Source organism: Arachis hypogaea, chromosome 12 (assembly GCF_003086295.3).
Source record: "Arachis hypogaea cultivar Tifrunner chromosome 12, arahy.Tifrunner.gnm2.J5K5, whole genome shotgun sequence".
Lineage (NCBI taxonomy): Eukaryota > Viridiplantae > Streptophyta > Magnoliopsida > Fabales > Fabaceae > Arachis > Arachis hypogaea.
The window spans coordinates 33,304,048-33,376,136 of NC_092047.1; the positions used below are offsets into that span (position 1 = coordinate 33,304,048).

General features: G+C 36.1%; 3 protein-coding genes and 1 long non-coding RNA gene across 11 annotated transcripts; 2 read left to right on the forward strand and 2 right to left on the reverse strand.

Moving 5' to 3' along the window:
- Positions 1-19,692: 19,692 nt before the first annotated feature.
- LOC112727288 (uncharacterized) lies at positions 19,693-22,021 on the forward strand. Of its 4 annotated transcripts, none has more exons than XR_003165668.3 (6): positions 19,693-19,765; positions 20,281-20,338; positions 20,769-20,834; positions 20,926-21,021; positions 21,344-21,404; positions 21,753-22,021. It is a non-coding gene; the product is annotated as an uncharacterized lncRNA (long non-coding RNA). The 4 variants fall into 4 exon arrangements; XR_011868462.1 differs by having other exon boundaries at positions 19,693-19,750; XR_003165669.3 differs by lacking the exon at positions 19,693-19,765 and adding an exon at positions 20,123-20,207.
- Positions 22,022-23,143: 1,122 nt separating this feature from the next.
- LOC112729224 (probable methyltransferase PMT11) lies at positions 23,144-24,293 on the reverse strand. Its single transcript, XM_072210447.1, has 3 exons — positions 24,223-24,293; positions 23,981-24,058; positions 23,144-23,757 (listed from the first exon to the last, which is right to left on the reverse strand). The coding sequence occupies exons 1-3, from the start codon at positions 24,240-24,242 to the stop codon at positions 23,550-23,552; spliced, it is 306 nt and encodes a 101-aa protein (XP_072066548.1). The 5' UTR covers positions 24,243-24,293; the 3' UTR covers positions 23,144-23,549.
- Positions 24,294-47,269: 22,976 nt separating this feature from the next.
- LOC112727289 (uncharacterized) lies at positions 47,270-52,159 on the forward strand. Of its 5 annotated transcripts, XM_072209157.1 has the most exons (6): positions 47,343-47,682; positions 50,037-50,116; positions 50,263-50,423; positions 50,802-50,891; positions 51,679-51,796; positions 51,885-52,159. In XM_072209157.1, exons 3-6 carry the CDS (start codon positions 50,333-50,335, stop codon positions 51,889-51,891), a joined length of 306 nt encoding a protein of 101 aa, XP_072065258.1. In that variant the 5' UTR covers positions 47,343-47,682; positions 50,037-50,116; positions 50,263-50,332; the 3' UTR covers positions 51,892-52,159. The 5 variants fall into 5 exon arrangements, with proteins under 5 accessions (XP_025632754.1, XP_072065261.1, XP_072065259.1 ...); XM_025776969.3 differs by lacking the exon at positions 50,037-50,116 and having other exon boundaries at positions 47,270-47,682; XM_072209160.1 differs by lacking the exons at positions 50,037-50,116; positions 50,802-50,891 and having other exon boundaries at positions 47,270-47,682.
- An 8,852-nt stretch (positions 52,160-61,011) lies between these two features.
- Positions 61,012-61,623, reverse strand: LOC140176699 (uncharacterized). Its single transcript, XM_072208243.1, has one exon. It carries the CDS (start codon positions 61,621-61,623, stop codon positions 61,012-61,014), a length of 612 nt encoding a protein of 203 aa, XP_072064344.1.
- Between the last annotated feature and the right edge of the window lie 10,466 nt (positions 61,624-72,089).

Here is a 72,089-nt window from a genome sequence, read left to right on the forward strand (position 1 = left end):
ATGGGTTTCTAGACGCTCAAATACACAAGGATCAACCACAGCCCCATGTGAACAGTCTAACAAAGAGCGTAGCATGAAGGAGATACCAGAAACTCCAGTGGACAAGACAGAGAATGAATTCGTACTAGAACAAGTAGAAGAAGCTGTCATTGTTCAAGAAGAAGAGTTGGTTGAAGATCTAGGAGATGCTGAACCTCCATGGGAATCCAGAACTGAGGAGAACTCCGTCAGGGACGCTACAATTGATGCTAAGGAGGATATTGTACAACCTCCAAGGCAAGTTATTTATGAAGAATCAGACGGAATAACCCAGGACACAAATTCCCTTGATGATGATAGTCACAAGTCAATTTCTCTTAGTAACAAACTTGCATCCGCAAATGAATTCTCTGAGATCGAAGAATCTTTTCCAAGTGAATATGAAGATGATGCGGAGGTAGATTTCTCTCAACCTCCAATCTATGACTCAAGTGATGAGGAAGACATAGAAGACTTTGACCAGGGTACAGATACAATTGTAGAACCTTGCAAGGAAGTGGAGGAATTCATAGAAGAGCACAAGGGAAAAGAACTTACAGAACCATCGGAAAAACCTATCCCAAGGCCATTACCACCTAATACAAGCTTCAAGTGGGTACAATCCTTAACCTTTAACTTTACTTATTCACTTGAATATGGTTTACTTGAAACAGATGGCCAGCTTAGAGCTCTTTGCGGCTTTAAGAGTAAGAGGAAAATGGCTCGTACTCAGAGCTGGTGCACAAGGTTCAATAAGATTCCACGCTTCACCTCAAAGTACACGGATTGGTATCATGCTCAATTGCATGGATCACGGAGAACATTTGGTCACTATGGTGAGATTTTACTTTTTAAACCACCCGGATGGAAACATATAGATCAAGACGGAGGCGGATTTAATAGCAAAGCTTGGGATCCTGGAATCTATTCTGACATTCGTCACCCCGGGAGCCTAAAAATTTGTCTGAAGCTGCTCAGAAGCTTTACATGCCTAGCATGGGACCCCGGAGGCTATTGGCATTCCAAGCATTGGTGGAGATTTCTGGATGAATTTAAACACAAGCCACCATAACAGGAAGCCCTTCCAATGTCCAACTTAAGGACTTTAACCAAAAGTGCTAGGTGGGAGACAACCCACCATGGTATGATCCTTCTTATTACACTTTTAATTTTATCTAGTTTTGTTTTTGAGTTTTATTTTGTTTTATTAAACCTGGGATCATGCATAGCATTCACATTAATCATTGCATTCTGCATTTTTCATGCGTAAAAAAAAAAAAAAGCCACGCGACGCGACCGCATCTGCGACGCGACCGCATCTGCGACGCGTCCGCGTCGCAAGGAGAGGGAAGAAAATAAAAACGAACAGAGAGTCACGCTGGAGCGTGGCTGGAGGCGTGCCAATGGCACAAATCGTCCCACACGGCCGCGTCATATGGGAATAATGGTCTCCCACGCGACCGCGTGCCCCACGCGGTCGCGTGACCAAGATTTCGATGTAATAATGGTGCACAGCCGAAAGTTGTGCTAGAGTGGTGCTGGACTGGCGCTGGACGCGCAGTCCATCTCACACGACCGCGTTCCCCACGCGGCCATGTCATATCCTTCTGAAAGCCCACTCATGCGATCGCATGTCCCATGCGATCGCGTCACCCAATATTTGGCAATTAATGATTTTTGAATAGAGAGTTGTGCGAGAGCGAGGCTGCCCTCGCACCAGTAGCATAAAACGGGTCACGCGACCACGTCAATCAGTTTAAGCGTAAGCCGTGCGACCGCGTGCCCCACGCGACCGCGTCGCTTGCGCCGCACAGCTTATCCTAATTTGCCAAATATCTTATCTTTTCTCTCCCAATCCTAATTTTTCCTCCCTTCTTTCCCTTCTCATTCTTCTTATCTTTTATTTTATTTTATTTTATTTATTTGCATACTTTCATTCATTGCATATTTTTATTTTTCTATTGGTGTTCAAATGTTCTTATTCAACTGTTATATCTTTTCTGGTATTATCTTGGTGCTTATGACTTGTTTTATTCTGGTTAGGTAATATTATTTAAATCAATGCCAATCTTTTATACCTGTATTACTTTTTGCATTGACATGAATTTATATTATCTCTCTTTCTCCACTCTCTTCTCCATTGTTGCAATTTTGCACCACTGGTATGCCATGGCTTCTATTGTTTTCTCACTTATATGTTGAAGCTTCCATGTAAATGAGACCCTTATCATTTGGTATTAACCCACTTTTATTTTCTTATCTCTATTTCTAGGTTACTCTTCTTCCCTTTTTCTTTCAGGATGGCCACCCGGAAGGGAACCGGAAGACGTTTACATGGGGAGACAAACAAGTACATCAGCACAATCCTTGAAGAAAAGCATCAGTTGGAACAGCCCGTCCACCTGCACATCTCAGCATGCACCGAGGATGGTGCAATCTTTAAGTGTGGGGAGGTCGATACCGACTTCCATGGGTTAGTCACTTCATATTTTAGCACCAATATTTAATTTTCTTTGTTAAATTAGTTGTTGCATTTGCATATTTGTTTGATTTTATGCATCTAGTTACTACTTGGTTAAAGTAATAAAATTCTTCTAAAGACCCTATTTTTGAAAAATTTCACTAATTTAAATTGAAAATTTTTTTGTTAAATTTGTTTAAAGTTGTATTTGGAACATGGTTTTTGAGCCAAAGAACACATAACCTGTGAGATTTTGAGCTTATTTACATGGTTACATTATTTAACCATAAATATTTTATTCTTGTGTGTTTACTTCTCTATAATTGTGATCTTTACTTTGTTTCAGTCTATATGTCCAATATTTAGTTTATTTACATGCTTGCATATGATTGAGGCCATTATTTGATTTTAGCTCACTTATCTCAAATAAGTCTACCCTTTAAATCACCCTTGTCAGCCACTTTGAGCCTTGAAATCCCCATTTGTTCTATATCTTACCACATCACTAGCCTTAAGCGGAAAACAAATTAATTATCCTAATTGAATCTTTGGTTAGCTTAAGATAGTGTGTTAATTAAGTGTGGAGAAACTGTGAGAACATGGGTTAATAAAGGAAAAGTATAATGTTTCTAATTTATTTGAATATCAGGAATTTGAGAACCTACTCATGAAAAACCAAAATAGAAAAATAATAGAAAATCCATGTGCATTGATAAGTTCTGTTTGTTTCTCTATAAAAAAAAGAAAAAAAAAAGAGAAAAATCCAAAAATACTCAATAAATAAGTAAATAAGGGGACAAATTACCCCAATATTAAGTTTAATAAAAGATCAATGCACATGTGATAAAAATTAAAGAAAAATTTGGTACATGAGTATGGGAATTATACAAAAGTGAGAATTATGGGTAGCTAGGCATGAATTTAAAAGTATATAGAGTATATGTATATTAGGTGAGAGCTTAGGTTAATTAAAGATTCAATTTATAAAGCTCACTTAGCCATATATATACCTTTACCTGTACCTTAGCCCCATTACAACCTTGAAAAAGACCTCATGATGTTTGCATTGGTATATTAAATATTGTTGATTAGTTAGATGAAAAACAAGGTTTAGAAAGCATGACTAGAGAAGAGTAGAGTGATTGACCCTAGACACCTTAGAGTAAGAGTGATATACACTACCAGTGAGGGTTCAGTGCTTGATTCTATGTTCCTTGCTTTCATTAGCTATCTTCTTAAAAGTTTACTTGTCCTTTATTGTATAATTTGAATTAGTGAAATCTGATTTATGTTTGTCTTGGAGAACTTATTTATTTTTAACCAAGTAGGTAGAAACATTTTGCATGTAGTTGCATTCATACAGATAGGTTGCATTTCATGCATTCTACCATTCCTCTTCATCTTTATAGCTTCTCTTGAGCTTAGCATGAGGACATGCTAATGTTTAAGTGTGGGGAGGTTGATAAACCACTATTTTATGGTTTATCTTGTGCTCAATTGAGTGGATTTTATCAACTCTTTACCCACTTATTCATAATATTTGCATGGTTTTATATTTCCTTCCTGATTTTGTGCTATGATTGAAAACATGCTTCTTTGATCTTATATTTGCTTATTATTAATCCTCTCTTATTACCATTAGATGCCTTGATATGTGTGTTAAGTGTTTTCAGAGATTACAGGGCAGGAATGGCTCAGAGGATGGAAAGGAAGCATGCAAAAGTGGAAGGAATACAAGAAGTTGGAGAAACTGCTAAGCTGTCCAGCCTGACCTCTTCGCACTCAAACAGCTATAACTTTAGCTACAGAGGTACAAACGACGCGGTTCCAATTGCGTTGGAAAGCTAACATCCGGGGCTTCAATTTCATATATAATATGCCTTAGTCTCCCTGACGCTAGGTGACGCGAACATGTGATCCACGCGGACGCATCGCATCTGCGAACTTCAATCCGTGCGGCCGCGTGGACGACGCCTCCGCGTCACTTGTCCGCGACCTGAACGTACCAGAATATGCAGGGGGTGATTTCTGGGCTGTTTCTGACCCAGTTTTCGGCCCAGAAAGCACAGATTGGAGGCTATAAAGTGGGGGAACGCATCCATTCAGGGGGAGCTCGCCAATTTTCACTTTCCATGATTTAGATTTAGTTTGAGAGAGGTTCTCTCCTTTCTCTCTTAGGATTAGGATTAGGATTTAGGACTTCTCTTAATTTGTAAGAATGACTCTCGATCCAGGTTTAATATTTACTTTAATGCTTTTATTCGTACCTATAAATTTTGCCAACTTGACTTATGAACCCTTTCCATGTTATGATTTGAATTAATGATTATTTGAGGTATTTCAGTTATTGATTGCTTTCTCCTTAATTTGTGTTGCCATTGCTTTCCATCTAAGGATATTTTTTCCAACAATTTTGCTTTTTCCCTTTTGGTCTTGGTTCAGAAATCAGTAACTCAACATTATTAAAGTCAGCATAATTGATAATCGTTATCTTGCTAATTGAACTGAACTTCAATAATCCCAACTTTTTCTTAGGAAATAAATAGGATTCGAATGTCAAACTAATTAGTCCCTTGACTTTCCTTTACTTTAGTAAAGGTTAACTAAGTGGAATTTAGATTCAACTTTCATTATTGTTGAGAGAGATAACTAAGTTGGACTTCCAATTTCTCTTACCTTGCCAAAAGATTGCTTTACAGTATTTATTTATTTGAATTGCCATTTAAATTATTTGTCATATCTACTCTTCACTCTCAACCCCGATTTTACAACCTCCATAACCAATAATAAGAACATACTTCCCTACAGTTCCTTGAGAAGACAACCCGAGGTTTGAATACTCGGTTAACAATTTTTAAGGGGTTTGTTACTTGTGACAACTAAAACGTTTGTACGAAGGGATTTCTGTTGGTTTAGAGACTATATCTACAACGCGACTATTTTTATGAACTTCTTTACTGGCAAAAATCCCAACGTCAGGGGCATTGACTTCATGGGTCCATTTCCAAATTCTAATGGTTACTTTTATATACTGTTAGCTGTAGATTATGTTTCTAAATGGGTGGAAGCAATTCCTACCCGTACTGATGATGCTAACACTGTTGTTTCCTTTGTTAAAAACCATATTATTTGCCGTTTTGGATCCCCACAAGCAATCATGAGTGATCAAGGCACTCACTTTTGTAATAGGAGACTAACAGGATTACTGAAGAGGCATGGGATAATTCACAAAGTAGCAACAGCTTACCATCCCCAAACCAATGGACAAGCAGAAGTCTCTAACAGAGAGATAAAGTGTATTCTGAAGAAGATAGTAAAACCTCATAGGAGGGACTGGAGTGCCAGGCTACAAGATGCACTCTGGGCATATAGAACAGCTTACAAGACACCCATTGGGATGAGCCCCTTCTACTTAGTATACAGAAAGGCTTGCCACCTTCCAGTAGAGGTGGAACACAAGGCTTTCTGGGCTGTGAGGGAGTGCAACATGAATCTTGAGAAAGCTGGTGCTGAAAGAAAGCTACAACTAGCAGAATTGGAGAATCTTCACCTAGAAGCATATGACAACTCCAGAAGATACAAAGAAAAGATGAAGGCTGTCCATGACAAGCACATAAAAAGGAGAGAATTCAGACCAGGGGAGTCAGTTCTTCTTTATAACTCCAGACTGAGGCTTATGCCAGGTAAACTGAGATCAAGATGGGAAGGTCCATACAGAGTAGAAAAGGTAGAGCCATACGGAGTTTTCCACCTGCGTCATCCTTCTAGCTCCAAATTCTTAAAGGTCAATGGACATCGCCTGAAGCTTTATCATGGTGAGAAGATGAAGAATAACAAAGAGCTAGAGGTTTTCCTCTTGGAAGACCCACCAACAGAAGCAGAATGAGCCTAACGAGCGTCCAACTTAAAGGACGTAAAAGCAAAGTGCTAGGTGGGAGACAACCCACCATGGTATGATCGTTCCTTTTCAGTCTTAGTTTTAATTTATTTTATTTTATTCTACTTTATGTTTATTAGTGTCATTCATAATATTTGCATCAGTATCTTCATTTTGCATTCTACATAACAAAAAAAAAAGCACGCACGCGACGCGTAAGCGTCGCTGACGCATCCGCATCATATGTGCGTTCCAAAGAAAAGAAAATTGAACAGAAAGTCACGCGAAAGCGTGGCTGGAGGCGTGCCTTAGGCACAAACATGCCCACGCGACCGCGTGACACACGCGGCCGCGTCATTTTGGAAAAATAGCCTCCCATGCGTCCCGTCATCCACGCGACCGCGTGCCCCTAAAAATCGACATAAAAGAGGTGTATGGCAGCAAGTTATGATGGAGCTGGGCTTTATCACGTCAACCCCGCAATCGCGTCACCCTAAAATTTGGCAAAATGGGTTTTAAACAGAGAGTTGCGCGAACGCATGGCTGCCCTCGCGCCATTCGCATAAATCAAGTCACGCGACCGTGTGACCCACGCGTCCGCGTCACTTGACAAAAATCACACACCACGCGACCGCGTGATTTGCGCGTCCACGTCACATGTGGCGCACAGATTATCCACATCAGCCAAAATATCTTATCTTTTCTTCCCCAAATACTAGTTTTTCTTTTCCCTTACTATTTCTTTCTTCCCCCTTCTTCCTTCTCTACTCATTCTCACTTTTTACTTTCTTCTTCCTTATTTTTCACATCCATTATCAAGGTTCTTTTCTTTCTTTCTTTACTTTTTACTTTTTCTTTATTATTTTTATTTATGTTTTCTTTTTCTTTTCACTTTCATTATCTATATTTTCTTTTCTTTCTTTTTATTCCTTTAATTGGTGTTAGCAATTTAACTAGGTGATTATTTTCTTTTATAATTTTTGCTTGTGAGTTATTGTGGAATTGTTTGATAATTATATATTACTTTTTATAAGGGATTGCTTGCATGTTCTACTTTATATTTTCAATAACATATTTACCATGCATGCTATGTGTTTGTGAAAAAGCCCGTATGGCATTGTGCATTATTTTTATATTACTCTATTCTACTATTCTAATGCATGTTTTTCACAAAATCCCTTTTATATTTTATTAATTAAATATAATTGTCAATACAAACAGATTATTAGTTTGAAAGGCTTGGTAATCTAACTTGGACATTGAATGCTTGATCTATGCTACTCATGCCTTTGCCAGCATGCCAATAAACATCTTGCATTTAATTGCCATCACATGCACCTGCTATATTACCTTTGATAAACTTTTCACATGTAGTCTAGACCATGTGTTAACGACATCCTTCTTTACCGTGCATTGATTATCACCCTTCATATTCGCTCCCTTGCTCGAACCCTTAGCTTTACAATTTACTTTCTCTTTCCTTTTTCAGGATGGCCACCAAGAGAGGCAAAGAGAAAGCTATCCCCAAACCACCAGCAAGAAGAGGAACAAAACGAGCATTAGTGGAAGAGCCATCTTCAACAGCGGTGAAACCCTCAACAAAACGAATCAAGAGGATCATCAAGGTCGATGAAAAAGAAAAAGCCTTCCCAGCAAAGGACACTGTGCGGTTCACTAACCGCTACTGTGAACAGATGTTTTCCATCCTGGCAGCAAGGAACTATAACAATGAGCACCTTCTCATCCTCCCAACCCACATTGTTGACATTGTTGAGCCCCGCATTGAGCGAAGACAATGGAAATTCCTACGGAGACTGCCATGGCAGGTTAATCTATCATGGGTAGTAGAGTTCTACTCAAATTTTTACATGCCAACCATGCAGTCTGTCTATGTCCGTCAGAAGCAAGTCCCTATAACAGAAGAAGCCATTCAACGAGCTTTAGATCTTCCCCCTGCTCCAGAAGGATTGGATGCATTCCAAGAAGCCTCACTCAAGCGCCAGACATACCAATTTGACTAGGACGCCGTTCTCAAAATTATCGCACAACCTGGCAGCAGATGGATCTACGGATACCATCGATCTCGACCTAAGGGCATCTCAGCTTCAGCACTTACTTTGGAAGCTCGAGTATGGGCACAAATCATGTCCCATTACGTCTTTCCAAGCACTCACGAGTCCTCCTTCACTGCAGACATGGCTGTTTTACTCTGGTGTATCCTTACAGACCAGCACCTCAATTTACCAAGACACATTCGGCATGCTATGGGACACGTACAGATTGCGGACAACTTACCTTTCTCCGCCTTGGTTTCAGATCTCGTCTTCGCAGCCAGAGTCTCCTACAAAGCTGGGGATACCAAAGCCATGATTCCACGAGATGATCAATACGTCCCTAACGGGAAGTATATCAGACCTCCAGCAGCAACTATCAACCGGAGCACAGAACCAGCAGAAGATATTCCTTCTTCTTCCACACCACAAGCACCTTCAATAAACCAACTGCTCAATCAGATACTTGAGAGGCTAGACCGGCTTGACCGAAAAGGAAAGCAAAGAGATCGCCGTAACAAGCGCAGATTTACATTTCTCAAGGAGCTACTTGTTGGTAACCAACCACCTAGAGATGACCCAGACACCCCGGACTCCACTTCATTTACAAGCACAGGGAGCCACGACGGTCCCGATGATGGAGATATTGCTACCATCCCCCTTCTGTTCCTGACAGATGGCACCGAGGACGATGCAAAGCCTTAAGTGTGGAAAGGTCGGTCAGTACCTGACTTCCGGAGGTAATTTTTTCTTCTTTAAACACCAATAAAATAGGATATTTAGTTAATTTTTCTTTTGTAGAATAGGATAAATTGCATAATAATAGGTTAATTGCATGCATGTTCTACTTGATTGAAAAATAATAAGTTTCTTTTTAAGACCCTATTTTTGAAAAATTTCACTAATCTAAAATAAATCTTTTGTGTTAAATTTGTTTGAAGTTGTAATTGGAACATAGTTTAAAAAAGCTAAGAACACACAAATCGTGAGATTTTGAGCCTAATTACATGGTTACATTTTTTAACCATAAATATTTTATTCTTGTGTGTTTACTTCTTTATGTTTGTAATCTTTATTTTGTTCTATCCTATATGTCCAATGTTTAATGTATTTATATGCATGCATATGATTGAGGCCATTAATTGTTTAGCTCACTTATCCCAAATAAGCCTACCCTTCAATTACCTTTGTTAGCCACTTTGAGCCTTTTAATCCCATTTGTTCTATATTTTACCACATTACTAGCCTTAAGCGAAAAAACAATTAAATATCCCAATTGAATCTTTGGTTAGCTTAAGATAGAAATTGTATGTTAATTAAGCATGGGAAAATTGTGGGAACATGGGTTAATAAGGGAATGTGTCATGATAAAATAATGGGAATTTGGGTACCTACTTATGTGAAACTACAAAAAAAAATAAAAAATAAAAATTCATGTGCATTGATAAGCTATATTTATTTTCCTAGTAAAAAAATGTGTGTATATATATATATATATAGTAGTAATTAAGTAAATAAATAAGGGGACAAAATTACTCCAATTCTAAGTTAAGTTAAGTTCAAAGATCAATGCATATGTGATAAAAATTTAAGAAAAAGTTAATACATGAGTATATAATGCAAAAGTGAAAATTATGGGTAGCTAGGCATGATTCTAGAGTTATATGGAGTGTATGTATGCTAGATAAGAGCTTAGGTTAGTCAAAGATTCAATTTATAGCTCACTTAGCCATATGTATACCCTTACCCTTACCTTAGCCCCATTACAACCTTGAAAAAGACCTCATGATGTTGCATTGGTACATTAAATTGATTAGGTAAAAAACAAAGTTTAGAAAGCATGATTAGAGAAGAGTAGAGTGATTACCCTATACACTTGAGAGACTAGAGTGCATATACACCATCAGTGAGGGTTCAGTGCTCGATTCTATGTTCCCTGCTTTCATGAGCTGTCTTCTTACAATGTTACCTGTTTTTACTATATAAATTGAATTAGTAAAATTCAATTTATGTTTGTCTTGAAGAGCTTATTTATTTTAACCAAGTAGACAAGAATCATATAGTTGCATTCATATATATAGGTTGAATTGCATTGCATGAGTTTTACATTTCCCTACTCATTTATTTTATCTCCTTAAGCTAAGCATGAGGACATGCTAATGTTTAAGTGTGGGGAGGTTGATAAACCATTATTTTATGATTTATATTGTGTTTAATTGAGTGGTTTTATCAAGTCTTTACCCACTTATTCATATGATTAGCATGATATTACAATTCCTTCCCAAAATTGTTCCATGGTTGAAAACTTACTTCCTAGAGATCTTTTAATTATACATTTTAACTCTCTTTTATCCCATTCGATACCGTGTTCCGTGTGTTAAGTGTTTCAGGCTTCATAGTGCAGGAATGGCTTAGAGAATGGAGAGGAAGCTTGCAAAAATGGAAGGAACACAAGAAACCAAGGAGATGACCAGCGAACAATGACGCGAGCGCATGGCTAACGCGAGCGCGCGAAAAGAAGAAATCGCAGCGACGCAAACGCGTGCCTGGCACAAACGCGTGGATTGAAGTCTGCACGAATGACGCAAACGCGTGGACGACGCGAACGCGTGACAAGGAAAATCGTTGAATGACGCGAACGCATGGACGACGCGTACGCGTGACCTGCGCGATCTGCAAAAATAACAGAATACGCTGGGGCGATTTCGGGCCACATTCTTACCCAGTTTTTGGCCCAAAAACACAGACTAAAGTTAGGGAACATGCAGAAACTCAACACGCATCCACACACATTCAGATACATCGATATTAGGATTACTTTCAGTTTCAGATCTGAATCTAGATTAGCTTTACATTAGTAGTTTATGCTTTCGCTTTGAATTTTTGGATGCTGAAGAATCATTACCTCTGTGAAGACATTACTTTAGTTTGTTTCCTTATTCCCTTACTTTTATTCATTGCTCATTGACCCTATTCAAATAAGTATGTTGCATTTTGAATTTATTAATAGTTACTTTTTTTTAATTAATTTTAATTATCTATTTTATTTTATTCAATTTATTATGTCTTCTTATATTTTTATGAATATTAATTCCATGTCAATGGAGTAGATTCTCTACTTAACATGGGAGTTGATTAAGAGGTGACACTTGATTTGGAATGCTCAAGTGCTTAGTTAATTTGAACTTTGTTGGCTAATTTTATATCTACTAATGCTAGACCTTCCCAAGGGAAAGGACTAGGATCTGCGGATAAGAATCAGTCCATCACTTGACTTTCCTTTACTCAGTAAGGGTTAACTAAGTGAAAACAACAACCGCTTTACATTACACTTGAGAAGATTCCAACAAAGATAGAACTTCCGATTAATTAACTCCTCAGTCAAGGCTTTTTATATTAATAATAATTCTTAGTTTTATTGCTTTAATTTACAATTATTTTAATTACTCATTATCCAATTCAAACCTTCTGAAAAATTTTTAATTAATAAATTAGCATTCTTTTCTGCAACTCGTTGAAAGATGACCTGTGACTCATACTCTCAGTATTTTAAATTTTAATTTTTGTGATAACCCCTTTTAAATTGAGAAGGCGGATCTTAATTGGTTAAAAACTGTACTTGCAACGCATTTTATTTATTAAATTTTTTAACTGGTCGATTTCCGCCACCATCAGGTCCATTCCCGTGTAAGTTCTTTGGATGCATGATTATAAAGGGAGGAAGAAATTAAAAGGGAATTGAAGAGAATAGCATAAATTATTAACATGTATGTATTGAAATTTGTGACCACATAAAAGAAGATAGAAAGAGACATAATAAGACCCTATCATGCATAGTTGACAGAACTAAACCAATATTCGAATCAATTAGGCTACTGATTTATACTAGTTAAATCGATAGAATTCGTGACACATAAATAAAAAATATAAAATAATATAAAATCTAAAATTAAATTTAAAATAGATATTTTTATTAATATTTTAAAAATAATTAAATTTCAATAAATTATAATCAACCAATTATAATCTGTTAAATAAGTATATAAAATTTTAATATTTTTTATAAAAAAATTTTTTAATTTTATTTTTATATTAAAGTAAATATTTTTTATTTTAATAACTAATTAATTAATTTATATTTATTATATTGTTATATATTATATATATTTATTGAAAAAAATATTAATAAATATCATATAATTATTAAAAAATAATTATATTATAATTAATACAAATATTTGATATTTTTTATTTATACATAATAATAAAAAATATAATTAATTTAAATATAAATAAATATAAAATTAAAATAATATTTAAAAAGTTTATTATACATTTTTATTATATAATTAATATTTAAAATAATAAAAAATAATATAATTTAGTCACAGGAAAGTACAATTATACTGCCATGCGCAAGTGTGGTCGATGCACGAAGCAATTAATTTGAAATCAGAGTTTATTTCTGAGTCCCAACATAATAGGATAGAATCAGATGAATGCACATAATAAACATAGCTTGCTTTTCTCAGGAGAATGCATGCCTCTCTAGTTTTTAACTTTGCTTTGCTTCATCAGCAATTCTATCTGCACATATGCATGTGATTTTTTTATGGTTCTGAAAATCGGACTGAAATCGGACTGAAATTGGTCGGTCAAACTGGCTTTAATCGAAAACTGACAATGAAAACATAAATTTGAAACCAATCTAAAAAGAAAAATGTTACTTGTATAATAAAATTCAGTCTTTATTCAGTTTTTAAATTTAATATTTTATTATTTTAATTTTTTAATTAATCATATTTCTTATTTTTAAGGAACTACTTTTATTTTTTTAAGAGAACAACTAGGGAATCAAAAGCATATCAGCTAAAAATCAGCCAAAATGTGTTTGGATTTCATGAAAAATCGGGTTTTGGTTTGTGTTCCGTGATCTCAGGAGCGGTTTTCAAACATATTATTCAAAAAGTGATTTTAATTAAACGGTTTTGTTTACTTTTTGTCTGGTCACATTTTGGTTCCATATACTTTTCCTTTTTTTTTAAATAATTATCACCGTAAAATTTGTAATCACTTGCAATACATTAATTTTTTGCAAACCAAACCATAAAATTTGTAACAACTTTTCGTGTACTAATTTTTTAAAAATCAGTGAATTTTTCAAAATCAATTAAACTTACTTCAATTATTTTTTTTATTCAAAACATATGTCAAAAACACATCTAAAATTAAATAAATAACATAAACACATTCAAAATTATGTATTAACAGATCTAAATTATTGTTATTGTAGTTCTAAATTACATATTGAACACAGAAAAAAATTAAACTCAAATACACATCCAAAATTATAAGAATGCACTCTTAATATTTTATCAACACATCCAAAATTCATTTAAAAAAACTTATATATGTACATAAGAACATAATGAACAACATAAACATATCCAAAATTAAGTATTGACACATCCAAATTAGGTTAACATCACAACTCCCAAATCAAACATATGAGTGCAAAAAAAATATTATAATCACAAATACATTTAAAAAAAAAAGAAAAAAATCCAATATTATACATAAATTTAAAAAAATAGAACTTTTTATTAAGCGAAAAAAAGGGATAACATATCTTCATGAATAAATTCAACAAATTTTTTTTAGAATTTTGCAAGTCAGAACTATCAGGGACAGAAAGAATGCGACGTGGGGGAGGAGACAGTGGTAGGCGCGGAAGAAGGGGGCGGTTGTGCGTGGCGCGAGGGAGGAGACCAGGGACGGGGAGGAGTCCATCGATGGAGGAGGCGCGGGATGTGCTTAGGGGAAGTGCGCGTCGTCGAAGGAGGAGATCGTCGCAGAGGAATGCGCACGCGGGAGAAGACGCCTGGCGGCCATAGATGAGGAGGGGGAGGTGCTGCAGCTCTGGATCTTTATGGATTTTACTAGAATTTAAGATGATTTAAGATTTATTTTAGAATTTTAAATTCAAAATTTTAAATTCAATATTGTGTATTTAAATTGTAATATATTAATAATGAAATATATTAAATCTGAAATATAAACCAAAGAAAAAAGTTAAAAACCCTAGCCTCAGTCGCCGTTCATCTGTCCGTCGAGACACTGCTGCCGTCTGTTCGTGGAGCCACTGCCGCCGTCCGTCGCACGCAGGGCTTCTCTCTTCGTCCTGTGTAGAAGTCTCCAACCCCTGCTCTCTTCTTCAAATAATTAGACTTCGAAGGTCAGTTCACTGCCCACTTCTTCTGCGTTTTTTTAATGCCCTGTTCAATGATTATTTGATTACTAATTATTTGAATGTGTTGTGTTAAATTTTTTTGAATGATTATTTGATTACTGATGAGCTCTGGTTCTGCTGTGTTCTTGTTTTGATTTCGCTGATTATTGGATAATTGATTATTGAATGTCTTCTGATTATTGATCATTATTAGTGATGTTCTGCTGGTTTTGCTGTGTTATGTTTCACTGTTTTGTGATTTAATTGTGCTTTGATTGTGAGGTTTTGTGCCTGTTGATAACTTGTGTTGTGTCCTGCTGCATACTTGTTTATTTCACCGCTTCATGTTTAGGAATGGTTTTATTGGCCTCATTTTTAAGTATTTGTTTTATTTTTAATAATTTGTTCCTATTTCATGATATGAATCTAAATTAGTTTTTCACTTAGGTAGTTGTTATGTTTATCATCTAAATTCAATTAATTGTTGATTTATATTTCATTTATGTTTATCAGCAAGCCTCCAATTTGTTTCTATAGTACCCGCCTCTACTTTCAATTATTGTACATATGAATGTGTGATATATGTTGATTATCTCTCTGTTCTCTCCTCTTTTTTACTTCTTGTTGACTGTGGTAGAGTTGCTTGCCTGTTTATTTACTAAAGGATTTGGAGCATTTTCCAATTGAGATTAATTGGTTATGCATAACTTCTTCATTATCTTTATAATGTTCACATACTAAATCATGCTGCTGTTTCAACCTAGTTGATGTGTCGTAACTCATATAAGTCGAGTTTATCAGCTATTGTTACTTTAATTGCCATGCACCTGTGTATGAGAATGATTACAGGATTTTAGTCTTGTTGTCTTGTATATGAATCCTGAAATCCTGAAATGTCGATAAATTTGAAAATCTTGCTGTAGTGTTTTAAATTTGTAAGATATTTTAAGATTTATATTAGACTATAATTATATTTTAGAATGTTTATTTATAATTTATTTATTATTTTATTTTAAAACCATTTTTCCAATTGAACCATGATTGAACCGGTTGGACCAATAAATCAGTGATTAGAGCGGTTTGATGATCGGTCCGGTTCTCAAAACCTTGAATTTTTCACAATCACTATGGCCCTCCAACTCTGAAAATAAAAGCAAAAATTTCACTTTTCATCATGTTGTCTTTCTTCTTCTTTTGGTTATGATGCCTGTTTTGAGCCTTTAAGCTAACTCACGTGACTTGGATCTTATGTTTTTATAGAAGAAATTAAATACTTCTAGATTGAGAGCTAAAATTTGATACTAGCAGCTCATGTTCAATTTTAAAAGCAATAAGAGAGAAAAGGAATGAGTTCACTCAAGACTTTGGTCAAATTAATAGGATGAATTTTGTCTACTAATGTGTAAAAATGATATGTATCTATATAAGTGTCTTGCAGTGTTTCTTTGGATATATTTTTTCCTTATTTTATTTTTGTGCCTATGCAAAAGTTTGCTTAATAAATAATAATAATAATAATAATAATATAGTGTATATAGTATTCACTGAGTCTTGTACAATCCCACTTGATTGCATTATTGGTAAATGTTATCGTTTATTGATTATAGGTCAGTACCTGGCTTGGATTGTACATGTTTGGATTTATTTCAGGATTGCAATTTGTGTCGGATTGGTGATTATAACTACAAGAAATAAGGGGTTTAGCCACAAAAAAAATCATAGCTAAACTCTAAGATAACTGTAGCAATCATAAAAGAATATTTGTGACTAATTGGGGAATTGCATTTTCAATTTGCCACGATTTTAGCGTTATTAGCCACAGTTTTAAACATCGTGAAGACCTTCAAAGAGCCACAATTTGTATATCATTGTTCACGTATAATGGCGTGGCTAAATAAGAATAATCAAATCGAAAAGTATAATTTTACCACACTTCATCCGTAGCTAATTTGTGCAGGCCGAGTTTTTCAGTCAGAATTTTTGTGCCTAACGTTGGGTTATTTAATCACACTATTTTCGTGGCTAACTCATTCTGTTTTTTACATACAATCTGTGACTAATTTGTACTAATTTGCTCTAATTGAACAATTTTATTAAATTAAAATTATATTTATATATATAACATTAATAACAAAAATCAAACTTTGTAAATATATAATATCTAACATTTTTCATAAAAAAAATACTAATAAGGATTCAAGTATAATAATAATAATAACAATAATAATAATAACAATAATAACAAGAATAAGAATAAGAATAATAAGAATAATAATAATAATAATAACAACAACGACCAACTGAATTTTAGTTTCTTCATATCCATACTTTTTTCTCTAAAGTTTCAACCAGCTTCTCTAAATTTATCACGCGTCCTACATTTTCAAGACCAAAGACCTTTTCAATTTACAGTGTTGCTCTACGGGCCATTACACCCAAAAATCGTACCAATATCCTTTCGCCAGTTGTGATTTCTCCTGTAAAAGTGTCTACAACTGAATACAAAATTGAATAAAAGAAATAAATCACATGAAAAAATTGAAATTTCATATACCTTTGACATTCACCATTAAAAGGTCATTATAATCTTTTCTGGTAGGTAGACTTATTTCGTTCAAACCTTCTGCAAATTCTTTATTGTTATTGATATTCTGTGGTTATCGTAGTTCTACTAGAAGGACCTCTCCTGAATTATTACGTTTTTGCTTCACGAAAAAATCTGCTTAAAAAAACCAACAAATAACATCAAAATTAAGAAAGAAAAAATCGGTATTTTGAGTTTAGAGAATACCCTATCATATGATATGGTTCATATAGTATGGTTAAAGAGAGTGCTACATGAATGATGAGAAGTTATATTGGAATTTGTCTGTGATTACTTTAACTTTCCGCCAAAAACTATCTCGTACATTAAAATTTTAAATCTTAAAAATTCGTCATTGTTGTTTAGATCGTTTTTTAACTTTCTTTAATCTTAAGAATATTTCTTTCTATCTTACTGTTTATTATCTACTAAATATATTTTAAAGTATTTTATTTTTAATACAATAGTTATTTATTTCTTTTTTTAATGGTCAAATATGATTAAAAATTTAAATTTAAATTTAAATTTTGAATCTGTAATATTTTTATCCTTAATTTTTATTATAATAACAATAAATAACCAAAAAACTACTTTAATAAATATATGACTCTCACAATCTTTCATTTCATGCAATTGATAGTTGATGATTCAAACAATGCACTATCATTTAATTTTTTACTTATTATACACAAAACAATACAATAAGAGTTATAAATTAAGTAAGTTTTACAAATATTTTTACTTGAAGAATTTAATGTTTAATAAATTTTAATTACTAAATTAGTTACTAAAATTCTATTACATTAGACAAATTAATTATCACATAAAAATGTTATAAAAAATTTTATAAATCAATTTCTTTGTTACTTAATAAAATTGCAAATTTTTATATAAGTGACTCATAAATTAATTAGTATTAATTTTTTTATAACTAAAAATAATTATAAAATAATTAATTAATGGAATATATCAATTAAATAATAGTATAAATAAAAAATTTAATTCATAATTTTTAAAAAGATAATTATGTATATAATAAAAATATAGTACTCACAAAAATATATAGTGAGTACTAAACTATGTAAATAAAAACTAAATTTCTTTTAATTTATTCTCATGTTTTTAAATTCAAAAAATAATAAAATAATTTATTTTTAATAAAAACTAAAAATTTTTTTATACTTAAAAATTATTGAACTTTTTATTATCTATTCAAATTATATTATTTTAGCTAAATAAATTTTATCTTTATAATTAACTCAAATATTAGAATATTATCTTTATTTTTATAATTTTTTATTTTATCTAAATTCATTGTTTTATATTTTTAGATTTAATTTCATAAATATATGTTAATGTCAGAATATTTAAAAAAATGATACTATACATTAATAAATTTGTTTAAAAAATTAATTTATTTAAGACAGGATAGCTATGACACGTTAATTAAGCAAGAAGTACAATTACGAAAAATATTATTTGTGACAAAAAGTTAGATTTTAGCTACTATGACATAATAAATAGAAGATACGTTCATTTATTTTTATCATGATTTAATGTTCGTAGTTAAAATTTGGTTGCTAAATCCTATTTTTGTGGTAGTATATGAACTTTAGTTATCGATGCATTATTCTTTTCAGTAAGCTCTTTTCAGTAAGCTCTACTACGATGGTAATATTCTTATATGAAATTTACTTACTATATATATGTTTAATAGGCTTGTAAGTACACATATTTGTTTAAAAATAAAGATAAGATTTTGACGTACATAGCATACTTTCGCCATTGAATATATAACATGAAATTTGGATCTATGCATGTAATCATTGTTATTCTGTTTTTATACTTTTATTTATTTATTTATTTTGGTAGAGAAGCTTTATTTCTTTTGGTACATAACTACATATACATTTGGTTTTGTTTTTCTTTTGGGTACTAGTCATAGTATTAGAACTATTTTTTTCTTTTTATATTACAACACTCACTCACACTACATATTCACGTACAAAGTTCACATCCACAACTGAATTCAACCGCTCTAAAACATGGGTTGGGTGGTCATTTCGGAAGCACCAGATATGTCATTAGTAGTTTAGTAGTTTAGTACAAGTCTCTAACCATGGTTATAGTATTAGTTTTTTTTTTTTTACCACTATAATATTAGGTTATACATTGGATGTTTCAATCTAGCTAAAAAAATACATTTCTTAATTTTTGGTCAATAATTTTGGAATGAAGTGGTATGGGTACATATTTGGGCTTCAGCAAGGGCTTTAGAAGGAACAGGAATGAGTCTAAGAATCTTCTTATGATTAACTTGGCCCAACACTCGTGGTAGTTGTATGTGGTAATTACTTGTTGGGCCTTTGGTCCCTTTGTCTACCAAAAAAGGAAGTTTTTGTTTTTACTAATAAGAATAGAATGGCCCAAGCTAAAGGCTTATTATATATTAGCTTAGAACTGTTGGGAAGCATGAAGGATATATGCAGCAGTCTCGGAGGCAGCGCAGGAGTTTGAAGTGGAAGCTTTGGTAATTAGTTTTTTGGTAATTAACTTGAAACAGCTTTGTTTTGCCGTCTCCCATTTTTCTTTTTTCTATGTGCCCAGCTATTTCTTTGTATTGTGGGTTGGACAGGCCTAGCCCATGACATTGACCAAAAAAAAAAGAAGAGTAAAGTATCGTTTTTATCCCCAACGTTTGGGGTAAATTCTATTAATAGTAGGATAACATTGAATCACTTTTATAAACGTTAGGGATACAAATAGGACGATTTAAACGTTAGGAACACAAATAAGACTTACCCCAAACGTTAGGAACAAAAACGATACTTTACTCAAAAAAGAAATGTGGCATTCCGAGTTGATTGAATTGAATAACAATTCAACATGATTTATGGAGGCAGATTCATTAGTAATAAGAAAATTAAGACATGGTTATTTTTGTAATTTTGATCCGGCTAAGTGAAAAGTGATGTTGGTAGCCCCAGGTTTGAAGGCTTGATAATAATAATTTTGTTATTTTCATCGATTCATTACTTGATACATAGTTTGTCTTCGTAGGATGTCTTGTCTCTCTTCTCTCTTCCCCTCCATTTCTATCTGGATCCATAGGCCAAAGGTATTCACTTCAATATCCATTCCCCTCTCTCTCAAGTGCCTCTGTCTTGATTCATATGCTCTCTGGTTTTCTTCTTTGATTTCAATTTTGCTGTCTTAACATATGCATTCATGAAAGCTCTAATATTTTACCTGCAAATTTCATATTTTCCAATATGGTCCACTGCTATCCGTACCCATTTGTTGTTGATCTGGTTGATTTGTTTGCTCGTTTGATGATTGCATGCCATCTATTTGTTAAAATCACGCAACCAAACTCATCTAATTTGTGAATTATGACATTATCCATTGTCAATACAAGTATAATTGTGTTAATGTCACTAATTTGCGCATGTATGTATTTGTATAATAAAATATTGTACATTCTAGTAGAAACTTCCGTTCTTAGCTACGTTTTTACGTTCTTGCAACACTCTCTCGTGGTTGTGTAGGAGCTCGCCCTTGAAAACCTTGTTGGGCATATTAAGTTGGACTCAGTGAGGCACTTCTTTGCTCTGGTGAGCATGATATATGCTGAAAAGTATTTCGAAATAAGTTTTATTGCTGTTGAGTACATTCTGAACAAAATTACTATTATTCTTTTTGCAGCCATGGGAGAAATGAATTGGATTCAGCGTAAGATCTTCCTCTACAATGTTACTTTTGGCCTTTATATGTTGGATTGGTGGGAACGCTGTACTTTTAGTATCCTCTATTGCAGTCTCTTCTACATGGCTTTTACCTCATTTACATTTTTTCTTTTTCTTTTTTCAACTGATCTAAAACTCAAATCATTTCTAGATATTTATGTGCGAGAAATGTGTGTCTTTTATGCCAAGAAAAGATAAATGAAACCATATTGGAGATACTTTACCATTTTGGATCATTTTAATTTAGATAATTTTTTTTCTTTCCAAAAGTTATTTCAGAACATTATTCGACAAAAAGCGCAAAGTTGAGTTCCTTGAATTCATGTGCAATCTTGTCTGTTGTGGTACTGCTTGTATATGTTCCTAAACTTTTCCAGATATTTTGCTGATTGTATTAATGTGGTTCGTGATACGATATGTTACTGAGTTCTTCAGGAGGTGAGTGCAATCCATTTCCTCCCTTCTAATATGTATTTTAATTATTGTAAATTTACCTAGCATTGCGAGATAGCCTTTTATTAAAAATTTAGCAAGTTAGTATCCATTTTTCACATGTCTTTCGCCAAATTCGCAAGTAAATGTGGATTCTTTGTAAAGCAACCCCTGAAGCCCTTTTAATATAGAATTACATTTAAAATGCTCTTCAAAATGATTTTATTGCTGAAGCTATACATAAACTGTTTTTGGTAACAATGCTAGCAATCTTTTGCTACTTTCTTCAGTACTAGAAAGATTGCTCTTGCTCCACCAGTTTGACCAAATTGTGTAGTTACATTTTAATCGCAGGTATGTGTTCAAGCAGTATATGTAGATGGTGACTTCATGATTCATATTAGTTGCATTTAGTGTAGCTGACTAGGAAAATATCCTGTAGCAGTTTGATATGAACTGACTTTGGAGTTTCTTCAAGCTCTCAACAGAAATTGCGCATCTCATGCCTGTTGTGCACCGTCGTTAATCTTATATTTTTGACATTCGCTTGCTTGTTAGATTGTATTATGTGGGATGATAATTGCGTTACTACGTTATAATAAATTTTTTGAGAATTTTTACTACTGTGTTTGAACTTTTTGAGAATTTTTACTACTGTGTTTGAACTATTGAAAATTTAAAATGTGAGATCCTCTTTAAAGCCATAGAAGGTTTCATTGAAGATCCATATTTGAAATGTATCAGGTGACTGAAGCTAACGAAATTTGTTTTGATCTCGTAAGATTTTCTTTCTAAATTGAAGACAGCTTAAAGAGAAAAGGAAAAAGACAACGATAATATATGTAAGCTAATAATGTTATCAATTTAACATAATCTCGCACAATTTGACAAAAGCCTCAAATTTTTTAACTATATAAACCCTAATTCAAATTTCTTAGTGCCCATATATATCCACCACCCAAAATCAGAAATATGAGTAATTATTGAATTAAAAAATTACTTTGAAGTCTCAATAATTATTGAAATTTGAAAATGGAAGAGTTTCTCTCCACTTACTAAATGAAACTCTTTGATGGAATAGTGAGAATATAAACAGATGATATAAGACAAGATGTAGATATCTCTTGTTGTAAACATGATAAAAGAATAAAAACAAGATCAATAAAACATGCTATGTTTAAAATTTTTATGCTTTTTAACAAAAAAATTATAGAGTAAAGGATATTTTCGTCCCTGACTTTTTTTTTTGCGGACATTTTTGTCCTCAAGGAATGGAAAATACATTCAAGTCCCTGACCCCTGAAAAACGTAGACATTTATATCCTTCCGTTGAATTCAGCCGTTTGCATTGGACGGAAAAGGATGAGCTGGCAGAGGTGGCACTGAGGTGGCCGTAACGAAGGCCAGGTGGCATGGAGCATTTCGTAACAGGACATATAAGTCCTTGGAGACAAAAACGACACCGTTTTTGTAACCTCCCCCAATCCTGTTTCGAATTTCTCTGCCTTTTCTTTTTCCTTCGTTCTTTTTCCCTTCCATTCTTCCTGCCTTCATCACTGCCGCACAGCGGCACCTCCGTCAGCCACCATCAACGCTGGCGACCTCCTCCTTCCTCTCTTTTCGCGTCTTCTTTCCTTTCTCACTCCCTTACTCCCATTAGTCTCTCTCTCTTCTCACTTTCTCTCATCTCTCTCTCTGCGAAGCTGACCCTAGAGCATGATTTTTCTTCAATCAAGAAGAAAATGTATACCTTATTTGGAAACTACTTATAAATCAATGGGAAAAATGTATCAAAATCGTACATAGATGATTTGTTCTATTTGGAATAATCAACAATGAATATATGTGGAATAGCTTTGTAATATACAAATAAATTGAATGTTACAACTAAGTTAGATGATGCACCTGACTTACCCAGCTTTTCGGGATCGCGCATCTCATGCCTAGTATCAACCAAAAAAATGCTTCCAACACTCATCACTTTTTGACCTCTTTAAGTAACAAGTGAGTGATACTAGCCACTTAAAATCTTCCTATATTTCTGAAATGACAAACAGGATTTCATGTTGTATGACTTCACTTCCACTATTTGTAGGATCAAAGCAAAACATGTGTTCCATTTCATGTTTATGCATACCTTCCCATTTTGTTTCAAGCATGTAGCAGGTGCTTGTCACACACCAATACTCTATAACTAGCATGAGGCCCCTCAGATGTATCTCTCAATGTGACTTGCCACCCCATTGCCTTGGCAATGTCTTGAATTTCATCCATGATGGCAATAGAATCGCGGATGTATACCCGTCCTCCTGGTCTTAGTATTCGGTCCATCTCAAGCATAATAGATGACACATTGCATCTGATAAGAGAGAAATCCAACACATAGACATTATCAATACTGGACTTTGCAGTCGAGCAGAGCGATCATAAAATAGTTATTTCCTAAGCTACTATTACGAAAGATGAATATCGGATTGGATATTCAAACCACAATTCTCATTTTTCTCATTATTAACAGAAATAGTGTAATGATTATAAGCCAGGAGGAAAGATACAAGCTTGATAAGAAAAGAAAAAGGTACCTTTTGCGCTCTGCAGAAAGAAGGTTGGCAGCATGCAGAAAATCATAGGTTCTTGGGTAGGTGTCAAATGCTTCACACCTAAATTATAAAAATTGCAGAATATTACAAAACACTAACAAGATCGCAAAAGTAATTTGGGGGAATTGATATAGAGGCTCTTTCAGTACATGGAATTGGGAAACCTCAGTACCACAAGGTGAACATTTGTATTTAATATATCTTAAGTAAGTTTTGTTAAATACCAGTCATGCATAACTCCCATCAATCCACGGTCGTAGATAACTGGCAAGGTATTTGTGCTACTAACAGGAACAACATTTGAAGGTTGTGGTAGGCTTAGAGAAGGGGGGTTGAATCTATGCCTTCCTTTTTAGTTGCTGTTATTACCTTTTTTAACAAATATGCAATTCTGATTCTGTTTGAACTCAGCAGCGGAAATTTATGAGACAATTTATTTTGGTCTCATGAATATCAGAAAACAGAACACAGCAGAGAAGAGAAAAGCTAACACCAGCATGTATCCTGGTTCGGTTGCCTTGTGCTATGCAACCTACATCCAGTCTCCTCCACAACTATGGAAGAATTTCACTATAGTTAACAGTATTACATACACCAATAACTCAAGATTGACCCAATCCTTTCACACTCAAGTTCTAACCTAACTTGACCTTGGCTATGCTAATACCTAACTATTCACTCTTAGTGCTAACCCAACTAAGAAAGGGATACCTCACAGGTACAAGATACAAGACATAAACACACCTAAAGAAATCTGAAAATAACTCTAGGCTTTTCTCTCAAGTGTTTCACTCAGCCTTTTTCCACTCATGGCTTTTTTACTTGAGTTTTCTCACAATGCCTTTTCTCACTAGAAATTACAGAATGATAAACATTGAAAAGAACATTACAATCAGTAAAACATGAAGGAGATTGACTTCATCAACAGCCTCTGTGCTATGCGAAAAACCAGATTAGCAAGCATCTGATTCAGTTCTTCATACTGGCGGAATGCACCTTTGATTAGGTTACACTGTCCAGTTAGTTGAACTTCTTCAAAGAACTCTCTTAGAACAATAACCTCTATTCACTGGTTTTCTCTCCTTGCTTTCTGAATGAACAGCAAGCTTCTTATATCTCCTTGCATGTGGCTGAGTTCTTCTTCCAAGGTTAACACCTTGAGCCTTGAGCTTCACCAACCCACAAGCTTACTTTTTCTTCTCAAGCATCAAAGTAGAACCTTTGCTTCTGACTTCTCCAACTTGAACGAAAGCCACAAAACAGTAACAATAGAAATCTTCTTATGGTCAACTTGATCTTAGCCATTGAAAAACTACTTGGTCCCCAAGTATCACTTGTGACCGTAGATGTGAAGCAGAATAGGGCAGAGAACAACTTTTCCTTGAATGCCATTTTCGGGTAGTGCAGAGAGTTGGGAAGAAGGGATGAAGATCTGATGCATGCAAGATGAGATGGATTACCTTTCTTAAGCTTGATTTAGTTTGGATTTTCTGTTTTAGCTTCTGTGCTTCAAGCTTTAACTCTCTCTTTCTTGCTTCTTTGGTTACTGGCTTAGGGAGAAAGCTTTTTCTCTCTTTCTCTTTCTTACTTTTCTGATGCCATGATTTGACTTGATTAGAGAGGAGAGGAACGTTGCTCACTTTGGAGGAGTGAAGAATTCAATCTTACAAGAGAAGCTTTGTGGGATGGATACGGGTTTGGATTATGTAACCCATTTGGCCCGATTTGATTTCTTAGGCTTCTTTCTTTGCTTTTGCTTGGGCTTTTAATTTTTTCTTTCAGCCCAATATTCTTTGCTGATTTCTTTTTATTTCATTTGGGCTATTAACATTTGGCCTGCAATAATAAACAATTAGTTAATAAGTAAATATAATTAATCAACACTAATTATTTATTTTGCCCAAAAATAATGTTTGTCATCACTAATTAATTTAGTTAATTTCTTAACTCAACAATCTCCCCCTTGATGACAAACATGATTTAAGCAATAATCAAAAAGGAAATGAGTTTGAGTCAGGTTTAGAAAACTCCCTTTGATTTTTGTCATTTGCTTTTATGTTGCTCCCCCTTTCCTTTTCAAGGTTAGCTCCCCCTGAATTTATGCTCTTCTCTTCTTTCCTGTTTACATATACTTATATGGAACTAAACAGATGCTATGTACTAACCAAAAGTATAGCAAACAGTGATAGTTTAAATGGCCAAAATAGAGCTTTAATACATCAGGGTCAGAATCAGATAGCAACATATCATAATCAGCCCAACATCAAGCTATTACCATCAGCAAACAGATTCAGCATGTGAAAACAAGTATTAATGCAGCAAAGATTATTCAACATGTAAACTCAAGTATAGATGCAGCAAAAATCCCAAAAAAATTACTAGGGTCCTATTGCTATTACTCCCCCTTTTGTCATCAAGGGCGGATAATAAACAAGATCAACAAAAAAAAAGTCTTGTATCCTACAGAAAAGAGTTAGAGCACAGTTCAAAGTGCTAACTAAACTACCAAAGGTGCAGTAATATCCAGAGTCATTACAGTCATCCAAAATGAAACAGTTTAAAAGAACTAAAGAAGCAGCATTCATGAGACAAAAAAAAGTAGCAATAACAGTTTTTATGAGACAAATCCTAGGCATCAGAACCATTCCCCTCCGAAGCGGCTTCCTCTTCAACATCCGTGGCAATGTCTTCATCATTTTGAAGGTTGTCAATGAAGATCATCAGTACAACCACCCTATCCCTTGATTTCTTCAGAAAGTTCTCATGCTTGCTAGCCAGCTTCCTTTTCTCTTTGCTCAATTCAATCAAGTGATTTGATTGGGAGACAAACTCTTGAGCAACATCCCTGACCACATTCAGCATAGTGGATTTCTTCCCAGTAGAGATGGAAGTACCCTCAGTGGAAGGAGCAGTAGAATCATTAGGAATGAAATCTTCATCATCATCATCTAGAACCACTCTCTCAGATCGAGTTGGTCCTTTTTGCTGTTTCACTGAACCACCTCCCTTTAGATATGAATGTCTATTTTCATATTTCTCATTGGTCAAGTCAACACCAAAATACTCAAAAATTCAAATTAGGAACATGCCATAAGGAAGAGCTTTGTCCTTTTCACTTCTAACAGATTCAAACATGTATCTAACCATCAAATATGCAAATGAAATTTCAGTTTTGGTGAGAAGGGCATATAAAACAAGAGTATCAGTGTAGGAAACCCTTTGATATGAGCCGCTTTGAGGCAGAATAATATGATTGACTATTCGGTGCAGTTGAGCACGCTCATATCCTAGGGCTTTGTGAGTGGGTGTAATGCCATCTATTAAAGAGATATGTTCACAAATACTAGCCAGGGCATCATTGTAAGAAACACCAACTCCTTCATCCCACTTAACTGACGTGTAGGCACAGGGCCCAACATCAGTATACTTCAAAGCATCACTGATGGTCTCATTGTTTAAAACGATATCTCGGCCCTTGACATACGAATGAGCAGTGCCCTCATGATAAGTCATGTTTGCATAAAACTCTTTGACCAACAAGGGATAAACAGGTTTTTTGATATCAAAAAGATGATTCCAGTCCAGAAAAATCAAGTTATCAACAAAAGGAAAACCTTTTCTTTTCAAAGATGGCAAATCAGCGAGAAAAGAGGAACATAGGGTACGATACTGGATAACCTTCTCATAAAAATCATTGTTCATGGCAGATTTGAATCTATAAGGGTTATAGTTCGAATGAGAAGTCAAAAAGTGAGCTTTGTGATCAAAAGGTCCAATATCTGGTTCTTTAACATTCTGGAGAAGGACTCGAGTGTTACCTCGTTGAGAGCGCATTGGAACCGACCTGGATTTTGGTTGTGTTGGTTCGGGTATGGGTTCCTCAGTCACCTGACGTTTGCCTTTGGAGGAGCCAGGCTTTGCTGAACTTGGTTTTGAGGAGCCAGGCTTGGAAGGTGTGGCCTTTGGTGGTGGCGTCGGCTTGGCAGAGGCAGGAAACCTTGGAGTGTTTTTGGTCCGAGCCATGGGGTCACAGCGAGGAGGAGAGGTAGGAGGAGAAGGAGAAGGGGTAAAGGTGCGATCTTGAGAACGAGTGGAAGGCTTTGTGGGTAGCTTGTAAATCTTTTCACGAGGAGGCCTTTTAGGAATGGTTTTCTTCCTCATTTGGTTAGTTTCAGTCTTTTGAGGAAAGAGAAGCAGTAAAGGGAGTGGAAAGAAACCGAAGAGTGTGTAGAGAAGTTATGGAGGGAAGAGAGGGAGTATTGGTAACCGTACTCAAAAAGTGGATTTCCAAAACCATGCAACTGCATCACCATTTGAAAAGACTTGAAAAGACATGACCTCATTCAAGAAAGATTTTATTTGATTTAAAATTAAAATAGGAAGTTAATTTTAAATTTTGAAAGACAATCAGAATTAAATTGAAACACCTTTTGGGCCAAAATTAAATCCATTTGAAAACTTTTGGGCCACAAAACATTTATTGAAAACCTTTTATGAAGCACACAAGTCATCAAAAATAACAAACAAGATTGTAACATTCATGTTAGGGCCTTGAGGTGATTTGGATTTAATGAAACATATAGGACAACCCAGATCCGAATTGAGGTTGGTCCAGATCAATTTTTCACTTGAAGCAAGCCCAGAACACGTTGACTTGAGGGAAACATTCATCATCTGCCCAGAATTGTCTCATACCTGTTTATGAGACAAAAAGCTCCAGCAAATACATCAGCATTTTTCAAACAAGGAATCATAACTCAAAATTCCTAGACAAGTCCTAAGCATGCAGAATCTATCCTCAGCTAATGGTTTTGTAAAAATATCTGCTAATTGCTCCTCTGATTTAACAAATTGAATACTAATATCCCCTTTTTGGACATGTTCTCTTATTGAGTGAAATTTCACTTCAATATGTTTAGTCCTAGAGTGCAAAACTGGATTTTTAGAAATATTAATGGCACTCATATTATCACACAGCAGGGGAATATTTTCAGCCTTTAATTTGTAATCAGCAAGCTGTGTTTTTAACCATAAAAGCTGAGAACAACAAGAAGAAGCAGCTATATACTCAGCCTCTGCAGTGGATAAAGCCACTGTTGTTGCTTCTTACTTGACCAAACATTTAAGGACTTTCCAAGGAAGCAGCATAAACCAGAAGTGCTCCTTCTATCAACTCTATCACCAGCAAAATCTGCATCACAATAACCAACTACAGAAAAATCATCAATCTTAGGATACCAAAGACCAAAATTGGATGTGCCATGAACATATCTAATGATCCTTTTAACTGCAGAAAGATGTGACTCTTTTGGTTTGGATTGGAACCTAGAACACAATCTAACACTTTGCACAATATCGGGTCTAGAGGAAGTTAAGTACATAAGAGAGCCAATCATTCCTCTATACCTAGTCTCATCAACATCTTTCTCAGTTTCTCCCTTATCTAATTTAGAATTAGGATGCATGGGAGTTCCCATGGGTTTGGTATTTTCCATACCAAATTTCTTAACTAATTCCTTGGCATACTTCTCTTGATGAATGAAAATACCTCTTTCAGTTTGTTTAATTTGCAGCCCAAGGAAGAAATTAAGTTCACCCATCATACTCATGTCAAATTCACTTGTCATGAGTTTTCCAAATTCAGAACAAAGGGATTCATTTGCTGATCCAAAAATAATGTCATCAACATATATTTGGACTAGAATAAAAGAATCATTAGAGTTCTTGATGAATAGAGTTGTGTCAGTGGTGCCTCTTTGAAAACCATTTTTCAAAAGAAAAGAGCTAAGTCTCTCATACCAAGCTCTAGGAGCTTGTCTTAAACCATAGAGAGCTTTAGATAGTTTGAAAACATGATCAAAATGCTCTTTATTTTCAAAACCAGGAGGCTGCTCCACATACACTTCTCTATCTATCACTCCATTCAAAAATGCACATTTCACATCCATTTGGTATAATTTAAAACCACAAAATGCAGCATAAGCTAAGAGAAGTCTTATGGCTTCCATTCGGGCAACAGGGGCAAAGGATTCATCAAAGTCGATTCCTTCTTCTTGGTCATATCCTTGTGCCACCAGCCTTGCCTTGTTCCTTGCAATGCTACCATCTTCTCCCAACTTGTTCCGGAATATCCACTTGGTGCCAGTCACTTTCTTTCCACTTGGCCTTGGAACCAACGTCCACACTTGGTTCTTTTCAAACTCAAGAAGCTCATCCTCCATAGCCTTAATCCAAGAGGGGTCACTAAGGGCTTCTTTGACGTTTTGAGGCTCTATTTGTGAAAGAAGAGCAATGTTTGAACCTTCATTTGCCTTTCTAGTGGAAGACCTAGTTTGCACTCCATGAGAGACGTCCCCAATGACAAATTCCTCAGGATAATTCTTCAAGAATCTCCATTCACGAGGTCTGGTGGACTTGGAGGCAGATTCAGTCACCAAGGGATTCTGTGTGCTGTTGTCTGCAGAATTTCCTTCAGATTCATGAGACAAAATGGAATTGTCTCTTGAATTTTCAGCATTAGCTGTTTCTGGTTCAGATTGTCCAGAATTTTCTTTTCCATGATTCCGAGCAGTTTCATCCTCATTTTGAGCTTGATTTCCTGCATCACCATCTTCCAAAATGCTTTGCACCAAGTTAGTATCACAGAATGTAACATGTATGGACTCTTCAATAATTCTAGCATCTTGATGATAAACCCTATATGCTTTACTAGTTGAGGAATATCCTACAAACAAACACTCATAAGCCTTTGGATCAAATTTTCCCAAATTTTCTTTGTTATTTAAAACAAAACATTTGCATCCAAAGATGTGCAAGTAATCTAAGTTTGGTGGGTAGCCTTTCCAAAGTTCATAAGGGGTTTTCTTCAAAAATTTCCTTATGATTGTTCTATTTAAAATGTGGCAAGCTGTGTTAACCGCTTCAGCCCAAAGGAATTTTGGAACATTGCTCTCACAAAGCATAGCTCTTGTCATCTCTTGTATGCTTCTATTTCTTCTTTCCACAACACCATTTTGTTGTGGTGTTCTTGGACAAGAGAAGTTGTGAGATATTCCAAATTCCTCACAAAAGGATTCAAACAAATTATTTTCAAATTCAATTCCATGATCACTCCTTATAGAAGAGATTTTCAAATCCTTTTCATTTTGAATTTTCTTGCAAAAAGGTTCAAAGGCCGAAAAGGCTTTATTTTTGTGTGCAAGAAATAAAACCCAACCAAACCTAGTGTAGTCATCCACAATTACTAAACCATAATGTTTACCACCTAGGCTTTGAGTTCTTGTTGGACCAAATAAATCAATGTGTAGCAACTCAAGTGGTCTTTTAGTAGAGATGTCTTCCTTTGGTTTAAAAGAACTTTTTGTTTGTTTTCCCATTTGGCAAGCATCACAAGTGATGTCTTTGTCAAACTTTATCAAAGGAAGACCTCTTACTAATTCTTTCTTTACAAGTTTGTTTATTTGAAACATACTTGCATGGCCCAATCTCTTGTGCCATAACCACTTTTCAGATTCTTTAGAGTGAAGACAAGCTACATTTTGATTCTTTAGTTCATCAAGAGTAAGTCCATACATATTATTGAAACGCTTGGCAACAAACATCACTTCATTTGTCTTTTCATTAACAACACAGCATTCAAGCCTTTTGAAAACAACTAAATATCCCAAATCACACAGCTAACTTATACTTAAAAGATTGTGCTTTAAACCACATACCAAAAGTACATCATCAATGAAAGTAGATTGCTCATTACCTACTTTTCCAACAGCAATGATTTTACCTTTACCATCATCTCCAAAGGTCACAAAACCTCCATCATACTTATTTAGTTTGATGAAGTAGGTTGACCTTCCAGTCATGTGCCTTGAACATCCACTATCCATGTACCACATGTCCTTTTTGTTCTTGGATGCTAGGCAAATCTGCATGATGAGTTTCAAGTAGCCTTAGGTATCCAAATTAATTTGGATCCTTTGAAGTTAATCCATCTTGGTTGCCCAAGTGCATTGATATCACAAACAACATTGTAGACTTTGTTTCCTACAACTCTCTTTTCAATGAAGCATTGTGCATATGAGTGACCAAATTTCTTGCAATTAGCACAATGATTTTCTGGTGTGTGTTGCTAAAACTGATGTGAGTTATATTGCTTGAAATGATTAAAGCTTTGAAATTTTCTGGTTCTTGGAGGAGATGCATTTCTTTTGACAAACTGATTTTTAGTAAAGTTATTCCTCTTTGCAAAAGCATTTTCACCAGAATTTTTTTGAATATTTTTGCCTTTCGAGAATGAGGTTTTGTTGTAAAAAGTTGGTTTCTTGAAAGCAGCCTCATTTTTCGAAATATAACCCAAACCTGGCCGGTTTGAACTCGGTTCAGTTTTTAGTGAAGGGTCAGTTTCACTTGTGTATACTTCATCAAATTTTTCTTCAATTGTAGGAGCATTTTCAATACCAGATTTGTTTGGTATGGTTTTGGTATTTGATGAAGAAGCCACAAACTTTATAGAGGAAATATTAGAAAATGCATCTTCCTTGGCTATGTAGCCTAAACCAGATTTTTCAAACAATGGTCTTTGACTTGCAAGTAATTTGTCCAAGTTACTAGAACCTTGAGCAAATTTTGCTAAGTCACCATTCAGCCTTTTAACCATATCATTTAATCTTTTATTTTTAGCAATTAACTCATGTGAAGGATCCACAATGTGCTTTCTTTTTAATTTTTCAAGTTCAGATTTTAGAAATTTGTTTTCTTCAATGATGTCTAAAGCACATTCAGTTTCCTTCACTTTTTCTTTTAAAAAGTCATTTTCAGCTCTTAACACATCTCTTTCAGATCTGCATTTATTATATTTATCAAGCAGTTTTGATGTGTTTAAAGTGAGATCATCAATAATAACATGCAAATCCTCAATGGTCAAATCATAATAGTTTACCTCATCAAGATTGTTGTTTCCAGCCATGAAGCAGTCTTTGTCATCTCCTTCAGATTCTTCTTCTTCATTTGAGTCATTCTCAAGATCCTCCCAAGCTGCCATGAGTACTCTCTTCCTTTCCCTCTTGCCTTTGTCCTCCTTTTTGAGCTTTGGACAGTTTGATTTGAAGTGTCCAGCCTCCTTGCAATGATGGCATGTCACCTTGCTCAAGTCCATCTTTTGCTCCTTTGAACTTGAACCCTTGTATTTGCCCTTGCTTTTCATCATCCTTCTAAATCTCCTAGCAAAAAACAAAAGTTCGTCATCTGAAATACCATCACTAGACTCACTCTCTTTTGGTTCTATTTGTGACTTGAGGGCTATTCCCTTTTTCTTTGAGTCTGTGTTTATGTGTGTGGCTTCATAGGCAAGGAGTTTTCCTCTCAGCTCATCATAGGTTATGGGACTTATGTTGTTACTCTCGGTTAGGACAGTGGCAGTGCTTTCCCACTCTTTTGTGAGGCTTCTAAGGAGTTTTCTCACCAAGGTTTGTTCTGCATAGTTTGTACCCATAGCATCAAGGTTGTTGATTATGATTGAGAATCTCTCAAATGCTTCATCAATGCTTTCTCTATCCTTCATGCTAAACATCTCATACTCTTTTCGCAGCATATCAATCCTCGTTTCTTTGACTTGTTTAGTGCCTTCGTGTGTAACCTGGAGTTTTTCCCAGATTTCTTTGGCTGTCTTGCATCTAGACACCTTCCGGTACTCTTCAAAGCTGATAGCACAGTGAAGAAGGTTGATTGCTTTAGCGTTCAGCTCTATCTTCTTCTTGTCATCTTCATTCCATTCAGCTTCTTCTTTCGGAGTCACCACTCCATCAGCACTTGTTTTTGTTGGGATCTTGGGACCACTCACAATGATCTTCCATAAGTTGTAGTCAATGGATTGGATGAAGATCCTTATCCTTTCTTTCCAGTAGGAATAGTTCTTTCCGTTAAAGAAAGGTGGCCGGTTGTTTGACTGGCCTTCAGTGAGGGTGTAGGCAATTGTGGTTGTGCCCAGATTGTTCGCCATTGGATCTTTGCTCCAAGCGGTTAAGCTTGATTCTTGAGACCTTAGCTCCTGATACCAATTGAAGGTTGTGGTAGGCTTAGAGAAGGGGGGTTGAATCTATGCCTTCCTTTTTAGTTGCTGTTATTACCTTTTTTAACAAATATGCAATTCTGATTCTGTTTGAACTCAGCAGCGGAAATTTATGAGACAATTTATTTTGGTCTCATGAATATCAGAAAACAGAACACAGTAGAGAAGAGAAAAGCTAACACCAGCATGTATCCTGGTTCGGTTGCCTTGTGCTATGCAACCTACATCCAGTCTCCTCCACAACTATGGAAGAATTTCACTATAGTTAACAGTATTACATACACCAATAACTCAGGATTGACCCAATCCTTTCACACTCAAGTTCTAACCTAACTTGACCTTGGCTATGCTAATACCTAACTATTCACTCTTAGTGCTAACCCAACTAAGAAAGGGATACCTCACAGGTACAAGATACAAGACATAAACACACCTAAAGAAATCTGAAAATAACTCTAGGCTTTTCTCTCAAGTGTTTCACTCAGCCTTTTTCCACTCATGGCTTTTTTACTTGAGTTTTCTCACAATGCCTTTTCTCACTAGAAATTACAGAATGATAAACATTGAAAAGAACATTACAATCAGTAAAACATGAAGGAGATTGACTTCATCAACAGCCTCTGTGCTATGCGAAAAACCAGATTAGCAAGCCTCTGATTCAGTTCTTCATACTGGCGGAATGCACCTTTGATTAGGTTACACTGTCCAGTTAGTTGAACTTCTTCAAAGAACTCTCTTAGAACAATAACCTCTATTCACTGGTTTTCTCTCCTTGCTTTCTGAATGAACAGCAAGCTTCTTATATCTCCTTGCATGTGGCTGAGTTCTTCTTCCAAGGTTAACACCTTGAGCCTTGAGCTTCACCAACCCACAAGCTTACTTTTTCTTCTCAAGCATCAAAGTAGAACCTTTGCTTCTGACTTCTCCAACTTGACCGAAAGCCACAAAACAGTAACAATAGAAATCTTCTTATGGTCAACTTGATCTTAGCCATTGAAAAACTACTTGGTCCCCAAGTATCACTTGTGACCGTAGATGTGAAGCAGAATAGGGCAGAGAACAACTTTTCCTTGAATGCCATTTTCGGGTAGTGCAGAGAGTTGGGAAGAAGGGATGAAGATCTGATGCATGCAAGATGAGATGGATTACCTTTCTTAAGCTTGATTTAGTTTGGATTTTCTGTTTTAGCTTCTGTGCTTCAAGCTTCAACTCTCTCTTTCTTGCTTCTTTGGTTACTGGCTTAGGGAGAAAGCTTTTTCTCTCTTTCTCTTTCTTACTTTTCTGATGCCATGATTTGACTTGATTAGAGAGGAGAGGAACGTTGCTCACTTTGGAGGAGTGAAGAATTCAATCTTACAAGAGAAGCTTTGTGGGATGGATACGGGTTTGGATTATGTAACCCGTTTGGCCCGATTTGATTTCTTAGGCTTCTTTCTTTGCTTTTGCTTGGGCTTTTAATTTTTGCTTTCAGCCCAATATTCTTTGCTGATTTCTTTTTATTTCATTTGGGCTATTAACATTTGGCCTGCAACAATAAATAATTAGTTAATAAGTAAATATAATTAATCAACACTAATTATTTATTTTGCCCAAAAATAATGTTTGTCATCACTAATTAATTTAGTTAATTTCTTAACTCAACAACATTCATAACCCAGCAGTCAAATTTCTGACTAATCAATGCTGCTGCAAACCTGAGAAAGCACTCAAATATATTGAAAATAAAATTTAGGAACTACCAAATACTAGAGCAATTAGGAATAACTAAATGTCTATTTATAAAAAGAAAATAAAACGATAGAAAAATTACCCTCCAAATCCAGCTCGCATGTCCATAACATTTCTCATTCTCATCTCTTTCCAGCGTAAAGTATCAACATATTGTCCTATTATCTCATTCCAATATTTCGATTCTGCCTTAAAAAGCTCTGCTCTGGATGCGAAGGCATCAAATTTTATGCTTTGAAACCTATCAGGCGGAGTTTGCAAACGAGCATCATTGAATCATTGAATCAAAGGAATTAGCTCATTTTAAAACAGAGATGTGGCATCAGACAGCAAAATGAGCACATAAGAGTTCATTGTTAACCAAAATCGGCAATGAGAATTTACACAGCAGCAGTGTAAAACATCAGTCTCAGCAATTTCCATTAACCAACCCTAATCCTAACAACTCAAGAATAATTGAACAAACTAAATATAATGAACTACAAACAGTGATTGCACAAACAGCAGCATTAAGCAAGCAAGACCTAATCCACTATCCACGCCAGATTCTCTAACAACCTAATGTAACTAACTAATCTAACCAAATTGAAATTAGCTAAACAAAACTAACTAAACAATATTAATTAACTAATTGCAATAACAGAGTGAATTAAACAAAGAGAAAGAAGATCTGGGAAGCACAGGGGTGGTAATGAGAGAGAGAGGAAATGATGGTTGGACCCTAGTAGCGACGGTGGTGCACCGGTAGAGAGGCGGCGGCGCGGCGGCAGTGGGTCGCCGAGAAGGTTGTCGCGGACGAACGGTAGGTGGAAGGAGGGTGAGAGGAGAGAGAGACTAATGGGAGTAAGGGAGTGAGAAAGGGAAGAAGACGCGAAAAGAGAAGAAGGAGGAGGTCGCCGGCGTTGATGGTGGCTGACGGAGGCGCCGCCGTGCGGTGGTGATGAAGGCAGGGGCCAAGGAAGAAGAATGGAAGGGAAAAAGGACGAAGGAAGAAGAAAAAGAAGAGAAATTCGAAATAGGATTGGGGGAGGTTACAAAAATGGCATCATTTTTGTCTCCAGGGACTTATATGTCCTGTTACGAAATGTCCATGCCACCTGGCCTCCGTTATGGCCACCTCAGCGCCACCTCTTTCAGCTCATCCTTTTCCGTTCAGTGCAAACGGCTGAATTCAACGGAAGGACATAAATGTCCACATTTTTCAAGGGTCAGGGGCTTAAATGTATTTTCTATTCCTTGAGGACGAAAATGTCTACGAAAACAAAAGTTAGGGACGAAAATGTCCTTTACTCAAAATTATATGTTAAAGAAGTGAAAAACGTAATGCATGCTTGCGTTAATTTTTGTTCAACTTGTGCCAATTTAGTTGAATTTAGGTTATGTATGATGAAAAAAATATTAAAAGTAGTTCTTAAAAAAGTAGGGATCGGAGATCTTTTTATCATGATTTTTTCACTAGTTTAGATTCTATATTCTTATGGTGTGATGCACATATGATTGAAATTTACGTTATTAGTATGTTCATTGTGAAAATATTGAATCAGTTATTATGAATCAGTTATTATGTATAATTAGTTCATTAGTTGATTAAGTAAAAATATTTATATTTTATTATTCCGATACATTATTATTGTTGTTGTTATTATTAAGGCTATGCTACACATCCAAATTTTATCTAAGTAGGCCTAACACTAACAAAAATTACTCTCATTAAAAGAGCGTCATTAGACGTGCTTTATTTTTTTCTCCTCCCCCGCGCTTCTTCTTCTTCTCCATCTCCCCTGCGCTTCTTCTTTTTCTTCTTCTTCTTCTTCTTCTTTCAAATACATGCATACGTTATTTTCTTCTTCTTTCAAATTCACGTATCCTCCTCCTCTTTTCCTTCTTCGCGCACGCAGTTTCTTCTTCTTCTCCTCTTTTGTTATCGTCATTACCAACAACACAAACATTATTTTTTCAATTGAATTGAATGGAATGCAATTGCTAAATTGAATTGAATTGAATTGAATGGACGCAGGACGCAGGTGTTCTGAATTTGAATTGAATTGATAATCTCTAAATTGTAGACGTGTTTCGAATTTGATTTTATATAATGGGCAAGTCTGCATATGACCTGTTCGAATTGAAGCTCGAGGTTGAGATAAGTAAAAGGACTTCAATCAGGTTTCCTTCGCTACCTACTCTTTCTGCAATTCGTGTGAGCCTTACCCTTGTGGTGTTGTTCCTCTTTGTTGTATCCATGAGGAAGATTTATGTGTGCAAAAGTAGGATTCAAAATTAATAAAGAAAATAGTATCACCACCACCACCATCGTCAATAGGAACAATATAATGGCATTGATGATGAAGTTCTAATAGGTTTAATGTTCAAGTTTTCAGTGTTCTTTTGTTTCTCTGTCTTTCTAGTTCAAGGTGTGGTGCTTGATTTTGTGGATTTCTTTTATTTCAAATGGGGTTAATGGAAATCATGTGAACTGGTTCTTTTATGGTGGTGAGTGGGGAGTGAAATTGTGGCAATATAGTTAGCAGTGGATGTGGCAGAGGTGGTGGGAGGTGAGGTGATCAGTGGAGAGAGAAGGGTGAGGGAAAGAGATGATGATGAAGGGTATTTTAATCCAAGAACTAGGGAAAGGATGATTTTATAACGTTTTGTAATATTGAGGATGATTTTAATAACAAAAAAAGGTCGGGGACAATTTTGATTTTGACCTCAAACCTTAGGGATGAAAAAAGTACTTAACCCTAATAATAATAACAGTTATACTACACATACAAGTCTTTTTATCTTACAAGTCTTACAAGTTGGGCCAAACCCAACAGAAGCTACGCTCACCCACAAAAGCGTGTTAACACGCGCATCACGTTTCCAAAGCACTCCTTCACCCATAGTTATCAAACCCGGCTCGACCCGGCCGGTTCGACCGGAAACTCGGTCACCCGGTCACCTGGTCGAGCCGAACCACTCGTTGAACCGGCCATGCAATGAACCCGGTGGAACCCGGTTCGACTCGACGGGTTTTGATGAAAACCGGTGACCCGGCCGGGTAATTTGACTCGGTCCGGGTGGTGAAATTTTTTTTTTTAAATCGTTAAACGGCGTCGTTCCAATTCATCCCCCCTTCGTTGAAACTGTGATGAAACCCTAGGCTAATCCCCCTTCCCCCAATTGCCTCTAAATCCCTAATGGCTGAGACTCTGAGTGTCTAAGTTCATCAATCGGCAGTCCATTACGACCTCACCCTCACCGTCACGGCCTCACCCTTGTCACTCTGTCGTCACCCAGTCTCGGCCTCACCTTGTCGTCTCGGCCTCACCTCGTCGTCACTCTCAGTCTCGGCCTCACCTCGTCGTCACTCTCAGTCTCGGCCTCACCTCGTCAATGGCAGAAAGTGTTCATCAAAAAGCTCAGAAAGCTCAAAAAGCGTTCATCTTCTGCGGCCTCACCTCTCCGTCACTCTCAGTCTCTGCTCCCTCGGGTCATTTGGGTGGAAGTGGTGGTCGTCAGAAAGCTCAGAAAGCATTCATCTTCTGCCTCAGTGCCTCTGCTCCCTCAGGTCAGTTGCTGTTGTATTTGATTTTTAGAGTTGTTGAACCTGAGCATATGTTAGTTGCTATTGACCTATTGTTATGGAATCTGGTAGATAAATTTGATATTTTAGAGTAGTTGTTGAAGTTGGGCGAATTTTAGTTAAAATTGTTCTTGAATTTGGTAGTTGCTGCTGTTGTATTTAGTTTTTTAGGATTGTTTGTTGCTGGTTGCTGGTTGCTGTTTTGGTATTTGGTAATCGGTATAGAGCTGTTGTATTTTCCCTATTGTATTGTTGCTGGTTGCTGTATTTTCCTTTTCCTTGTTTGTTGCTGGTTGCTGTGTTGGTATTTAGTTTTTTAGTTGCTGGTTGCTGGTTGCTGCTATTATATTTACTGTGGGTTTTTAGAGTTGTTGTTGTTTATAGCTGGTTTGTTTAGAGTTGCTGTTAGTTGAATCAGTGAACTTTGGTGAAATGGTGGTGGTTGCTGTGTTACTTAAAAACTGATTTAAGCAAATCTTTTGTTGCTAAAAATATTTTTGGTTTTTCTTGCTAGAATTTTAAAAATGTCTTCATCTCAAACACCATCAGAAACGCCACCATCTCAAGAACAACCATCATCAGCAACTCCTACCCCTGATCTTAATACGAATTATTCTTGATATTGATTTGTCAAAATACACAAATGTAGATCAATTAAATTTGGAAGATGACCAAGATAATGATGGACCAAGTAACAGCGCTATGGAAGATATAGATGCAAATCAAAATGAGAGAAATGTTGATCAAGCTCCTAATTTGTCCTATGAAGATGTTGATGCCGATTTTGAGCTCACCCCTTGGACTTGATTCAATGATTGTGTTATCTTTAACTTGCTCTATTTGATTTAAATTGAGAACATATTTTATACTAGAGACTAGTTTATTAACTCTTCTTTTAGATTATTAGTTATGTTTAAGACTTGTTATTTGATTATTAATGTTTGTAAGACTCGCATTTTAAGTTTTAAGACATTATTTTAATTTTATTAATATAATTTTATATTTTTTTAGTTATGACCGGGTTAACCGGGTGAATTAGTGACCCACCGGTTGAACCAGTAATCCGGTGACCCGGTCATATGACCGGGTTGATTACCGGTTCGGTTCTGATAACTATGCCTTCACCATTATGAACGGCTCTTCTTCTTCTTTCTCGATGAAAACCGCAACTGTCATTTTTTCTTCGTGTTTCTCTTCCTCCTCTTCTTCCTTCTTCTTCTCATTCTTCTTTGTGTTTCTCCTCCTTTTTCTTCGCGTGTTTCATCTTCATCGTCGTGTTTCTCCTCCTTCTTCTTTTGATTTTACAACATTATATATTTTTTTCTTCTTTGTTTGATTTTTTCTCCCAAAAAGAATTATGAGAATATGAAATAAGAAGATGAAGAAGAAGAAACATCAGAAGATGAGGAGGAGAAAGAGAAAGAGTTCTGAATTATGCAGAACTTATCAGAATAAAAATATACCCAAATATCTTCGTGTTACACCCAAATATCTTCGTCTTACACCCAAATTTGCTGCAAATACAGAAATAAGTTATGCTACGTGTACACTAAAATCAACCACCAAAGTCAGCCACCAGTATAAAATACATACTAGAATACAAATATACATTGAAAATAAATTAAAGCACACATGTATTTATACACAAATACATTGGTGGCTGATTTTAGTGGCTAATTTTAGTGTACAAATACTATTTTTGTACAGAAAAATATTTCCTCTAATGCTGTATTTTTTTCTTCTTCTTCTTTTCCTTATTTCTTTCTTTCTTTCTTTTAGTTAAATGAATGTAAATTCATTCTCTTCCAATTAATTTTGCAGCATTATATGTTTCTTCTTCTTCTTTGTTTAATTTTTTTGTTTTTATTCTTGTTAAGAGAGTAAAATAAGAAGAAATTTAAGAAAGTAAAACAAAAACGAAAAGATGAATAAGAAAAGAAGAAGAAGATGGTGATGATGATGGAAAAAAAAAGAAAAAAGCAGCAGAAGATGAGGAGGAGGAAGAGGAAGAGTTCTGAATTATGCAGAACTTATCAGAATAAAAATACACCCAAATATCTTCGTGTTACACCCAAATATTTTCGTTTTACACCCAAATTTGCTGCAAATACAGAAATGAGTTATGCTACGTATATACTAAAATCAGCCACCAAAGTCAGCCACCAGTATAAAATACATACCGGAATACAAATATACATTGAAAATAAATTAAAGCAGACATATATTTATACACAAATACATTGGTGGTTGATTTTAGTGTACAAATAGCATTTTTGTACAGAAAAATATTTTCTTTAATGCTGCATTTTTTCTTCTTCTTCTTCTTTTCCTTATTTCTTTCTTTCTTTTAGTTAAATGAATGTAAGTCCATCATTTTTCAAGTAATTTTGAAGCATTATGTATTTCTTCTTCTTCTTTGTTTGATTTTTTTGTTTTTATTCTTGTTAAGAGAGTAAAACAAGAAGAAACTTAAGAAGGTAAAACAAAAAGAAAAAGATGAATAAAAAAAAAAAAAAGATGGTGATGATGATGAAAAAAAAGCAGCAGCAGAAGATGAGGAAGAGTTTTGAATTATGCAGAACTTATCAGAATAAAAATACACCCAAATATCTTTGTTTTACACCCAAATATTTTTGTGTTACACCCAAATTTGCTGTAAATACAGAAAAATATTTTCTCTAATGCTACATTTTTTTGTTCTGAATTGAACCACACCTCAGCCATTTGATTGGATTCAAAAATAATAATAAATTTTGTTCTGGTTCAATTGATAATCTGAACTTGAATTATTCATTATATTCAACAACGAGATAATTGATGATGGAGGAGAAAGAAAAAGAAAGGAAGAGAAGAAAATCCAATGAAAAAAGAAGGAGGAAGAGGCGGAGGAGGAAGAGGTGGTATTGATGACGACGATAACAAAAAAGAAAAATAACGAAGAAGAAGAAGAAGAAACGTGCAAGAAGAAGAAGAAGAACGTGCAGTAACATGAAGAAGAAGAAGAAGAAGAAGAAGAAGAAGAAGAAGAAGAACGTGCGCGCATTGATTGAAAAATTTGTTAAGGAGGAGCGTGAAACATACGCGCCATAAGAGGCACGTTTTAGGAGTAAGTGAATTTCAGGACTTGTAAGACTTGTATAGCAAAAAGACTTGTATGTGGAGATTAATTCTTGATTAAATTATAAGAATCTACAAAATAATTAAGTCCTATAAATAAAGTTTTAGTACAAAAAATATTAAGAATCTTAATTTATCCTCTTAATTATCATTTTAAGTATTGTCTTAATTTTAAATAAAATTTTTATTTTTTATTTTCTAAATCTAACTTAAATATTTAAATTTTTACTCATTTAAATATTAGAAATATAATTAAAAGGACTTATTAAGAATTTAAGATCTTCAAACACTCTTTAACTTTCTTTGACACAAGAACATCTCTTTTCTTTTTAATTTTTCATTTTTATTTTCAATTTCCCCCTCACCTCAGAGTCTTGTTTGGTTGTCATTCCATTCAAACCATACCACCACCAATAGCTCACTAAATAAAACCACACACACTCTCTCATAAACAGTTTCTGAGGAAAAGAATGATGATCATGCCTGTGAGAAGAACACTACTTCTCAAGTTGATTGCATTGAGAAGGAGACGACTCTGGAAACTCCAAACAAACATCTTGAATTTTTCATTCATGGTGATGATTGCAGGTTGATTCCTGTTGAATTTGACTCTGCTACCACAGAAGATTCAAATCAAAGTAGGTATAAGGCCAACGGCGACAATTTTATTCTGGATTTTGACACAAGTGATGATGCTAAAGCTGCGTCGGTTATTGAGAATTGGCACATTTCTGAGGAGAAAATTGTGGCAGGATTTTCATGCCAAGAGAATACAAAGGCCTTCAAGGTCAATGAGATTGAATCAATTCAATTACAAGAAGAGGAACAACATTTGGAGCAAGATTGTCAAGATGTGAAGATTGTTGAAACCATTGAAGATTTGCACAAGGATGATAATGCTGAACCAAACATGGAAAGAAGAGATGGAGAATCATGTTCAGATGTTTCAACAGGTTACATGTTAGTTGTTATTCTATTCTCTTACTTGATTTTCTATGTTTATTGAATGAGTATCAAAGCCAAGATATTGTCTTGGATACAAGTCAAAGGATACAAGAAGATCCATCTACTAGCACAGTCAGTTATCAACTCCAGGATCATAGTGGTAAGCCTTAACTTCTTATCTCGTTCTTGTTAGAAATTTTTTCATTCTATTTTGTGACATTTTTCAATTCAATATATATGTAGGCCATGAGAAATTAGAAGAATTTGTGGAATTCAAAACCATGTCACTTGAAGTGAGAATGCCAACAGTAAATAACCATTTTTCGGAGTCTTCTGAGATTCATGAGAATGAGGAAGAAATGGTGGTCGTTGTCTGGTCTTCGTCTGCGCAGTGGTCTGGTCGCCGTCATGCTCAACTGTTCTTCGTCATTGTCTGCCTAGACTGCTCAGATTGAAGGTCAGTGCTTATTATTAGGGCTTGTCCTTTGTTTTTTTAATGTTTTGTTCAGAAGTGAGAACAAAAATTTAGGATTTTGCTAGTGCTACTTAGATTTTTTTTTTGAATTTTTTATTTTGGTTCTTTGTTTTTCGGTTTAGGATTCTGCTACTGTTAGTACTATTCAGATTAAATTGTTGAATGATTAACTCCGCTCTTTGCTGTTGTGTTGTACTCTGATTTGTTGCTTTTTTTTGTGTGCTATGTAAAAATAATTGTGCTGAAATCTTAATAATCTTGGTTAACTTTTGGAAAAGTTTGTTAATTTTTGCATAAAATTATGCTAAAATTTTGTTAAAATTGTGATTAGTCTGATGTCTGTTGAAAAGATTGCTAGTTTGGTTTTTTCCTTTTTTTTGTGTTGCGTTGAAAATAATTGTGCTAAGACCTTGATAATTTTGATTAATCTCTAGAAAAGTTTGTTAACCTTTTCATAAAATTATGCTCAAATTTTATTAAAATTGTTATCAGTATGTTGTTGAAAATATTGCTAATTTTTGTTATATGTGTGTATCCCAATTGTCGTATGAGAAACAGTAACAATGAGGTGATATTTGAGTGTGATGACCCGTTACTATTGCGCACTCGGCGAGTAAGTTCGTTGTCGGAGTTGAGGAGTCTAATATTGAGTAACCTTGGTGGTTTAGGGAGAAAAGAGATTAGAAAGGTGGGGTATAGGTTGCTAGTACGATTGGAAAATATAGTTTTTCAGTTTCGACTCCATGGAGATGAGCATGTGCGCCTCATGTTTGACATCCATGGGAGAATTATGGCGGAACAAGTAATGGCGCTTTCCGTGGAGATTCGTGATGTTGGTGGCAGTGGATCCGTCCACTCGACCTTTGTGCAGGATGACCCACCTCTTGCATTCCATTGATTCATGTTGCTAGTCCAGTGAAAGACATAGATGTGGATGATAAAGATTCCGGCGAGGAATATGTTGTGGATAGCAATGATAGTGGTTCTTCTGAAGATGATGATGAGGAGGAGTTTGTACTAGAGACGCGGATCAATGCAGCGGCGCGCTATGTTTTGCCTCCCCCCACCCAATTCTTGCGCTATCCGATGTACCAAGTCACTATCTTGATGCATGAGAAATCTTCGTTTTTCAACACCAGAAAAGACGATTACAACCGAGACGATGGGATGGAGTTTCGGGTCAGTCACAGATTAAAAAGCAGAGATGCAGTAACGCAAGGTGTGAAGAACTACATCATTCGTAGAAGTGCTGAGTACTGAGTTGTCGAATCGGACCGATTAAAATACCATGTGCATTGTTGCCAATCTGCAACTAGATGTCCCTGGAGTCTCCGTATAGCCCTCCGACAGAATTTCGGATATTAGTGAGATCAAGTTTAATTGTGGCGTTTTTACCCATTTATCATTGTTATATCTGGTGTAGTTTTTAACCATAAATATTTTATTTCGTTAGGGAGGTCCAGAGGGTTGGTAAAGCGCATACGTGTTTAGCACCCACCATGTCTTAAGACCATTGACAGTTGGACATCACCCTTATCTGCAATGGCATCCTGCTGTTGATACAGTCCAACCCATCCGTCAGCATCCCGGTCCTGCTGAACCACTGGAGGCCTGTCACCAAGTAGTCGTTCCACCAACTCCCAGATCTCGATGTCATATCATCTGTAGAAATCATGGAAACACCCCCACTAACTCTCCATGCGCGCGTAACCCGATGTGGTACACAATGTCCTGCAGAGTGATGGTGCCCTCACTCCATGGTAGGTGGGACGTGTGGGTCTTCAGACGTCAGCGCTCCATGAATGTTGTGATCCGGGAGTTGTCAAAGACAAAGTCCCTGAGAGACACCGTGTCGCTAAAGTCAACCTCCTTCAAAAATGGGACGATGGCATCCAGTGATACAAGTGTGTGACTCACTCGCTGAGGAAGAAGTAGGCGAGACATCTAACAAAAAATAAATTATCACAATTAAAAAAATAAAATCCCAATAAGCATTGACATAACAAATTGAGTTAATAATTACTAAGTTAATTAATTAACATCTTCTCAATAGGTTAATTAAAATAAAAATATTTACTAAAGTAATTAATAATCTAATTAATAATTTTTTACTTAATAATTTAATTTAGGTAAATACAAAATTACATAATTGTTTACTTAAAAAATAACTTCTACTTGGATAATTAATAACTAAATTCATAAATTAAGAAACATATACTTAATAAATTAACTTCAAAGAAAACATTTATCATAATATTTAATATTTAAATTAATAATTATGTACTTAATAATTTAACTACAAAAGAATCATAACCACATCCCTAAAATCATACTTTATCAGTGACTTTTTACTGACTATACATTTAGCCACCTAAACCATAAATTGTATATTAATTCTTGGCAAGTATCCTGACCATGACTATACATATATGCGATAACATAAACATGAAGATAACAAAACTAACCGCGAAGTCGGCTGTCCTGGCGACATGCCATGTCACATTCAGTCGATTGATGTCCGGATCACGTACATCTGCACGCGCCATCCATCTTAGAGTTACTTAACAATATGGTCAGAAAAGAATAAAAGAGAGAAAAAAGTAGTTGAAAAGTTGAAAATGGGGCTCGAAACATTGCTCTCAACGACATGTATATATAGGCCGCACCCAGACTTATCTCATTTATAGTGTAAACGAGATAAGTTTACACATATCTCGTTTACACTATAAACGAGATATACACATGAATGGCTCTATCTTATACTCTTATCTCATTTACAGTATAAACGAAATATGTGTAAACTTATCTCGTTTACACTGTAAACGAGATAAGACATGTTACGTATTTTCGTAATTATTTTTAAAATGATTTATTTTAGTAAATAAAATATTTTTTATTTATTTAAAAAATCTCATATTCTCATATTTACTTACCTGCCAAGACTCACTTCTCCAAATCCCCTGTGATCTCGATATCTCGCTTTGTCCAACACCAGAACGGCAACGTACTTCTTTGTCTAGCTTTATTCCCATCTTTTCACTGCGGCTACTGTTACGTCTTCTCTTTCCATCGTCGCTGTAACTATGTAATGTCTCTCAATATCTTGATTTTGATTAATTGATTATTGAATATTGATTACTTTTTTTGTTAAGAATATAGATTAATTCAATTTTTAAATTTCTATCATTTTTTTATTAGTTCTGGTCATAGTTTTAAAAATCGAACCAGATCGGTTGATTCAACTGGATTAACTAGAAATCGGTCACCAAATTGATTCGATTAACCTCATAAATTGTCTAGTAAAAAATCGATCAGAGAAGCAGTCAAACCGACAATTAATTGATAAACCGCCAGGACTGGCCGGTTTTTTAAAGAGTTTCCAGTCCGGATATCCAAACGACGCCGTTTTAAAGGTCCTTCTTATGCGAGCCAGTCCCACTCCCACCCCTCTTGGCCTCTCCTCAGTCCTCTCTGAAACTGAAGAAAGTTTGAAATTGAAAGAAAAAGAACCCTAACAACCCACCGCCACCGCAGACCCCACAGCCCCGCATCGTTGTCATCGCCGAATCCTTCTCTCCCTTCTCTCTCTCGGTCGCCCTCTTTGTCTCTCTGTCGCCGCTTCGTCGCTCCTCGTCGTGGGTCGTCGCTGCTTCTCCCTTCCTCCCCTGCGTCGTTTCTGCTTCTCTTCTCCACACCGTGTCTCGCCGTTGTTGCTTCTCTTTTTCGTGTGGTGTCTCTCAGTCGCAGTTTATCTCCATGACCAAATTTTTCAAAATTTCAACCCTCAGGTCTCAAGTCTCAGACTAACTCTCTCTGACTCTATCTCTCTGACTCTATCCCTCTGAAATTTGAAATTTATTCTGAATATGCATATGATGTATTATTGATGATTCTGAGTTTTGAGATATTAATTTTTTGAATTTTTATTTGAATTCTGTCGTAAATTCAATAGTTTAATTTATTAATTCTGCTGAGATTGATTTTTAAATCTAATCTGTTTTACTTGTTATTTTGGTGAATTGTTGTTTTTCTCTTATTGATTCAAAATAGAAACATTGCCACGATTTTACATTGAGTTGTTTATGCTGATTTTGGATTGGTGATTCTGGTTGCTGATCTTCTGATTCTGAATTGTTGATGGTGCTATGGTGCATGCTTCATTGCATTGTGCTGGACTGCTGAATCTTTTCTGATTTTGAGATGTTTATGGTTTGATTCTGATTGTTTCGCTGCATTGTGTTTATGTTGGAATTTTTTTGTGTATGCTGTTTTTTTTTTATATTTTGTTGTTGATTATTTGTGAATTTTTAATCATAAATTATGAAATATTGTAAAATTTTAAAATTTATCAGCTTAAAAATTATTAAATTTAAAAATTTAAAATTATATATTAAATTTTTTATAATTTTATCATATATTTAATTAAACTGGTTGAACCCTGATTGAATTCCGGTTGAACTTTTGAACCATTGAACCAGTCACTCTACTGGTTCATTGACCGGTTCGGTTCTTGCAACCTTGGTTTTGGTGTTTTGCCTCTTTATGAGGTGAAAATACAATTTGTGATTAAGCTTGATACATAGAGCCTTAATTTGCTTATGTATGATTAAACCTTGTTAATTTATTTAAGGACGAACTAATTAACATTCTGGAGCCTTAATTTGCTTGTCATTGGAATTTAATTAAAGATAAACGGAAGGAGATAGCCAGATAGGCCTTAGTTTGCTTCTGTTTTGCTTGCCATTTAGGTTCACTAATTCATCTTCATTAAACACAATGCAATAGTTCCTTTCACTGCCTTGCATGTAATTGTTTGTAGTTCTTGATTTATCTTTTGTTCCTCTTTGGATCTTCGACAGACATTTCAGATGCCGAACAACTGTAGTATGTGCGCTGAGTAAAAGCATTTGCTTCATTGTTACATGTTATTTTCCTTTAAATTTCTTGCTTTCCTTTGAATTTGGACATTAATGAGAATTCAGAATTGTCAATATTTGAAGAAAATTGTCAAAGTCTTATTACATTTTTCTCCATGTCTGGACAATACAATCAGCTTAAACATAATAATTAACAAGAGTATGAATGGATCAGTTTGGCCCTTGATTTGCTATTGTTATGTAATCTGGTGTTTTGATGAATTCAACTATTGATCTGTCATTTTTGCTTCTGAACCTTGGTTTGCAATTGTTGCATCTGAATCAATCCCAGATTTCATACTTGATTTTCAATAATACAAAGGAAAAACTATTTGGATTTCTCACATACTCTTCCAACAACAAAGATCACACCATTCGGGCTATTAAAAAGAAAAAAAAAAGTTTCTCCTTTTTCAGCTTGAAGGACTCTCCTTTTATAGTAAAAGATTTGCATACTTGAAAGAATGTTATATCCTTGTTATTTGATAATGTTATTGACTGAGAAAGAAAGTTTTACGGTTTTTTGCACCCTTCTTCCCTTCAAGTAGGAAACATTTAATGAAAGAATTTGAAATAATTAGTATATTGAGAGAAAGAGAGAATTATGAGAGTTACTCAACTCTACTTCCTTTATATAGGCAGATTACTGATCCTTGGTTTGCTATTATTATGTGATCTGATGGTGCTGATTATTATTGCTTCTGAATGTAATGGTATTTCTGCCCCTCTATATTCGCTGCATCACATTCTCTATTCTGAACCATCAGTCGCCTTCTTCAACTTTATCACATCAATATATAACTCATTTTATAGTCAATCAATTCACTTACAACTACTTGTTTGTGGTTCAATTCATTAACTCTCAAAGGAGTTGTACAATGCTTAGGTAGAAATATTAAAGAAAAATCTTTGCTCAAAGTTAAATTGCAATGATTAACACCACCTTCTGCTACTATGAATTCAAACCAAAAAAAATGAATTAGACTAGTTACAAGAACATGAAAGCATGGATTAGGGAACATGGAATTAATGTGAGTTGAAATTGTTTGCAGCAGCCACTGTAGATTAATTACAGGCACATGAAAGCATGGATTATGGAACATGGCATAATTCATATTTTAGATGAATTCAAACCATAAAGTCTGGAATTTTTATTTTACAAACCTCGACTTCTTGATGAACCTGATGACTTAATTAACATGTGGTTTTGTTCCGAAAAAATAAAGATTGATCACTGCATGAGAAAAGACTGGCCAAATGGAATAGTAAGATATATTCAAAGTTGATTTTGTGGACAGATCCTAAGGTAAATTATATCATTTCTAATAATGTTTGTGCGCACACTGAATTTAACATTCAACACAATATACATAAGAACCAATAATCATTGATACCTGCAGATAACGCATATAAGCACCTAATAGCTTAACTACTAATCATTGATACCTGCAGATAATGCTTTTGATTGGATTGCCATAAATCTTCTTCAATAGTCGCTTTGCCATTTCTCGCAAGTTGAAAAATGAAGTTTCTTGATTGGTACTTGAAGATTGGGGTCGTTTCGGCTCTGGTTGGGGCTTCTATGGAGTTGTTCATGATCAAAACTGGTTTCTGTGTGAGAAACTTCCTTATTGATTATCTTAATACTTGCACTTTCCATTCCTTACTATTATCTTCTTTTCTCATTTTTCTTTACGTTCATTTTCTCGTTCTTATTAATACTGCCATTTTTAACTTATGATGCTCTCATATTCTTGTTAATTTGATTAGTGTGACCTTATGAGTCATTGGTTTTGTTATTTGATAAAATTGCATCCGTTGCCACTATTTACAACATACAACTACAGTGTGTGTCGTGAGTTCTTTGACTATAATTTTGTTTAGTAGGTTCTCTGTTTTTTTCAGTTTGTAGAGACTTTCCAAAAGATGATGAAACAGAACATAAATGACATATAAAACTGAGGCTGTGTTTGGTTATTGTCCAAGGATAGTGGGGGAAGGCTCACGGAGGGACAAAAGACTATTGGTAGCTCCCAGGACGGCATGGACTTGGGTTGAGTTGAGAGGGAAGAATTGGAACAGTTAATGAAATTACATTCCCAGTGTGCTTTCTTTCTTTTTTCCCCCCTTGTATTGTCATTTTGCCCCTTTAAAATATAAACCTTAGAATGCCTCTCTCCCTATAACTAAACATGCATAGACACAAATTTGTGTCTCCGTCCCTGCACCCACTGTCCTCGGACATGCCAAACGCAGCCTGAGTTCCACTAGTTTCATTCTTTTCTCAACTAAACTTTGAATGAAAATAGGAAATGAAGGCTTAAACCACCACTCAGATCTTTAAATTCGAAAAGTATCACTGTCTTCCATGTAAGGAATTTTTGGGAAACACATGGCCGATTTCACGTATTTCTTCGCCTCAAATTTCTTGCATACTCAATGAACTGTATTTTTGCATATGAGCTAGATGTTAAAGATTTTTTTTCTTAGGGAGTTTTTGTGGGCTTTTGATTTTGAAGGGGAAAAGAAAGGGAAAGGAGGGAAGGGCTTGAAATTGTAGGTAAAGTGAAGTCCATTTTACTTTTCAGACCCTTACGTTCTTTCCCCATCAAAACCCTTGTATCTGTTCACAATTGTGTGTGTGTGTGTATGATGTGTTAGCGCATCAAATATATCAAGTGAATGTTTTTCTTATGAATTAGTTGTTGATAGTTGTTTTTCTGAAGGATTTGATTAGATCTTGTGAATTTTATGCAGTTAAGGGTATGTGTGTTTGAGGGATAAAGTTGGGGTGGTCATCTCCATAACTCCATGAACTATTTAACTTTATTAAAAGAAAATTGATTAATTTTTCTCTGCATCATACAGATGACAAGGTAACTGTTTTGGAGTCAGAAAAGCGAGCCTGGGAGAATTCCCCCGAGGCTCAGGCAGTTAGAGATGCTCTCAATCCTTGGAGACATGTTGAAGCAGAAAGAACAAAAAGGTCTTAACTCAAGCATGAAGCGTTTTCTTAAATTTCATGAGTGTTTTATCAAGATGTTGAATTAATATATTCTGGAATAAACTCATAGCATTTGAAGTACCCATCCAGTCGTGGTTGCAGTAACTCGTCTGCCAGCCAACAAATTGTGGGCAAACTCTATTGATCGCTCCCTTCAATTTTGTGTTACTGCTATCAGGCTTTTCAGTCATGGATTAATTCTATTCAGCTCTTGATGATGTTTCGAAAGTTATAGGTAATACACTACAACACCAATCTTAAATTGTGCACCTAATTTACCACTGTGACACAAATCTTCTAATATTGTGAATCTTCTGCATTTTATTTGATGTTAAATTTTGCCAATCTTTTCCAATTTTTTACCCCTTCATATCCTATAGACTTCTTAGAAGGTGATAATTTCAAGAATTAGACCCTAATTCTTATTTCATTTTTCACATTAGGTTGGGAATATGTGGTATACTAAGAACAATTTTGTGATGACCTTAATTGCTCAAAAATGAAATTTTTAATGGTAGCTATTTTCAGGCCTCAGAAAAAAAGGGATTATAATTATAGTTGGTATTTAATGATGTGGTATTGATTATGTGATTTAGATGGCTAAAGTTTATTCGAGTCTGAAGCTGATTTTCTTTGCCCTTGTTTCCCAATTGTGTTTGTATGCACAAATTCTTATTGTGTATGGGACGTCGCCCTCCAACAGGGGAATAATCCTTAGCAAAATATTGTGAAGGGTCTTCTCCATCACATTTTTCTTCTTCTTTGTCCCATTCTTTCCAACCACCATATTTTTCTTCCTATGTTGTACTTTCCCTGAAAAAAGTTGCATATTCATTGAAAAAGAATGTGTTTTATCAAAGGATCTTGCCTTTATAAAATTTTTAAAGATTTTTGATATTCATTGAAAAAGTTGCATACATCTCTAGTTGGAATAATTTTCATTTATATTTTAAAAAAATTACTTTTGATATATTGACTGTATAAATAATTTTATCTGGTCGTCTAACTAAATTTGAGTTTAAATATTTTTTAAATAATAAATTTGAAATTTAATTATTTTTAATAATGTTACAAGTTACAACACACAATTGTATGTTTGTGTACAATTTTTTATGCTGTCAATGTACGAAAATTAAATTCTATCTTAAATGAATATATTAAGTTGATTTCCAATTATTATTAAATTTAGAATTGTATTTTGAAAGGTGAACTAAACAAACTAAGAGTAGAATTCACAAAAGTAAAGAGTTCTCTTCTCTATAAATGTTGATAACAAAAGAGGAAAAAAAAGAAAAACCAAAGAAAAAATGAATATCATAACCAAAGTAACAAAAGCAATTACCTTATTTGATGCATGAATAATTCTAAAAGGTTCGCTAATTATTAAAATGAAGTTTTGTGAGCTATATACATGCATGTTGAAATTTCAAGTATCATGCACCGAAATATCGTAAATAACTTAATAAATTATACGAACAGGTTAAATGAAGAGGCCATAATACAAGTAGCCAGTCAAACTTTAATTTGGACAAATGGACTATAGTAGTGAACATAATTGAGGCCATAAGACCTTCACACAATTTAATAAAAGTATATTAATCTATTTTTAATCAATGTAAGAATTTATTATAACGCTTGAAATTATTCATAATTTCAAGAACATTGAATTTATTAGTAGTCAAAAACTTTTCTTTGGTAGTAACCTTAACGAGTGTTTGACATTGATTGGTAATAACTATTGAATAAGTACAAGTAGAGAATTAATTTTTAATTAGTTAATAGTAATTAATTTTTTTGTAATTTTTTTTAACTTTCACATTCTGGAAAATTTAGGATTTAAAGTTAGAATTTAGGATTTGTTATAAAATTTAGAACTTATAATTTAAGTTTAATATTTAAAATTTAGAAAGTAAGATAAAAAATAATTAAAAAAAAATAACTAAAAATTAGCTTTTAATTAAATGCATAATTATTATCTAAAAGATAATCCTTCTGGTTATTGTATTACGATTAAGGATAAAAATGGGTCGAGCAGGTCCATGTTGTAAATAGATAATTCAAACTTAGGCCTGTTATCTTTTATATGCTTTTTTTAGGTTTAAGTTTGGCTTGTTTAAAATTCGACAAACCTACGAACCTATTTAAAAAATCTAAATTGTAACTCAAGATAATAAACTTAAAAATTTTAAATTGACATTAAATATATTCCAAAATATATAATTCATAATTTCTAAAATAATTTATTTATATATCAATCGTTAGTTATATATCATAATTATACTTACTATCTATAAATTTTTTCTTTGAACAAAAAAACTATAATTTTAATTAATCTTGACTATTGATTTTTTTTGTTTTGTTTTGTTTTATAATAAATAATTAAAGTCTAAACTAAGAATAATTTATTTTTATTAAAAAAAAATTCTAACGAATTTTGTAAACTTTTTATAAAGATTATGATTTGACATTTTAACTAATAAGGCTTTACAAAAAATCCAAATTTATCCTGTTTAATAAAATGAACTGAGTCAAATCAAACTTAAAACGAATCAAGTCAGGAGACTCCAACAAGTAGCTCAACCGACTTTCACCCTACTTTGTGATGCAGTGAAATCTTTATCTTCGTTATGTGGCTTAAACAACATATATAAAAATAAATAATGCTGATGAATAGTCAAATATGATGAAGAAGAATTAATTATTATATATATTGATGCATATAAAGAAGAGGATTAGCAAGTACCTTCTCAGTAGCTCTTATTATCTTTCTTACCAGCCTTGGGTGATTACTCTGTGCATTATTGGCTAATCAACATGATTATAAGAAATAATTATTGATTAGATTACTCATAATAAATATACATATACAAGAATAGAAAAGAAAGATTTACATATTAATTAATTAATATTATTATTGCTTATCTTGATGTTGGAATGAAGGTTAAAATTGGAGTAAAGACCAATCTGATTCCTATCTATTTTTACGAAAGATACGACGTTCTTTGTAAAAAGAAAAAAAAAAGACAATTCGATTTTTAACTTTTTTATTTTAGGATAATACGATTTTTCTGTTAAAAAATTTATTAAATAATAACAAAAATTAATTTTATGGGAGTTTTATTTATAATTTGTGGGGTTTTAAACTCTACAAAATTTTTTCAACATCATTAAATGAGGGGCTGAATTGGCGTGACAGTTTTCTTGATCTTCGTGCACAATTTAAAGCTCAGTTATTGGGCCCGTTATTCCTTGCTTTCTTATAAGAGCTTTGTGGATTCTCTTCTCCTTCTTTTCTCCATTTTCGCGACTCTCTCTCTCCATTTTCCCTTTGTGAAAGAACTTTTCTCCGTTGCTTTTCGATCATCCTTTCTTCCAAGATTTTCTCTTTCTTGGGTTCCCCAGAGGCTTCCTTCTTGGAGAGGAATGTTCGCGCTACTGCTGTTTGACGCGCCCTTCTTTTTCATCTTCCATCCAGGTTTGTGTTTTAATGGTTTTCGCATTTTTTACTTGCTTTAGCTATTGCCTTGAATGATTTTGGTAAATGTTGGTAGTGGTTTTGTTGTTTCTGTTTTTGATGATGATTCACTGCATTTCCTGAAAAAGTTTCTTGCTTTGACTTGCCGTTTCTTGGAAATTCCATTTTCGCTTGATTACTGCTTTACAAAAAGGTCCCTTTTACTTTGCTTTGCCTTTCTGTGAACTTGAGGGGTTGTGGTTGGTTTGCTTTGGTTGTTTGCGTCTGTGTTGCCCCCAAATGTGTGATTGTGATGCTACGATGTTGCATGAGAGGGGCACCTTTTGGTTGAACATATTTCTTTTAAAAAAAAGGTTGTCTTTGATTTTTCGGGGTTTACTCGACTTCTTTGCCCCTGTCCGGGTTGTTTGTAGTAATGATCTCTTTTGCTGTTGTATTTGTAGGTGTAGCTATATGTCTCATTCTGTTCTAACGAAAATGTCCACTAAAAGTCCCTCCTGGCCTCCGTAACTGAGTAGATATTGTAGTCCTTTCTTTTGTAACCGTAGTGGATAGAGAGTACTGTGATGAGTTTCATAAGCATCATAGGATATGTGTCAATAGGGAAGATGAGAAGAATTATGAGCTAGTCGTTCCTGACCCTAAAGAGAAGGTTTGCTTCCCTCCTTTGGATAGCTCAGAGCATCCTTTTTTCTATGCTTATGATTATTTTTTCACTAGATTGGGTATTGCTCTTCCCTTTACCAACTTTGAGACAGAGATCCTCTGGTCTTGTAACGTGGCTCCTTCTCAGCTCCACTCTAATTCTTGGGCATTTTTGAAAAATTTTCAGCTTCTTTGCCGAGTGTTGGACATCCGACCTTCTGTTAGCCTTTTTCTTTATTTGTTTGTCTTGACCAAGCCTGGGTCGCAGAAGGGGAAGGCTTCTTGGGTCTCTTTCCGTGCTGTTCAGGGTAAGAAGGTCTTTTCCCTTTTTGACGAGTCCTTTCACGACTTTAAGAACCATTACTTTAAGGTTCGGGTAGTGGAGGATGTCCAAACTTTCTTCCTAGACGAGAGTGATGAACCTTTCTTCCCTCTTTTGTGCACGAGAACCTTGTAGTGACAAAGTATAGCATAAATAGCTTAGATGAGATCGAGCGAGCCTTTGTCGGTGTTTTGGAACAGTGTTGGGGTCGAGCTCCTCACTTGGACACGAAGAGATTCTTAGGGGACCCTAGTCTTCTCCGGTCTGAGTTAGATAATTCTCCGAGCTCTAGCTTTTCTCATTATCTTAGGGCTATATGTTTGTGATGATAATTTGTGTCTTTGTGTTCTTTTTCAGACATGGCTTCAAAATCTTCCTCGATAAGATTCTTGCATAATATGAAGAAGTCGGTTGCTACTCGCAATCTCCAGAGCCAAGAAACCATGGACTCTTCTTCCCGACCTCCTCTGAAGAAACCAAGTTCTGGTCCGGCTGTCCGGAGGAAGGTTATTCCAACTCCCTCTGTTCGCTTAATCTCTCCTGACCCGCTGTTAGAGAGTTTGGGCGTGCTGCCATCACCATCTCCTTCTGAGCCAATCCCTAAGAGGCAGAAGACCACTGGAGAGTTAGGTATTAATGACAAGGATTTTGATGGCCCTGCTTGGAGCAAGAAGCACATCCTGCCTAACAGCTAGATATCAATAGATGATGTGTTTATTTTGAACCACCTTCAGGACATGACTCGCAACTGCATTCGCGTGGCAGGGGTGGATACTGCTTTAGCTAAAGAGCTGAAAAAGTCTCCCCTTCATGCTTCTCAAGCCTTTTTGAAATCTGCCCGAGCTGATGTGGAGAGGTTGAATGGTTTGAAGGCCGAGTTGGAGGGGAAGAATGTTATGTTGGAGTCAGACTTGGAGAAGGCTCGTTCTTGAGCGGCCAAGGCTGAGGCAGCGTCACTACTGGCAGAGAAGATGAAGAAAAAAGCCGAGTCTCAGATTTATGGGGAGTCGATCAATATGCGGGAGGATATGAAGGCAGCTCAGGATGACTATGCCAAACTTCAAGAGCATTTGGTCGGGGGTATGGCTGAAATGTATGAGAATTTGAAGGCCCAAGTTTGGGACCTAGCCCCCGACCTTGACCTCTCTTTGTTCAGTACTGACAATGTTGTTGTGGATGGGAAGATTGTCCCAACCCTAGATGAGGATGAGGAGGTGCCTATGTCCGACCCCAAGGCTGGTCAGGCTCCTTCTGTTTCGAGGTCTGAGCTGAGCGTCAGCCCGAGGTCATCAATGTGGAGGCTTTTCCTTCGTCTCCTGAGATTATTGAGGCTGTTTCGGTTACTGTTCTTCCTCCATCTCCCCTTGCCAAGGATGTTGTGACAAGTGAGAACCTCAACCCCCTTTGATTTTCCTTCAGTTTATCTTTTTGAGATGGCTCGACTTGTGGGTCTTTGATACTTTAATTTTGTAATAGTTGGTATTCGATTTGAACTCTTTATTATCGGTTATCGTTTGCAACTTTTGTAAATAGTGCTTGATTTAAACCCTTTTGCTTTTCGAGATGAAGCTAGGTTTTTCGTAGTTGTTTTTCCCTTTTGTTTGTTAAGTAACTGAATTTCCTTTCATAGGTCCAACCTCGAGTAGTCGGCCTTTATTAAGTTTCTTTTACTGCTTGTTTCTTGTCCGATCTCATTGAGATCGCTTTATACGAGCTGTTTATGTAACTTCTTACATTAATTTGGACCTTGTCACTTTATCTTGCTGGCCTTTTTTAGGTCGGACAATGATTTTTGTGGTTTGTCGAGCTTAAATTAGTGCGTCTTCAGACATGAAACTTTTTAAAGGAGTAGAGATGGAGAAAATAAGATAGGTCTTTTATTAGAAAGTAGAGAACTTCTTTATAGAAATCTGGGGGCTTGGGTACCCCTAGCCCTCGTGCTGGTGCCTCATTAAAAACCCTAAAATTAGGAAAAAAATAGTACACCTTCGCACGAGGTTCGCTTTCTAACTATAGTACCTTCTTAGGTTACATGCGTGCCAAGACCTGGGGAGCTCCCGCCCTTGGAGGTCGGACACTTTGTAGTAACCTTTGCCTAGGACCTCTGTTATCTTGTAAGGTCCTTTCCAAATACCGGCCAGCTTTTCTTCCCCTGACTTTTGCACCCTGATGTTGTTCTGGATCAGGATGAGGTCGCTGGTGCTGCAGTTCCTTTTGAGCACCTTTTGGTTGTATCTTAGAGCCATCTTTTACTTTAGACCTTCCTCCGTAATCCGAGCTCTTCCTCGGACTTCTGGGAGGAGGTCAAGCTCTTCATTTTATGCTTGGACAGTGGCTCTTTCATTGTAGAATACCACCCTAGGTGATTCTTTGGTAACTTCTATTGGAATCATGGTCTCTATTCCGTAAGGAAGTTGGAAGGGAGATTCCCCTGTCATGGAGTATGGGGTAGTTCGATATGCCCATAAGACTTGAGGGAGCTCGTCAGCCCAAGCCCCTTTTGCATATTGTAGTCGGCGCCTTAACCCGTCCAGCCAGTATGACTTTGTTGGCTGCTTCAGCCCATCAATTGGCATGGGGGTGTTCTACTGAAGTGAAATGGTATTTGATTTTTAAGTCGACCACCAAGTTTCGGAAGGTGGAGTCAGTGAATTGGATCCCGTTGTCCGTGGTGATGGAGTGGGGGACTCCGAACCTTGTGACAATATTCTTGTACAGAAATTTTTGACTTCTTTGGACAGTGATGGTTGCTAAGGGCTCTGCCTGATCCATTTAATGAAGTAGCCAATCCCTACTATGAGGCATTTGACTTGTCCTGGGGCTTGTGGGAATGGCCCGAGTAGATTGAGACCCCATTTTGTAAACGGCCATGGTGAGGTCACACTGATTAGCTCCTTGGGTGGAGCGATGATGTAAGGTAGTCGTCGATCTAGAAATTTTTTCTCGATAAAAGAAATCACTTCATTGCAAGTATAGTTCTAAACTGACAAACAACCTTCAATCAAAGTTTAATTTTGGTTGTTCACAAGTTCAACCCAATAAAAATAACCGAGAGTATTGCTCCCAGGTCGTTCTCCCTAGTAATTACAATCGAGTACTCAATTATTGGTTATGAGATCAAGTGGGTTGATGACTGAAAGGGGCAAGAAATTAAATGACAAGAAATTTAAATGACAATAAAATAAAGCAAATAACTAAACATAGCAAATACTAAAGAGAGGCATTCATGGCAAGGATTGAGAATCTAGGTTTTCTATCCTAGTCATTAATCATAACACAATAATTACCAAGAGATAATCCTATTTCGTTATCTCCAACATCGGGAGAAAATCAAATAAAACTAGTTAACCTCAATCCATAATTCCTAATCAATTTACTAATTGAATTAGTAAGAGATTAGCGTCAATGGAAATAATATTAACTAACAACTCTAGATCACCAACATAAGTTGGGTATTAATGACTCAATAGCACCTAATTTCTCTTTCCAAGCCAAGAATATACAAAATCTACTCTAAACCTAAGGCAAGAATTTTATCAAACACTTGGAAGGCATAAAAGGAAAGCATGGTAAAATTGTAAGGAATAATAAATTCTACAACTACCCAATGCAAAAAAATAACAACAATAACTCAAACAAGCATTAAAAGAACATAAAACATAAAATTGCATTAAAAGAAATTAAAATTAACAAGAGTGTTCATAAACTAAAAAGAGGCATAAAAGAGAAATTAACAATGTAAACTAAGAGAACAAAGATGTAGGAACAAGAAATTGCAAGAAAAACTAATTGAAAACAAGAATTAAACCCTAAATCTAAAATGAAATTAAACTAAGAATCCTAATTTCTAGAAAGAAGAGAGAGCTTCTCTCTCTAGAACTAACCTAAAGCATGATTCCTACACTATCTAGTTGCTCCCCCCTTGTTCCCTCTTGAATTCAGCCTCTAATAGCTTCAGAAATGAGTTGGATTTGGGCCTGGATGGATTAGAAATCGCCCCCAGCGTATTGCCTTTAAGTTGGTCATGTGCCGCTTGTCGCGCGTACGCGTCGTCTGGCAGATGTCCTTCCCACGCGCACGCATCGGCCATGCACACGCGTCGCCATGAATTCTGCAAATCCTCATTTCTTCATGAATTCTCCACTTTACATGTTTTTCTCTTCACTTCTTCCATCAAATCCTTGCCTTATGAACCTGAAATCACTCAACAAACATTTCAAGGCATCCAATAGAATTAAAGTGAATTAAATTTAGCAATTTTAAGGCCTAAAAAGCATGTTTTCACTCTTAAGCACAAATTATGGAGAATTACAAAATCATGCTATTTTAGTGAATAAATGTGAGAAAAGTTGATAAAATCCTATAAATTCAACACAAGATAAACCCTAAAAATGGGGTTTATCAAGCTACATGAAAGTTGGCGTGTTTCTGGCACAGTGAGTACCATTTGATGAACTTGGCTGCTTCCCTCTGTAAGGTCAGCCAAAAGAAACCGGCTTTGATCACCTTCTTAGCTAGTGACCAAGCTCCCAGGTGGTTGATGCAGACACCACTGTGTACCTCCTCCAAGACTTCTTTTGTGTTAGAAGTTGGTACACACTTTAAGAGGGGTGTTGGGATTCATCTTTTGTATAAAATATTGTGGTCTAGCGTGTATCTTTATGCCTCTTTAATAAGTCTTCTGGCTTTCTTTTCGTTCTTGGGAAGTGTGATAAATTTGAGGTAGTTGACTATGGAGGTCATCCACCCTAAATTCTAATTGGATATGGTTAACGCCTCTGGTTTCAAATTGTCCTCCTCTTTTGAGATTGATGGTGTTTGTAGGGTCTCTTGGATGAGACAACTATTATTGACCCCTGGCTTGGTGCTGGCTAGTTTTGAGAGAGCATCAGCCCGGGCGTTAAATTTCCGGGTTATATGTCGAATGTCGCTCTTTATGAAGTGCGCCAGTTGTTCTCGGGTTACTTCCAAATACTTCTTCATAGTGGGGTCTTTTGCTTGGTAGGTTTCGTTAATTTGTGAAGTTATTACCTGTGAATTGATGGACATTGCCAGCTTCTCAGCTCCCACCTCTTTTTCCAGCTTCAGGCCAGTGAGTAAGGCTTCATACTCTGCTTGGTTGTTAGAGGCAGGAAAGTCGAACCTTAAGGATAGCACTATCCGAACTCCTTGGTTACTTTCTAGAATGACCCCAGCCCCACTTCCTGCTTTATTCGATGACCCATCTACGTATAGGCTCCATGTGGTCGGATCTCCTGGGCTTTTGGTGTATTCGACGACAAAGTTGGTGAGGTATTGCGGCTTGATTGTTGTCCGAGCCTCGTACTTTAGGTCAAACTCTGACAGCTCTACTGCCCATTGTAGCATCCGACCTACTAAGTCCGTCTTTTGTAGGATGTGTTTCATTGGCTGGTTAGTGAAGACTCTGATGGTGTAAGCCTGGAAGTAAGTTCGGAATCTCTGAGACGTAAGGATAAGGGCATAGGAAAACTTTTTTATGTTTTGATAGTTCAGCTCTGCCCCTTATAAGGCTTTACTGATGAAATAGATAGGTTGTTCTTCCTTCCCTTCCTCGCGTACTAGGGTGGACGCTACGGCCCAACTTGCCACTGCTAGATATAGGACAAGCTCTTCTCCTTTTATAGGTGGGGCAAGTATAGGTGGTTGTCCCAAGAAGACTTTGAAATCCTGGAAGACTTGTTCGCATTCTGGGGTCCACTCGAATTTTTTGTCCTTCCTTAGTGTTCCGAGGGTTACCTGAAACTGAAGGTCGATCTCGGAGGAGATCTACTGTGGTGGCCGGAGCTATCGAGTCCGACTTGTTGGATCTGGTGGTGCTGCTGATCCTCGATCACCGGAGGATGGCGGTACCTGCAAGAGACTCCGATGCTTAAGTTAGCACGGGCTTTAAGCAGGTTTTTGTGTAGAATCAAAGTATGAGTTATACTTGGGTTCTCCAGTGTATTTATAGCAATGTGGAGTGACCTCCCTTTGAGATAAGTTAGTTATCTTATCTTATCTTTTGTGGGTGGGTCCCCTTATCTTTGGCCTGCCGCCTTTAAGTGGGCTGTGATCTTTTGCTTTGGGCCTACTTGGGCCCTTATAGCAATTTGGCCGAGCTCTTTGGGAAGAGGTCGGTGTCGACCAACCTTTCTAAGAGGTCAGTCGTTTTGGTCTTCATCCAACCCGGCTCGCCTAACTCGACTCATGGTATGAACAGTGCCCCTGCTCGAGTTCGATCTTTCCCTTGAGGTCGTGTCTTTAGACTTCGATCCCTTTGAGGAAGTCGTGCTCGAGCATTTAGCTTTTGGTTGATCTCTTGTATAACTTCTGGCAGGATTGGTTCTGCTTGAATGCAAAGTATTCCTTTCTTTAATTGTAGCGCGCGTTTATGTTTTTCTTGGGAATGCGCGAGGGCTTTAAAAGCTCATTTAACTTCTTTTTGCCGTTTCCTCTTTTCCCTCTTCGTATTTCATTTTGAAATTAAAGAAGAAGTTTTATTTTTACTTTTTAGTTTTCTTCTTCCCTTTTCTTTTTCGCTCCTTTCTTGCTAACTCTTCTGATTTCACGCCCCTCAAGCCTCCTACCTTCTCTGTTCGGAAAGCTCTTCGTTGGTGCGTGTTTGCCGTCGCTTTCGTCTGAGCCATTATCGTTCTTGCTTTTTCTTCTCTGCAGGTTGGTATTTATTTTTCCTTTTTATGCTTTGATAGTCGCTTTTACTGTTTATATGCTTGCAAAATTTTGATTTTTATTGAGTTTGTCTTGAGAAGCTTGATTCTTTCTGCAGAAAAATTGCGTCTTTTAGTTTTTAGATCGACGTTGCGATTTTCTCTACTGCTCCCATGTGCGCCTTGTTGCTATCAGTAGCTTTTTCTTTTTGTTACTAAATGTATGAGGGAATGCTGGTACTTAGGTTGAGCTTTTTTGCGTGTTTGAAAAGGTTACAGTTGGTTAGGGTTCCAGTTTTTGCGTCATCTCCTTTTCTGGGTCTTATTCTGTTGTTGCCTCCAAAGGGTGCCCCTGGGCTTTGCTGAATACTCCTTGTTTCCGTAGACCCTGGGGTGCCCTTTTTGTTGCCCCACATCTATGTTGATTGGCTGTTCCCTCTTTTTGACTTTGTCCGAGTTGTTTAGTAGTGACCCTTGTTATCTTCCTTTGCTGTAGCTGTAGTTTTGCTGTATGTCTTCCCAAAAAAACATTGTCGAGATGTCTACCAAGATCCCCGCGGGCATGGCCGACTGGCTGGACTCTATAGTCCTTATGTGCGTTACTGTGGTCGATCCAGAATACTGTGAGAGGCTTAGGAGATTCCATAGGATTTGTAGCAATAGGGACGATGAAAAGAACTATGAACTGTTATCGCCCGACCCTGAGGAGAAGATTAGTTTCCCTCCCTTGACTCTGGGAGAGCAACCTTTCTTTTATGCTTATGATTACTGTTTTAGTCAGCTGAATATCACTATTTCTTTTACTGCTTTCGAGACCGACCTCTTATGGACCTGTAACGTGGCCCCTTCTCAACTCCATCCGAACTCTTAGGGTTTCATAAAGATCTTTTAGTTGTTGTGTCAGGAATTGGGTGTTCGACCTACTGTACCTCTCTTTCTTTATCTGTTTGTGTTGACCAAACCTGGAGTAGCCAAGAAAAAGGATTCTTGGGTCTCTTTCCGAGCTACCCAGGGGAAAAAGGTGTTTGCAATGTTTGATGAGTCCTTCCATGATTTCAAGAACTACTACTTCAAGGTCCGAGCTGTTGGGGATGCTCGACCCTTCTTTCTAGATGAGAATAATGAACCCACCTTTCCTTTGTGGTGGCAAAAGGATACGGTAACTACTAAGTATTCTTGGGAGAGCTTGGACGAAGTTGAACATGCTTTTGTGAATGTTTTGGAAGAGCATTGGGGGGAACCTCCTCATTTAGATACCAAGAGGTTTCTGGGAGATCCTTCCCTCCTTCGTGCTGAGCTGGGTAGCGTCCGACTTCTTTTCTGATAGCTTTTCCTCTGTTTTTTGCCGACTTATCCCTTCCTTTATTTTTAACTTGTTTTCCTGGAGTCTTTTTCAGAGATGGTGAAGTCTAGTGACTCTATGAAGGCCTTCCGCTGGGCCAAGAAGGCGACGGCTGTACAAAATTTATCGGCAAAGACTTCGGAGGGAGGGTCTTCTTAGGTGCCTCCGAAGTAGCCGACTTCTGATGCTTCTGGGCTGAGGAAGATCATTCCGACTCCTCAGGTCCAGATGATTCCTTCTGACCCTATTCAGCCAACTTCCGGTGCTGCCTCCTCTCCTACTGCTGTTGGTCCTCCCCCAAAGCGTCAAAAAACTATTAGTACTTATGATCTGAATAGCCAGGAGTTTGACGGCGTGGGTTTTACCAACGAGGTGATATCCCCTTATGGTAAAATTCCCTTGGATGATGTGTCCATCCTTCGCCACCTGGATTTTATTACTAGTAATAGTATTCGGATGGCCAACCTTGGGGCGGCCTTGTTTCGTGTTGTCCGGGATTCTCTAGTTCATTCGACTAAGGCTTTTATGGAGGACACCAAGTCGGAGTTTGACAGAATTAAGGGCTTAAAGGATGAACTAGATGCCAGGATGGCCAAATTGGAGCTGGATGTGGAGAGGGAGAAATCCCGAGCTACTGCTGCTGAGGCAGCTGCAAATTTGGCTGGAGAAATGGCGAAAAATTATAAGGAGAGCTACACCCATACCTATGGCGAGCTGCTGGAAATTAAGGAGAGGCTTGAGTCTGCCCAGGCTGAGTATGCTGAGCTCTAGGGTCATCTGGTGGGTAGTGTGACTGATGCGTATGAAAATTTGAACGCCCAGGTCCGAGTTCTTACCCCCGAGCTCGACCTCCCTTTATTCAATTTGGATAATGTAGTGGAGGATGGCAATATCGTGCCTGCCCCAGATGACGAGGATGAGAGCCCTCCTCTTGTGCCACCAAGGAAAGCCGCAGCCACTTTAGCCTCTTCCGTCCCTTCTGAGGCCGACCATCCTGAGTCTGATCCCAACGTGCAGATCCTAAATCGTCCCGATGGAACTGTTGATGCTGTCCTGATTGCGACCATTCCTCCTCCCACAGCCAAGGAAGCTGCTACTGGGGAAAATTTGGATCCTTTATAATATTTCTATTTTTGTTATAGTCCGGCTTGTGGACTTTTAGACTTGTTTTTCATAAATCTCTTGGTGGTTGACTTCTTTGACATTTGGTTGCTTCTTAGCAACTTTATTTTGCAAAACAAAACACTTTAAACTTTGAGGCTGCCTCTTTGGGTGGCCTTTTGAGTCCTTAATGCTTTATTATGATAGATATGCTTTTGCTGGTATGTTAATCATACCTTTGCAACCTTTGTGGATTTTTACAGAGGTTTCTGTCCGACCTCTTTTGTAGTGTGGGTTTTTGACCCTTCTGAATCATGCCTTGCTTTTTGCTTGGGCGAGGTGATACTTTGGTGTCCGGGCTAATTTGTCCAATAACTTTTTAGTGTTCTTATAGAACCTTTTTAGTTATCGACTTCTTTGTAGCCCTGCTTCGAGATCGTTCCTTTGTTTGAGCGGAGCTGTTCCCCTTTTTGCTAAGCATGTTTAAGCCTAAGTTATTTCTAACCTTTTTGGCTTTTTATTACTTTCTCGGGGTCGTGCTCGCTTTGCTAGGTCGCGCCGTGAGCTTTTTAGTCAGGTTCCAACAACTTTTTAGGTAGTGTTCCCAGGGGAACCTTTTCTTTATAATTTGCTTGGACGACTTTTTAGCTCTATTTTGACTTGTGCCTTCGCTTTTTAAGTATTGTCTTTTTTCGCAAGACTTGTACCTTTCAGCGAAGCACTTTTTGACCTTTTGGAGGTGTCTTTGTCCCTTTTTAGTGATCCTTTCGTTGGTCCGACTTCTCTGTCGGGCCTTATTACGTTATTTTTAGTAATCCATTTTTAGTCAGACCTCGTCAGGTTGCTTTTTATGGGTTACTTTTTATAACTTCTTGCATTAATCTGCTTCTATCGCTTTCACCTTGCCGACTTCTTTGTAATCGGGCGATGAATTTGGTTTTCACCTTGCCGACCTTTTCGTAATCGGATGATGGATTTTTGCATTTTATGAGCTTAGATTAATGCGTCTTGGTAGGAAACTTTTTAGGGAATATGAAAACTTTATTCAAATGATAATAAAAAATAGAAATATGAATAGGAGTGTATACATGTGAGTGCTTACCCTTCTAGGTCGAGTAATTTTGTAGATCTTGGCCTGACGCCTCATTAAAAAAACCTTTTCAGGAAAAAGAGTGCACCTTGACTTAAGATCTTTTATCATTTTCTAACTATAGTACCTTCTTAGGTTACAGACGTGCCATGACCTTGGTAGCTCTCGTCCCTCGAGGTCGGACACCTTGTAGTAACCTTTCCCAGTACTTCTGTTACTCGGTATGGTCCTTTCCAGTTAGCTGCTAGCTTCCCTTCTCCTGACCGACCTTCTCTGATATAATTACGGATTAAGATGAGATCATTGGTGGTGAAGCTTTGCTGGACTACCTTCCGATTATACCTCAGATCCATTCGATGCTTTAGGGCTTCCTCTTTAATCCGACTCTTTCTCGGACTTCTGGAAGTAGGTCGAGCTCTTCCCTTTGAGCTTGGGAGTTGATATCTTCATTATAGAGGATCATTCTAGGAGATCCTTGATAATGAGATTTACTCGATGGTTTAGAATTTCTCTTCTAGAAATAAGAACTTCGTTGTAAGCATAGTTCTAAACCAACAAACAATTCCCACATAAAAAAATTGAGTTGTCACAAGTACAAACCCCAAATAAGAATTAACCGAAGTATTTAAACCTCGGATCGTCTCACAAGGAATTGCAATGAAGTGTTTAATTATTGGCTATAAAGATGCAAGGGGATTTGATTTTATATTTTTGCAAGAAAATAAATGGCAAGAAAAATTAAATGACAAGAAAGTAAAATGATAAGAACTAATAAAATAAAGGAAAAGTACTCTTGGCTAGACATAGGTAATTAAGATCACCATCCTTGTCTACAAACCAATTATTGATAATTGTGAGGAACTAAGCTCATTAAGTGTACTTCTATACTTGAAGTATATCAAATGGTTTAATCAACATCAACCCATAAGTCCCAACCTATCTACTAATTAGATTAGTAGTGGGTTAGTGTCAATGGATATCAAATTGATCACCAAGGATTCTCAAATCACCAATTCAATGAGACCCAATGACTCAAGGTCACTCAATTCCCTTAGCCTAGGCCAAGAGTCAAGAAAACTACTCAAAAACTAGTGTAAACATTTTATCAAACACCTAGAGTGCAATAAAAGCAAACATCACAAAATGCTAGAATTAGTGAAACCCATGACTACCACAAGCAAGAAATCAACAATAACAACTAAGAAAAACATAAAAGAGCATGGAAACATAAAATTGCATTAAAGAAAATCAAGATCCAACAATTGTTCATAAACATAAAAATGGAAAAATAGGGAAATTAACAACAAGAACTAAAAGAACAAAGATGTAACAACAAGAAATTAAAAGAGAAAACTAAATCAAAACAAGAATTTAAAGATGAATTTAAGAAAATTAAACCTAAACTACCCTAAATTTTAGAGAGAAGGGAGAGCTTCTCTCTCTAGAATTCTAACCTAAAATATGATAAAAACTAAACTATGACTACTTGGTTCATTCTTTCTTTAATCCTTGGGTTCAATAGCATCAGAAATGAGTTAGATTGGGCCCAAAATGAGCTACAAATCGCCCTCAACGAGTTGCCCAAAATGGACCCACGCTGATCCATCAGTGTGTGCGCATCATGTGCACGTACGCGCTCTTATACGTCAAGAAACTATAGCAAATTTTATATCATTTCGAAGTCCTGGATGTTAGCTTTCCAACACAACTGGAACCGCCTCATTTGGACCTTTGTAGCTCAAGTTATGGTCGATTGAGTGCAAAGAGGTCAGGCTTGACAGCTTTACGGTTCCTTCATTTCTTCATGAGTTCTCCCACTTTGCATGCTTTTCTCCTCACTTCTTCCATCCAATACTTGCCTTATGAACCTGAAATCACTCAACAAACATATCGAGGTATCGAACAGAATTAAAGTGAATTAAATTTAGCTATTTTAAGGCCTAAAAAGCATGTTTTCACATTTAAGCACAAATCAAGGGAGAATTGCAAAACCATGCTATTTCATTGAATAAATGTGGGAAAAGATGATAAAATCCCCCAAATTAAGCACAAGATAAACCACAAAATTGGGGTTTATCAAATCTCTCCACACTTAAACCAAGCATGTCCTCATGCTAAGAATAAAGAAGGACAAGAAAAGGGGTATGGACATTTATTCAATGTAAAGAAACTATATGCACCTATCTATATGAATGCAACTAAATGCAAAATGATTCTACCTACTTGGTTAAAAATAAATCAATCTCCAAGAACATATATAAGCAAGTAGGGCAAAGGTCATATGATGACTCACAAACTCTACCAATTTAAATATCAAAATGAATATCAAATAGACTTGCAAGAAGACAGCTCATGAGAGCCGGGAACAAGGAATTGAGCATCGAACCCTCACCGGAAGTGTATCCGCTCTAGTCGCTCAAGTGTATAGGGTCGATTCACTCAATTCTCCTTTAATCATGCTTTCCAAGATTTGTTTTTCTTCTAACAATCAACAATTATTCAATGCATGCATACATTCATCGTGAGGACTTGTTCATAGGTTGTAATGGGGCTAGGGTAAAGGTAGGGATACATACGGTCATGTGAGCTTGAAATTTGAATCTTTGATTAGCCTTAGCTCTCACCTAACACATATAACAACCTATACAATTCTAATACACAAACTAGCTACCCATGATTCCCACTTTTTCACATACTCATGCATTCTCTTTAATTAACATTCCATATGCATTGATTTTTATTGAACTTTACTTTGGGGCATTTTTGTCCCCTTTTTATTTCTTTTTCTCTTTTTTATTTTTCTATATTATTTTTTTCTAAAGTATATACAAATGTATCAATGCATATGGTTTTACATATAGTACATGAATATGTACCCAATTCCCAATATTTTTAACAAAAATACAAAAGCACACTTTCTTCTCAACCAATGTCCCAAGTTTCCCATACCCAAATAGTACACACCCTCACTAGCCTAAGCTAATCAAAGATCCAAATTAAGGTCATTTATTATTTTTCGCTTATGGGTAGTGATGTGCTACAATTAAGAACAAAAGGGATTAAATAGGCTCAAAAGTGGCTAACAATGGTTGATGAAAGGTAGGCTATTTGGGTAAGTGAGCTAAATGAAATGATGGCCTCAATCATATAAATGCATGTATACATGGAATAATGGACATAAAGAATCAAACAAATCAAAGATTACAATCATAGAAAGAGAATAATGCACACAAGAATGGAAATAAGTGGTTATAAGATGTAACCACACAATTTGGCTCAAAACTCACATGCTTGTGTTCTTAGCTCAAAAACCATGTTCCAAAATACATTCTTCAAGCAAGTTTATCACAATTTTTTTTTTCAAATTGGTAGGGTGCCCTAGAATAATTTTTCTTGGAAAGGAAATCATCACCCTAACCAAGTAGTCCTAGCATAAAAAGAAATGGTGAAATATGTACAAATTCTAACTAATCATGCAACCTATCATGCAATGCAACAACTAACTAGCAAAGGAAATCAAGAATTGGTGTTGAAAGAAAGAAATTGTTACCCATGGAGATCGGTCGGACAACCTCTCCACACTTAAAGATTTGCACCGTCCTCGGTGCATGCAAAGAAGAGCAAGGTGGACGGGTTGCTACAATTGATGAGCTCCTCCAAAAGGTTATGCAGAAGGACTTGTTTGTTGCCCAATTTAGAAGCTTTTCCTTTTCCTCTTTCGGTTGCCAACCTAAAAGGAAAGAAAAAGAAAGAAAATTAAGCCTACAACAAAGATATCAAAGCAAATAGAACATAGGCGAGGGCTAATTCCAAATAAGAGTAAGGTTCTCACTACATGGTAGCTACAACATGTGAGTGAGAAAACAATATAAGCTAAGGCATATTAACTAACACTTGATGCAAGAGTAAAGTCAAAGCATGAAGAGCACTCAAAAGCATCAAGTTCGACTAGAAAGAGTGGGTCATGAAAGGCATACAAGTTCATATCAATGCACAAAGAATATAAGAGCCATACGAGATTAAGCATTGATTTAAAAGTTTCATCACCCAACAATATCAAACAAATCTAGAAGCACCAAGATTAATCAAGAAATTCTCAACAATTGAGTAAGAAAATTCAACACCATTATTCAAATAAGCTCAAAAAAAGAAGAAGGTAAAAACAAGCTATAAAAACAAAATGAAAATGCAAAGAATAAAAGTATGCGAATGCAATGGAAAAAAGAAAATGGAAGATGAGAAAAAAAACTCTTTTTTTTGCGACGCGGACGCGTCATGCACGCCCACGCGCCGATGCGCAAATTGGCAGAAGGACGCGTACGCGCCATGTGCGCTTACACGCGGATCAGTAGGGACAATCCACGCGTACACGTTATGCGTGCTTACACGTGGATCGCATGGCACAAAGTAGGCACGAAGTGGGTACAACTCTCGGGTTTTGGTACTGAGAGTTGTGAAACCACGCCGGTGCGCGCCGATGCCCCCTCTTTTTTTTTTTTTTCAAAAACAGGACACTCTCCTAATCTACAAGCATTCTAAAACAATCACAAATCAAATTTAACAACAAATATTTTTAGTTTTTGAAAAATTTTCAAAGACAAAACAAACAAAACTTGCACTTCAAGCAACCTACTTTAACAACAATCTAAACTAATCAAATACTACAACCTATCAATCGAAACAAAATGTGTAAGAGTATAGAAAAGAAGAAGACTACCTATAATGGCAACTCAAATCACTTATTAAGTATATATACAAAAGAATGGAAAGAGTTTACCATGGTGGGGTGTCTCCCACCTAGCACTTTTAGTTTAAGTCCTTAAGTTGGACATTTGGTGGGGGTCCTTGCTAGGATGGTTTATGCTTGAATTCATCCTTGAATCCCCACCATTGTTTGCATCTCCAATGTCCACCGGGATCCCAAATCTTGTTTTCACACCCATCTTCAAGTTGATAATCACAATTCCAATTGGGTGAGAAGTGATCCGAATTCTCAAGTAAACACCAAAGCATCTTCCTAGACCCCTTTAGTTGAGAACTATACCAACCATTGCACTTAGACTTTGAGTTTCCAACCATAAGGAACCTTGATTGGCATTTCCACCCACTAACCAATTCTCTCCTACTTTTGACTCCACAAAGAGCTCTAAGTTGCCCATCCGTCTCAAGCAAACCATATTCAAGTGAGAAATTAAAGCTTAGGGATAAGAATTTTATCCACTTGAATGTTGTATTGGATGGTGACTTAGGAAGGGGTGGTTCCAATGTTCTTGCAAGTTCCACTCCCTTGTATTCTTCCATGATTACCTCCACCTCTTTACAACTTTCCTCAACTTTAACCTCTTCCTCTTGGTAGCTTCCTTCCAATTCAATCTCTTCTTCATTGCTTACCAACGGCATGGGAGGTTGTGCATCTTCTTTTTTGATCTCAATTTCAAGCCCAATGGGAGAGGATTCAATTGTAGATAAGAAATTCTCAATGATTGAATCCATCTCTTGATCAACCTCTTCAAATCTTTCATCACTCATACTATGCCTTGGAGGTTGCGCATTATCCTCCTCAACATCATTTTCAAGTTCAATGGAAGAAAGTTCAACAACTTCCACAAGATCATCAACAATATCACTTGGT

Excerpts from the sequence above, each read along its gene's own strand:
- LOC112729224 (XM_072210447.1), bottom strand. The coding sequence starts at position 24,242 with ATGGGAGTTATGCATGACTG. Across the intron at positions 24,059-24,222 it reads ATGGGAGTTATGCATGACTG|GTGTGAAGCATTTGACACCT; the intron begins GTATTTAACAAA and ends TTTATAATTTAG. Across the intron at positions 23,758-23,980 it reads CTTTCTGCAGAGCGCAAAAG|ATGCAATGTGTCATCTATTA; the intron begins GTACCTTTTTCT and ends CTCTCTTATCAG.
- LOC112727289 (XM_025776969.3), top strand. The coding sequence starts at position 50,333 with ATGAAGTTTCTTGATTGGTACTTGAAGATTGGGGTCGTTTCGGCTCTG. Across the intron at positions 50,424-50,801 it reads CATGATCAAAACTGGTTTCT|TGGGGGAAGGCTCACGGAGG; the intron begins GTGTGAGAAACT and ends GTCCAAGGATAG. Across the intron at positions 50,892-51,678 it reads GAGAGGGAAGAATTGGAACA|ATGACAAGGTAACTGTTTTG; the intron begins GTTAATGAAATT and ends TGCATCATACAG.
- LOC140176699 (XM_072208243.1), bottom strand. The coding sequence starts at position 61,623 with ATGCTACAATGGGCAGTAGAGCTGTCAGAGTTTGACCTAAAGTACGAG.